Source organism: Scomber japonicus, chromosome 20 (genome assembly GCF_027409825.1).
Source record: "Scomber japonicus isolate fScoJap1 chromosome 20, fScoJap1.pri, whole genome shotgun sequence".
Lineage (NCBI taxonomy): Eukaryota > Metazoa > Chordata > Actinopteri > Scombriformes > Scombridae > Scomber > Scomber japonicus.
The window spans coordinates 8,437,084-8,496,074 of NC_070597.1; the positions used below are offsets into that span (position 1 = coordinate 8,437,084).

A 58,991-nucleotide genomic window follows, 5' to 3' on the forward strand; every position below is an offset into this window, starting at 1 on the left:
CAAACTCCATGTCTCTCCATTCGCCTACACCCATCCCCGTTCTCTGTCTGCGTAAACAAATTAATCAGACTCAGAGGCTTGTGGGCTGTGAAACAAGCCCCGGCCCTGTGCTGGGCACTTTAACAGCCATCAATCATTTCATTTGGAATTTTGGTGGAAAACCAAGAAAACACATATACAGAATCACACCCAAATCTGAGCTTACTGAAGTCAGTACCACAGAGCTGGCAACGGCACAACCAGTAGCCTTATAGACCCAGACCCGACATATAAATTGACACTGCTGGAGACTCAGACAGCAGCAACTGAATGCCTTCCTACCACAGACAACTAGACAGCAACAATATGAGTCGTCATGTCTCCAATTTGCAGTCATATGGGTAAATGTCGATTTCTGAATTGTGGGGAGGTTGACACAGGCTAAATGTCCTGGTCACCATGTTCATCACATTTATTATGATCTCAAAGGCATCAAAAGACATTAGTTCAACCCTCATAACCAGCACAGATTAATGAAAAGTTGAAGTCTTGGCATTTTTTCCTTGCTGCCATGGCTTTTTAGCTGGATTTATCTCCATGGCTATCACTTTGAATCGAAATAGCTGTCATATCACTTAACAGTCTCTCCAGGAATGTACACAAATTTAGCCAATCCTCACAATAGTTTAGAGATTTTGCATTGTTTCAATAATCCAGTGATTTTTCTGCCAACAAAAAAAAAGTTCAAACAGGAATGCTTGCTATTCACCACAGCTTTCCACATAAAAATAATAATCCAATAAAAAACCGCTTTGATGTGCCAAAAATCAAAATCAAGTCTTAAATTCCATAAACAAAATTAATTGTAACTATGGTGGAAAGACATTTCCCTTGAACTTGTGTTCTCAGGCAACACTTTACCCCGCCCGAGCTATGTACTGCTCTAACAAAGCAATTTTTCAATTTCAACATTTTTACAGCTACACAAATTGAGCCATTTCCAATCTGTTACCTAAAACTACCCACTTGTTTTAAAAAGAGCACAATGAATGCATCAATGTTATTTTATAGATGTAACTGTTTTTGTAGACCCTGAATTCAGACTACCTGCAATGCCAATTTAGTCATAAATAATTTAAAATCACCAAATTTACAGAAGGTTTGTGTCCTTTTTGTCATCCCAGCATCAGCTATTTGGTGAGAACAGAAGGTTTGCTCTGGAGGGAAGATCTTCTTAAGTCCAGCAGCAGATATCTGGAGTGGTAGCTGGTATGAGTAAGCATAAGTGGTCATTTTTTCCACTGTTTTACAGAGCTGTGAAGTGGACCAGCTATGGAGCCCATACAGGCAGGGGGAAGTTGTTTATTGTGGAAGTAAGAAAGGGAAAGATTCTTTCATTTTGCAAACGTATCTCGTCGATATACCGTATTATCTTAATAAAAAAAGAGAGACTTCATTTATTTTCTCTGCAGCTTGGAGGAATTTTGTATCAAGCTAATTTCATTACAGTGTTGAGGCATAAAGAGGGTGACTATGAAGCAGATCCCTTGTCGCCTCTCCTGCTTTTTGTCCAGGCAACACCCTGTTTGACCTCATGTTTAGTCTTAGAAGGGGGTCATTAAGGGCTTAAGCTGCAATGTAATGAAAATGTTGTGACAACAGCAGAGGGGTGAAGTAAAAACAGGCTTTAGAAGACAGCTGAGCCTCCACTCAAGGGACCACAGGAGGGTTTAGAGGGAGTAAAATGATGGTTATCTGCACACCCTTGAGACATTGATATTAGCCTTGAGACTGGTGGATGGACTTGATGATAACTCTGAGTACTGCTGAAAGCCTGTCATAGTTCAGGGTGTTGGCCGTGTCATGGCGCTGAGGTCAAATCAGGAGGGGGAGCTATCCTAAAATGGTTTATAAAAAATGTAAAATGAAGTATGACATGCTATCAAAAATGATACAGTCTCACCAGAACAATAAACAAAAAAAATCACAACCAAAAGAAAAAAAAGGAGTGGAGCTAGGATCAGCTCAGAGGAAATTTGATTAATTTGGCAAGAGCAGTAATTTAATCTAAAATGAAATGCTCTGCTCCCTCGAATGAAACTAAATTTAAGGATTGTATGCAAGCAGCTTTATTCGAGTTAGCAGCCGCTTCCCCCCTTTTGACTGCATTCATCATAATTCTGTGGCTTGTTGTTTTTCCACCGTATGGTTGCTGGCAAGTTGGATGTGACAAAAATGAAGAGTAATGTGCTTTGTTCCAACTCCTTCATCCTTGTGCAGGGGCCACTTTTGCCATCATTCGTTTACTCTTTTTTAAGTTTTTTTTTTAAACTGGCTAGCACTCATCCAAGCCAAAAGCACTTCCACATGCTGTACTAGAAATCCATTTCTTGGTGCCAGAGTGAGAGTTAGCCTCAGTTTTGGACTCCAGCCTGCTTAACCTCTCTGTTTTGGAGCAGCTGCACCACCCTGTACTTTACAGTGAGAAGAAACACCACTGGTATGCTGTATGCTGGCCACTCTGCAGCATTACACACACACCCATTACAAACTTGCGTCAGCTAACTGCCGTAATTAAAATTTACATAAGTTGCCCCGACAAAGTAATAATTGTAGTCTTTTTCATGACAAATTGATTGTATGCTATTAAATTGTAATACAGAAATGATGCACAGGGATGACTGGTGCCTAAGGTGATGACACACCAGTCAGCTGGTGTCTAATTTTTAATCTCCGGAAAAAGGGATTAAACAAGGTAGTGAATCTGTTCAGAACTTTCCTTGCAACAGTTTGTTTATAATACAATTAATATCAAATCAACCCCTTTGGCACTGTTTATACTGCCCACAAAATTTCTGTTTATCATAGTCTGTCTTCAAACATCTGTCTAAATTATTCCAATGCTGTCCCAGCAAGTCATTTTGGTGTGCATTTCCCACACTGAATCACAGTAAATCAATTTTCTCCTAGCTCAATTATTATTTTAACTACCGAAGTGCAACCACAAGAACCTGAGACTGACGTGAGAGAGGTAAGCCGTGATGAGACAGGCACGCTGCTTCGTAATTGCTATCCTATGGTATCCTAGACCACAGATACACATTTGCATGCACAGGAGCAACATACAGGTTGGTGCAACCACCACTTCGACTTCTACCACCACAAAACAAGGCATGAAATACTGCCTTCAAACTGCCAGTGCATGAATCATGGCAGTATGACATTGCTCAGTGCCCGAGGCCAGATTCTCAACAAACCCCTCTCCAATCTTTTCATCCATCCCTCCACCCCGTCAGTCCTACCCCACTTTCCTCCTGACTCATAAATGGGCCAGTCTGCTTTACCAAAAGCAGACAGGGAGCCTGGAGGAGGGACAAAAACTATTATCTCTCTCACAGCAGCAGCTTATGCAGGAGCTCCAACAGCAGATAGGATTCTCAAACAAGCTGCTGTCCTCCCTCAGATTGCTACCCAGTCTATCCTTGCTTTTCCAACTGTCTAACATGTCCCACTATGTTGCTGGTTTTCAGACGTTTTCACTTGTAGGGCATGTACATACCCAAACTGATTTTCTAGGCTACTCTGAGAGCATGTCTGACTAAATAGATCCTGTTTCAAGCAAACTTCAGAGCATATAGTGCTATTGTAAAGAAATTTTGCCTCTGGAGCAGCCTGAATTTCTCAAGACAACAGGCCTTCCTTTATCTGCTTCTTCGCCTTCATTTATCTGCTTCTTCGTCTGCATTTGTGTTCTCAGGGATGTGAGTCACAGCCCACGTACTATCCCAATTCACAAAAGTCATATTCAGCCAAGTAAGGTCACATAACAGATATACAGTTATGTTCAAGTGTAGCCACCACATCCAGGGATGTCAGTAAGAACGATGTCGCCCCAGCTGCAAAGAGAGCATACAGCATAATCCTGTTCTTGGGAGTTTTAACTATTGTGTTCATCTTGACATACTCCCAACGGGCACAAATTTGAACTCGGTGTACCCTGCATTGATAACGGCCTGTGAACTCAGTGAGGAGAAGAAAAAGTTCCACAGGGGAGTTGAGTAGACATTGTGAACGGTCTTATCCACCCTACAATAAAACTGCTGTGTTAGGCGGAGATTTGGGGACTGAGCGGGATTAATTCATTTAGTTTCACATTGACTGAACCATTTTGAGACAATTCATTCTTCATTGCATCATCTATTTTCCTAATGGAGATACTAATCGGAAAAAAGCCTGCAGGCATGACGGAAGAGTAACATTGGTTTTGTGATAAATGATAATGGTTAAGTACTGTTTACTTAAAAACAGGTATTACTAATTGGTCTGAGTAAGCACTGTACTTTACTGTTGGCACCATGCAGGATAGTTTCCAGGATTCATTTTGTTTATGCCAAATTGTGACCCTGCCATCAACAAAACTGTGACGTGCTGGAATATTTAATATTTTTTTCTACTCTCCAGTCAGCCAGTTTTGTTGATCGCATGCTCACTGTAGCTTCATCCTCTTATTGTTAGCTGACAGATGGCACAGGTTCCTGCTGCAGTCGTTTGTCTACTTCAAGGTTTGATGAGTTGTGTGTTGAGAGACGCACACCTGCACATCATTTCTTCTTGTATTGAGTTGTTATTTGCATATATTTGGCCAACCTGTAAATTGGAGTCAGCAATGCTATTTTAATTTGATGTCAGTCATCAACGAGGTGTTTTGGCACTGAGAGCTGCTGCTTGACAGGATGGTAAATTCTAGACACTGTATATGTATGAGAGTCCTAAATTGATTACCTTCTCAGCCTCACGTAACTGCAACTTTCCATTTATCATGTTACCATTGGGTGATCTACAATGATACAAGGCTTTCAAAGCACATGAAAATATGAATGTAGAATTTTCATTACAACTTCTGATGGTAACTCAAAAGTTTTACCCTTCTTACCTCAACAGTATCTGGTGATGACTCACTGCTTTGTGCAGCTAGAGACGCACACCTGTTGTCACTATGACTGATTAAGCAGACGATTGGCCTTGCCGTTACAAAACACATCACAGCAGGACTGAAGCTCACACAGAAGCAGAACAGAACACACCATTGTAAAAAACAAAACACTCAACTGAAACCTGTTGTTATTTGTATAACATGACTGATAAATCAACATATTAATAGACACATTAGGATGAAATTAGGGATTTAATACAAAAAACTACTAGTATTATTAGATTGAAGGGGAGAGAAGCAACTTTTCCCATAATCATCTTAAAGGCTAGTTAGCACTAGTTAGCGAGTTAATCTGTTAGCTTGTTTACAGTTGGTCAACAACAAAAACAACAAAATGTGACAAAGGAGACATTTTATTCAGAAAATCTATGTTTGCTGTCTTATTTGCACAAGGAAAATGGAGCTGTGTCCTGTGCATTAAGGGTTATTTCTGCAGACAGAAAACAGAGCTCTGATAGCTCTCAGCAAATTTAATGGAGCAATTATTTTTTGATTTAACAGATCTTCGTCAGGCATTGTCAAGCAGGTATCACAAAGCTGAACAAGCAATATACTTTATAGTGTCATCAGTGGCTCGAAGGACCAAGTAAAGAGGAATGTACCAAAATTAACTTTCATTGCTAAAGGTGCAATGTGTAGAATTTATCAGCAATAATTTGTCAGAAAATTGGAGAATTGTTGTGTTTTCATCCACTTTCACAGACCCCACTGTATTGCACCATGTTTCTACAGTAGCCAAGAATGGACAAACCAAACACCAACTCTAGGGAGGGTTCCAACAGGTATTAACACATTTGCATCTACATGTGTTCGGACACCATACTAGTTAATTTAAAGCATACTAAAAGCTTTACAAGGCAGCTGCATTGCTGTGTTGTGATTGCATTTGTAGCAGCCCTTCTTGTTGACAGACAGAATCTATGTTTCTGCTCCATTACTCCCCATTACCGGCCCACAGCCAGGAGAAGAGAGAGAATAAGACCATAAGGTTGATTCAGGACTGTTGGGGTCCACAATAGGGTGCGAGGATCAAACGGGATCAACAACAGCAAACTACAGGAGGAACCCTGACTCAAATGCCACAGCGCTTAGTTGGAATTTTAATGTGAAACAGATCAAAATCGTTTTGTTTGTGGAAGCACAGGTGGCAAATGTGGAGCACATCCATCATCTTTCCGCTCTCAAGCCACACATTTCTGTGAACGAGGAAAAGTTCTCTGAAAGGCACTATCACATAAATGGGATGGCTTTTCCGGCAAGCCCCTAAGAATTGTAAACTAGATGTCTGGATTGTAATTTTCTTTTCACCAGAGAATCAATAGATTCTGCAGCGTTCTTGACTGAACCTGCTGAAGCGTGCCTCTCAGCCTAATGGACCCACAAGTTCCCATCTGTTAGTGAAAGAGATCTCAGCGGGTCCTTTCCCCTTGCCGTGTCCAAACACAGGATACTGAGCAGAGACAAAAATGGGATGACTTTTATTGGAATTCCAAGAGTAGACTGGAAAACAAGTGCAGGACAAGTGCATGGCCGCTGACCTTAGACTGTAAACGAACCAACAAAAACAGTTTTACAAGCACAATGGTTGTCTGATTGTCACAATGCCATGAACATGTATTTGTGTGTGTTTGTGTGAAATTCAAGACTGTCATTACTGCAGTTTGACTTGTCTAATTCCCCTGTCTTTTCTGGCCATAAGACAACAGTTTGATCATCCAAAAAGAAACCCCCGTACATGGAAGAGCTGCTTTATTTTAGGTGGCTTCCTTTTAAATATCTGTTCATGCCTTCAAAAGGATGACCCTAGAAAGCTAGGTGGATGGAGCCAGGACCTTCCTGGTTTGGAGGGTCCTGGCTCCAAATAAAGCACAAGGTGTTCCCTTTCACGTTCTGGATTCACAACCCGAAGCATACACTAGCCAAGACCCTCACAGGATACTGTCATACAATACTTCATGTATTAGCCAGGGAGAGCAGCAGATAAATGAAGTGTAAGTCACAGCTGTCAATCAACACCCACATTTCTTGACACCTTTTGAATGCGAACCAATTTGAGCTAGCATCTAGTGGCTATCAGTGGCATTGCACTTTAAGGTATTTCAACAGTGGATCTTAGTAGTAACTCCGGTGACCTACAGTCTTGTAGAAGTTCTTTGAAGGTCTGCAGTGTTTATTTCTTTTTCACCTTTATCCATCACAGACCGCCCACCTCTTTGCAAAGCACAAACCCTTCCAGATGCATTTTTCTCTCCGCAGCATTAAAACATCCCGTGACGGCACATTATGAAACACTGCTTCTCAACAAGATGAAATATCCCTCTGTGATCAGACTAATGTGTTGTTGTCTGCTGCTCCCTCTCTCCTCTCAGTCTCCTCCCAAGCCTCCTCTCTGTATAAATAATGAATGCTTTCACCCGGAGAGCAACTGCTTTACCCAGAGTGTGGGTATTTAACTCAACATTTAAAACATTAGCCAGATACTTGGGGCGTATGCCATAAGTGACAAAGGAGGATAGATTGAAAAAGGGAAACAAGAAAAAAAGAAGTCATAGAGGAGAGACAGGGAGAAGGATTAGACATGGGAAATACGTTGCGGTTGCTCATAAAATGGTGAAAGCAGGAAAGAAAACATGTTCCCTCTGACCACACAAGACTTTGATGGGACTTGATGAACTCTAGTGAGTGGGTGTGGGATGGAGACAGAGACAGAGAGGGAGAGAAAGGTAGGCACCATGAGGACTTTAGCCAAATTCATCACCCACATAGTTTAATCCAATATGTTGTGTGGCGGCAGCTTTCATTCATCAGTCTGCTCTTAGCTGTGCTGACTAACATTTCCCATCAACAGCAGTAGACAGCGAGGAGACAATCTCTATACTAATTGGTTGAAATTTTCTTTTCACTCTCTCCAGATTTCAATTAGCAGCAATTCACTGTCAGAGCGTATTTATATTTGTTGCGCTACTCTGAAAGCTTGACTGCAATAAACGGTAAAAGTCATGAGTCCTTGTTGACATATTTCCAACATATTCAGAGCGTGAGATTGACAAGTGGATTGGTACCTACAGCATCATCAGTAAAGTAAAGTGGGTATTTTACTGGATTGCTGTGGAAAAGACAGAGCTGAGCCACAAGGCAAAGCTCTCAGTTTACCAGTCGGTCTTTGTCCCAACCCTCACCTATGGTCATGAGTTTTGGGTAGTGACTGAAAGAAGCTCACGGATACAAGTGGCTGAAACGAGTTTTCTTCGGAAGGTGTCTAAATTCCGTCTTAGTCAAAAATCAAAGTCAAAGTCAACTTTCTTGTCAATTCTGCTACATGTACAGGACATAGAGCGAATTGAAATTCTGTTTCTTTCAGACCCACGTTGATGTAGACAACAATAGAGTATGTGGAGTTCGGATATCCAGGGGAAGCTTGGAGTAGAGATAGTGTACTCTGGGTGGAGCATTTTCACTACAAACAGGTTCATGCTACTGGAAATAATGTTGATGGGAGAAGTGACCCACAAAAATAGAGCTGTAGACTAGAAAAACAGAACAATGAGCTAAAAGATGCTTAAATGCTTAATAGAGCTGAGTGGAATTGTAGAGTTCCTAATAATTTTGTGTGGGTTCATCACTGTGAGTAACACCTTTCACATTACACATAATAATTTGATACATTGTTAATCTAAAAATATGTATCAGTGCAGCATTAACTGTGAACATTTAAAATAAATACAGTATGTAGTTATTGAAAAGATCTGAGGCAGTATATGTTGAGAATCAATGACAGCTGAGAACTCCTTCACTTGCTTGCTTTGTGAGCTGCTTCCACTCAAGGCCTCAGGCATGACAGACCCCTCACCTCCGCTCTGTGATGTAATTAGACACAAAACCCAGTTTATTTGAACAAAGCTCTGCAAACAGGAAGAGCTATGAATCAGCAAATAAGATAACTTGTCACAGATGTGCTGGTGGGCAGGTTTGATGGTCAATTAATTAGGGGCCATAAAAAGCCAGTTCCTGTAGGTTTTAGGAAGGAGGGGTCGCTGCTGTAATGGGATCAACCTCTCCATAGAGTTGGTCAGATTGCTTAAATTTGCTTTGTTGATCTGATTTGGGTGTGTCTGGCCATAACATGTGTCTCCCAAACAACTGCTCTACTACTAACTACTGTGAAGAGCCTGCATAACTTTTCATTTTGTCTGAATCTCCTGAATCTACAGTAGGTAACCGATATTCCATTAATCCCCCCTGACCTTTAAATTTGGGATAACTCCTCAAGTAAACACAGTAATCAGGTTTCCTTGCCCTCAGCTGAGCCTAATTGAAGATACTCAACTGAGAACTCAATTGTGTAAGTGTGATTTAGTTAGTGCCTGGCCTAATTAAAGTCCTGGAAATGACCTCCAAAGTTCTGTATGGCATTAATCAGCTAAGACACCTCATCAGCCACCAGAGGAAAGTCTGTGAGGGCCTGCACCCACACAGCATTAAGTCAGTGTGTGTGTGTGTGTGTGTGTGTGTGTGTGTGTGTGCACGCGCTGTAAGACTGATTTCCTGGTCTTTAACCCCCGGCACAGCTCTGACAGGATCAGCCACACTGTGGTCTATTGACAGCTCTAATCCTACCTCCGTGTTCAAACCTCCATCGCCTGCCACCATTCTGATACCGCACACGTTCCTCATTTCCCGCGACATGTGGTCCATGCAGAGGGACCCCAAGTTGTTTTTAGAGTTACACCCCCATCAGCCCTTTGCTCAAGAGACTAAACTGGCTTTTGCTCACCTCCTGGCCAGCCTCTGCAAACGTTTGCTTAGATCTGTGGAGGTAATGCATGCAAGTTTTGATTAAAACGCTCCCTTATGTTTTTTGGCTCAGAGCTGCTCAACCATTAACGCCTGTGCCATGAACAAATGGATTGTGTGCCGTTGCCAGGGCCCAGCCTTTCAGCCTGCTCTGACTCTCCTCCATCCAGCTACTCATTCACAACCGCACCTTTTTAATGCCTCTTAATGTTCTTCTTGCCTTCCCTTGACCTCCGCATCCATATGTTCACTTTGACAACTTTTGAGCAGTTTAACGGGTAAGCTGACACTCTGCGACAACTTCAGGAAGAGTCCTTCATGAGACATGTAACACAAAGTTCCAGCACAAATGAATTCAAAGAGTTTTTTAAAGGATGCTATTGGAAGAAAGTTGATGGACAAAACATAGTAACACTTTTATAAAAAGGATTTAAAAGTATTTATTTTTAACCTTAAGGGATTTTTTTTTTTTGGTCAATATATAGCATTTTGAAATTAAAGCATTTGATTAAATTACATGGTATACTTGTTTTATCCATCTCACACAGTCTGTCAAGAGTCAAATCCAAAGAGGTTTGTCTTCCTACCTTCCAGATTCTCCTTTGTGCCCGGGTGCTCAGTGCAGTCGTTTTGTCTTATCACATTTTCACACAGACCTCTCTGCAGCTTTGACAATTTTGAAATGCTGCTTTTGTTTGTAGTGCTTGAAAAGAGAGAATGAGAGGAACGAGGCCTCAGAGAATCGCAGTACCATCAGCGTTAATGCAGGCACTCTCCATCTGCCGTCGAACACTTTGGCACATGCCAAGAAGGCACTGGACACCGCACTGCACTCTGAAAGTTGTGAGTATGAGTGTGCACACATGCATGTAGGTATTCTGTGCTTGATAAGAGCTTACACTACTGCTCTAGTTATTTGAATCATGTCCAGCTTGACCACAAACAGACCAAATCAGAGGTGGGAAATCATCAGCTTAAAGATGATGAAAAGCACTGTTTCTATCCAACTGAGTCTACATGGGCTGGAATTGACTGTGAATGATGTACACTTTCCCGGTACCGGCTTCCCTGCAGGTCCTGATTTCTACATGTGTGACCTGTCATTGAGCTTTCCAGCCATAACTGATGCCATGCTTATAGCTGCTCTGGTGTTTCAGATCAGGGAAAAGTGAGAAGAGCTAGATTGATGGGTATGATGTGTGATTTTATTGGCGGTATTTCTGTTAGCGAGGGACTAAAGGAAGGAGAACAGAGGAAGAAAGTGGGAAAGTGTGTGAAAGTGCAGAATTGATGAAGAGAGAGTGACAAAAAGGAACATTAAATGGACTGTTCACACTACCTTAAAAGTAGTCTTTAGATGTCTATTTTTTGCTTTCATGCATGACACTGATTCATTAAGAGGGTGCTGCTAATATGTTATGTCATAGGAGACATGGAAAAACTGTGGAGCAAAGTGTTTCCACAGCTGGCGTCACGCTGGGGCTCGAGGAGGTGGATTGAAGCCACACCGCAGGATCCGCGATCAGTCATTAACTACACGTGCCAATCATACATTCAGCTTCTTTCTCTGTGCCAATCATGGATTTGATCTCCTGCCATCATTGCTGTGTTTTCTTTTTAGAAAGCTTGAGGCCCATATCTCACACACGTCTTAAAATATCAGCTCGTTTAAACGAATGCCAACCAAGATGACTTGTGTGATGATCTGTAATATAAGAAAGAAGGAAAAACATTTCTGCAACACAAAATTATTAATTTCAAAATGTTCTAAACACTGCACACAAATACTACACACACACACACACACTAACACATTACTATGCTATTGTGTGTTATAATCCATTTGCCAAATGTTTATACGGTTTATAAATGCTGAACAATGGTGTTAAAATAAAGTGTTACCATTATTTTAATGACAGAGAACTTTTGGCCGAACTGCTCACACTCACAATCTGTGATAAGAGGCCACGAGTAGGTACAGTAGTGTTTGGTTAAAGCATCACAACAAAAAAAGGTTAGGAACCACTTACACGTTACACGTTAGGAACATTAGGAACCTATCCACCTCCATACTTTGAGTCTATAAATATCTACAGACAGATATCAGTAAGTGTAATCCTCCTTATTATCCACTTTATAACAATTACCTGAACTATGTTGTAGACGACAAGTTTTCATTAGGGAATAATAATATAATAATATCCACAAGTAATGAAAAAAATAATAAAGTACATCAGCAAATACTGAGGAATAGTGAGGTGGTAAAACGATACTGTCCTTGAAAGTGCTGAGTGCAGCACAAGCCTAATGTTAAACACCACATTAGCTTTTGGGACCAAACATGTATAAAACAGAGGCAGCAGTGTACATTAATATTTATGGGTCGGCACAAACGGCTCCTCGCCTTTTCTCTCTTTCAGGAACTTGCAAAGTTCTATAATCGACTGTGAGGAGACTCGCTCAGACCTGAAAGGTCACTGGTGACAAATTAGTTTGTTGACGGGTCAGTGAGAGGGGTCGTGAGCCTGCAGGAAAAGGTCAGGGGTCAAGTTTGTGCAAATACAAACTCACCGTGTTGCAGCTACTGTCAGGAGGTGTGCAGACTTGAGCTCTCAAAGAGAAGAAAATATATCAATATTCTCTCGATCTGTACTTCACCTGCTTTTTAAAATATTCTCTTTATCCTGTTATCCTCATCCAGTACCTTCTGCTCTTCTTCCTCGTATCACTGAACAACATCATTTATGTTGCCTTTTCCTGTTTCTGAATAAACAGTGTTGTAAGTCCTTGCTTGTCTTATTTTGTAAGATTGTCGCAGAGTGTGTAAATTGTGTTGTGCAAAAGAGAAAGCTTCTTAAATCTACTGTTCGGGCAAGCAGTGTGCAGATATTTTCTATCGCTCCATTACCTCCCTATTGATTGAAAGGCTGGATTTGATGTGTTAATCCGCTCTCCCTGGTGAAAGATTCCTGTCTTTGGAGACACTAAACACACACACACAGTCTCTTTTCGCGCTGACTGAAAAAAAAAGTAATCAACTGAGAATTCTACAAGGCTCCTCATTCACCTCGCAGTCTTGTGAAAGCCTTTGATCAAGAAGTGCTTAGGTTTCACATAAACGGTTGGATACCTTTCAGAGACTATGGTAAGCACACAGCTACTTGGGGGATTTAGGCTACTTTAATGCCTGTTTTCAGAGCTTCTCTGTGGTATTTGAGCCAACACGTTAGCCAAGGTGGATGTCGAGTTATGAACCGCCACACAAGTAGATATCGCGGCGGCCAACGAATGTATGATTGTCATGAAATATCAGCTAAACCCAAAATGCTCTTCTTTGTTGTGTGACAACAGAGCACAGAGCGCCTTCAAGTTTTTTGAGATCGCCAACCTTCTTTTATCACCTCTTCTTAACGTTCTGGCTCTTTGCATCAATTCATGTGGAACTAATTGGGTTACAGCAAAGCATCACAAATGAGAGCAATAAATTGTATATGAAAGGATGATTCTGCATCCATCCACTGTTCCAAAAAAAATATCTGAAAGCTGCTCATTTTACATGCCTGAATAAATACAAACAAAGGTCTTATGCCACTATGTTTTGTTTCCAGTGTGTCCCAATTATGTGCCATCTTAGTTACTGACGCGACGGCTTTGTTTGGAAACACTCTCCTACTCTCCCATGTCCAGAGACACTGTGAGTGAAATGAACCTTTTAGAAATCTTATCAAATAAACATGTTTGTGACTTTGTCAGTGTCAGCATGTACACTTGTGTGTGTCTGTCTTCTGTAATGTCTCATAAATGTATGAGAATCCCTCTCCGACGTCTGACCTGAGACTTCTTGCTGTTTCTGTCTGAAACTCTTTGTCTCCAGATCCTAGGCAGCCATGTATTCGCAGATTTCATGAATATGTGGCTCTATAATGTGTTGACACTCCCGTAGCTAACTCTGATTAGCAAACATTGTTTTGCAGGTGCTAGAGGCCTGCTATAATGAAAACAGATACAATTACTAGTACAGAAAAGTTGCCTTTAGCTATGATGGATTTATTCCTTCTGTCCCTTTTGATTAGTTGATAACTTACTTTCCAAACCATAACATGTCTTAAAGCTAACCTACACCTCCTACTTCTGTTGTTGATATAGGCTACAGTTCTTTGGCCAGAATGACACAGCAGGCTTTCTTTTTTCATTTCTCTTCAGTGGGACACCCTGATTCTGTTTTCCTTTCTTTTCTCTAGATACAGGGAATCCTTCCACTTACAGGAGGACTTACCTCCTGTCCAAAATGCACCGGCTCCACATTTTCCAGTGGCCATCGCAGTATTGACAAAAAAGCAACACTCACATAAGAGCACCGCCGCCCCCATGAATCAAAGAGCAGAGCAGCGAAAGGTTAAAAGCTCCTGGGGCCTGCAGACACATTTTTCAGGGGGGTGGGTAATAGGATCAGGGCTTCCATAACTCCCCAGAACAGCCAATCCTCCCTCGTTTCTGCCCGTTTAGCCTTCAAAGAGAAAGTTTGTGTCTGTGACGGCTGGTCAGGGGGTTAAGAGGAAAGTGCATTTTTTCGGTCACAAACTCAATTTCCTTGGTGAGCTGAAGAGGCCATGCTTTAAAACCCAGAACATAAAGCCTGTTTAATTTGTCCCACATACACTATCCTCCTGAACCTCTCACTCTGGTTATGGACAGACCCAATCCTGATTGCATGAGCTTTGTAACCAGCAGCGAAATAAGTCTATCCAGCATTTTTTTTTTACTTGTCTTTTTCTAAGTCTTGACCCTATGTAACTAATAATAACACACTGTGTATTCTTTCATGTTCCTGTGACATCCTGTCTTTATGTTGTTATCTAAATGTGGAAAATTTGTCAGCACAGGAAATGAGGCCGAACAAATTAACCTTGTTTCTCATCAGTAGTAACCGCTGTATGTTCCTATATTTTATGACAGTGCTTTGCAGTTCTTATACATGCTGTGTTAAAGGATAAGTTCACAATTTCTCTTGTGAGTGTGCCTTTAAAACAATAGTCAGGTGCCCATATGAACCTTTAAAGACATTCTGCTCACTGTAATCATTCCTCATGCTAATAATGGCCATTAAAAGTCCTCCTCCTTATGGAAATGATGGGAGACAGAATCCACAGTCTTTGTTTATCTGAAGCTAATATGATCCAGATATTAATTCATGCTAACATACTACCAGCCTGGTGACACATTCAATTAGTGAAGTAAACAGTACAACAACAAACTGTGTGAACCATGCTGACTTAGGAGGACATGAAGAGCTACTACATTTGCTGTGTTGCACCATCCACTTCTATATAAACCACCTCTGAGTGTCAAGTTCTCTATCAAGAGGTTGTTTGAAATCAGTTATGAGACAGGAGATGACAGTATACGTCAACTGAACAAATTGTATTAACTGCTTGTCTGGCTATATTGCTGTTGTCTGACAGGACCCTAAATCTGTCGTAGGAAATATAAAAAAAGATTAAAAGTAAGATAAAAGAGCGCTGGGTGGTCTCACCTCTAAAACGTCATGGAGAAGCGACATGATAATTGAGGAGGTCCCATAGCGGCTGCATGTGTCCTTTCGTCAGGGGCCTCGACACTAATCTGATTAGTAGTAGGAGTCTATGACGGCATGTACAAGACTTCTTTGGGTCATGTGCAGCTGCAAAGACAATTAGATGTAGAGACAGGTTAACCAGGTTTCCGCTGTTGAAAGAAACCTCACCCCTGTTGGTCATTCTGACAAACTGCTCAGTAATACAGACAAGAGAGGGTGGTTAAGTAAACACAGACCACAGCGGATCCCAGGGGATCTGTGTGTGTGTGTGTGTGTGTGTGTGTATGGGAACGTAACTGTATTGTGGTGTACCTGAATGTTTGACAGCCTCTTTTTGTCTTAGATTTGTATCAGCTGGAGGAAACATCCACTTAAAACACTGTAACTGTTGAAGGAATTGTTGATATTAGAGAGATGGGTTTCTCTATAGTCTCTGGTCAGATCTGCGGATGTATTTTATGTTTAAGTATTCTAAATATGCCTTCTACATGCTGTTTTGACACCGTGGTAATCTGGGCTAAAAGTAACACCGCTCACCTACATGGCCTTTGTATTTTGTACATGCCTCTACAATGTGATCAATTACCACCGTGCCTCTGAGTCGACATGCCTGAATGCCTAAACTACTCGTCTCCTGACTGAGGCAAATACATTTTAGCCGTCATCACTCGAGTGAGGACAGTGTTCCTGATAATTAAAAGAGCTCCATTGTCGTGTCGCAGAGCTGCTGTTCCCATGCATGCGAAGCTGAGATCGGATGACGATGACAGGGCAAGTGTGGACCGGAGCCTGGGAGTAGGTGACGAGGGGGCAGGGTCCCTGAGGGTGACCTCGGCCGGGCTTTCGCTCACCAGCTGCTGCCTGAAACGGGACACCCGAACCCCCTCTGTAGCCATCCACCTGGATCACTTACCTGACACGCACATGCTGCATACACACGGATACAGATGCAAATGCCAACAGTATCTCTTTCTTACTCATACTGTACAGTGTTTGTGCACATATGGGTTTCATGGAATATAAATTACTGTGAAAACTCAATGCAAATTTCCCAGCATCAAAGGTCCAGTTAGGGGGCATTGCATGATATTTCATCACAAAAAGTCCAGAACTCTTTACATGAACAGTATTTCTGTATTGATGGAGATGTAACACCTCAAAAGTAGTCAAGGTTAGGTTGTGGTTACATTTTTGTTCCTGTTTTTCATTCCTGGCTTTTAAAAAATCATTAAAACATTACTGTAGTCCTTTTTCATGGATACACAATATCTAAAATTTGTCAAGAATGCTGTTATTCACGGCATTTCCCCATTTACAGTACACTCTCCAGCCTACATTGTAAGTCTCATCGGATATTTTACGGTTTAATGTTTTAATCCTCACATTTTGGTGTCTTTGATCATCATCATCTGTCATGGGAAAACATTAGATTTGCACAAGGTTAAAGAAATAAAAACCGTACACAGAATTAAGTGCTTCTCTTGCATGGCTCCTGAAAGTGTTCACCAAACAGTAGTAGAGCAGTTACATGATTTAGAGACAAGACTGGGTTGGTAGCAAGCCATGTTGCATTTATCTGAGGATAAGATGCAGCAAAAAAGGAAGATGATTTGAATCTGGAGCTCTTTGACTGATGACACAAGTGACCCCATCATTTAAGGGGAAGCCCTTGTTACCAGAACAGCAACAAGGATCCCTCATTGGCTTCCCACCAGTGAGCACTGCCAAAGTTTTCCCGGAATGCATAACCAAAGTGTACCTACTGGGATCAAACCAGATCTCTGTGGTAGTTGAGCGATTTTACTTTGCAATTTTGCTGCTCTAGATGGTTTATAAAACCCTAATCCTGTCTCTGTGATATATATTTTGTGTTACCGTTTGTCTTACTCAGTGTTGTTTCTTGGTCACGACATGCTTGAAAAAGACATTTTTAATCTCATTGAGGTTTTCCTTGTTGAATAAAGGTTAAATACCATGTACCAGCATGACCACTAAGCACACTGAGAAAAGTCCACTGTGTTAAGAAATGTCCACAAAGTTTATGACTGTTTTTAAAGGCCAGGCGGCATTATGGGCAGCAATACATCACACTTGAAACATACCTTACAACAGCCAGTGTGTGGCGAAATACTTGACAGCACATGTAAATGATCCTCCATACAACCTCGCTGATTACTGTGGCATCCCTTGAAACAAATCAATCACCTGATTACATACAAACCCTATGGCAACACAATCCTACAGGGAAAGAAAAGTAACAAACTGCCATACTTGTCATATTTATGAGTGCAAGGGCCTCCGTTTGGAGCAGCCAGAGCTTGTTCATACTTCACACAATGACCCCCATGGCACTCTCATTTGTCAGAGAAAGACAAACCTTAACTAAGAGGCTAAATGAGGGGAGTGGAGAAACCCTTCGAGTTGAGTGGAGTGACAAAATGGGGAGTGACGCTGCATAAACACACACAGTGTTATATGTCATGGGGTGCTCAGCATAAACAACCCCGCTCCCAAAACAATTTAAAAAGCGACTGACTTAAACTAATTCAATTGACCAAAGGGACAAATTTGCTTCACTTGGCTGCAGTAGAGACCAACAGCTCAAGTTTCCCATCGCCTGCTCTCTATCTTTACATCAAGTCTGCCATGACCTGCTCCACCAAAATATACAGTACAGTCTGAGAGGTAATACTGAGTCTGTCTGTAACACCTCATGAGGCTGTGCCCCAGGCTAGTTCATCATGCTGCCTCCCTCCAGTAACACGTTGCCTCCACTGCTATAGCCTTGGGTGATAAATAATTACTCGTCGGAGCCTTGACTTTTCTTCTGTGGTGTTTGTATGCTGTCCCCTCGCTCAGCACTGTGGCACTCCGATAGTGTCAATTATTAACAAGCTCCTTTTGCCTCAGTGTGTGCTTTCTGTGTGTTTGGACTTTTTTTTTTTTTTTTGCATGTGTGGTAGCATGTGTGAATGTGGCTTGACATATGATTATACTTTTTGAGTTTTTGTATTTGAATGTCTTTGTATCTGAATGTGGTGTAGATGTTTGAAGGAGGACAGATGAGTAAACAGGCTCAAAAGTGCTAACAATGCAGCCTGTGAGTTTTTATGTGCGTGTGTGTTTGTGAGGACCTCTGAGCGTGATGGGCCAATGTCTATAATGAGTGGGAGGTAAACAGGGGCGAGTTCTCATTTATTCATGAAGCAAACAGAGACTGTGCAGTGAATGGGAATAAGTGTGTGATGATTTATTTAGCGATATTTGTTTCAGGCCACAAAGGCTAATTTCCCTCTAAAACAACTCTTTATCCAACTCTGTCATCCAGCTGTCTCTGGCTAAACTCCTCCTTTACTGTCTGAGTCTTGGTATCATATTTTAACGTTATGTACACACTGCTAGGGAATAATTACTGCAAAATCACCCAGAAATTAATTAATATATTAAAAGAAAAATCAAAGTAGACCCAATGAGTGTATTTACATGTGATAAAAATGAAACCAATGTAAAGTTAGCAAGTTGTTTATCTGCCTGTATGCGTTCCTTTTTTTTTTATTGAGGATGACCCTACTTTGGGGCAGTATGAAGGATTTAGCTTCTCTATCAGACCACTAGTAACAGAAATTTCACTTTCATTTTTAGTATATGAATCATAATTTATTGTTTATTACTGACAGAAACCTGGATTATGGTAATGCACAAGTCATGTTCTTCCATTAATCAATTAATTGTGAAGTCTAGAATATGTGAATGTCTTTAAAAAGCTTATTTTGTCAGACCAACAGTCCAAAAGAGTAAAGACATTTTGGCAAATGCACTATTACATGCCTATTCCCCCTAAAACCCCAAATTGCTGCTAAAATGACAATTAGTGGTTTCAGGGGGAAGTTATGTGCTGTAGCTATTTCTTGAAAACAATCATTTATCCGTCTAACCGAATACTTCTGTGCAGTGTCTCCACTGGTTGCCCTGGCGACCTGACTGTTGATCATGAAGAAATAGTCACAGCATGTAACTAACTAAAAAACACAAATATTCCTTTTCATGTATATATTTTAGTTGTTTATAACAAGATATATAATGTGAATTAGCTTTAGAGATGAAAGATTTGTTCATTATTATCATTTAACAACAGAAGGTTGTATAACAAAATGCAGTTTGTAGTCCATTTATGCTATTCACAAAAACAGAAATGATATAAATGGATTAATAAATCATAAGTCATAAAAATAAAAATATTTCTTTTATATTGGATGAATGAGGAGTATCACAGCCTGAGGAAAGAAGCTATTGTGTAGTTTGGTGGTGTGACAGCAGATACTTCTCATCTCAAGGTCATCAGGCTGTTGCTGAGGTGGGTATTGTTTTTAGTATCCTTTAGGCTGTGTTCAGGTTCCTCACTGATACCACTGATGCTCAGCAGATGGCCAGTTTGATAATCCACTGCAAAGTCTTCCTGTGTTGGGCTATTGCTGTTTCCAGTCAGTGGTGTTGGTAGTTGCATTTTTTGGGTCCACCTTTTTGGTTTAGACTAAAATATCCCAACAACTACTGAACGGATGAACATGAAATTGTACTATTTTGCTTGAAAACATTTTGTATAAACAATAATATCCTTCTTATCATATCCTGACGATAGACCTGCAGTTGTTTCCCCTTGCTTCCAGTCTAGTTGCTTGCTGCACAATCTTTACACCTTCACTACTAACATCTCTTTACTGTTTACATGCCATGGTATACCAGTGTATTTAGAAGCAACCCACCAAGCATAGTTGGGTTTCTGAAGACCAGAAAATGGGAAGTGATATTTACATGCCCAAACACATGCATATGATTCTGAGTAAAACTGACCAAGATACTAGTGTCCATGTGAATGTACTCTGTGATCGTGTGACTAAAAGGTTCCAGTGCTGAGTGGCAGGGCTGACAGAGCCTTCCACCAACAGGCCAAACGTCTCCTCCCTTGAGGACGTTTTGGGTCTTAGCCCACAGACGATCTGGCCGTCTTGTTTAGAGTTCTGTCACCCTGCTTTTCATCCAAGAGAAGGAAAATTTGAGCTTAACATGAACACATCTTTAATCATGTGTCAGGATCAATTATCACCCTTTGAAAAGCAGCAGCTCTTTTGAAGAAGGTTCTTTTAGAGAGAGAGATGCCGTGAAAACTTCCAAGTCAAAACACACATGTCTGGAAAGAGTCCTGCTCCCAGACAATCTTAATTGCTAATTTTGTGTGTCGTCTGTTGTACTTGGGGCACATAAGTGACAGTTCAAAGAGCAGTCCTTCGTTTTATTACTACACTGCAAACCAATGGTGAAATGCCTTTTCATCACGAACAAACAATTGGGGCATTTTCATGAGAATGTCTTTAAACTTAAAACCAACAATTTTGCTGAAGCATAGCTAAACATTTCGTTCTGTGCATCTTTTGCTGCCCACAATCCCTCTGTTCTGTCACAATGAGGAAAATCAACAATGCAGTCAAAACTAAAATGAATGCAAAGTCTCGAAATTATGAATAGGAAAGATTTTAGATCGCATGAGAAGAATTCCACATTTGAAACAGCATTTGTCGATGGCTAATGTGTACTATGCTGTATGTTTACTGAAATCACGGGTATCTTGGGTACATCTGGCTATAGTGTACCCGATAAGACTCAAAGTTCTGCTTTGAAGTTTGAAGATCTCTCTTTAAGATACAGAGTCTATGATGGATAAAGCAAACTTGAAATTGAAAGTGCGACTCAGTCACCCCCTCGGCTGTTTTGATTAAGGCTGTGTGTGGAGCGTGCCTGCCAGAGATATTTGCTCAGACTAGGCCAGGGATTAAGGGCTTCTCTTCTGGGATCCAGAGAAAACAGAGGTCTGATCCCCTCCATGTCCCTCCTAGGGCTAGAAGTGGGTGGCGACTGTGCGGGTCAACGTGTGTGTGTGTGTGTGCAAGTGATATGTGAATGTGACGCTGTGTGAAGTCATGTTTGCATGTATGTACTGTAAGTGTGTGTGATTGCTTGCACATGCAGGGAAAGATGCAAGATTCTGGGTGTGCACACGATTGTGAAATGCTCTCACTGCTGCCTTCTTCTTCAAAGCAATCTCTCTGATCCCTTCACTTCATCACTTTATATAGCCTATATGATGCTCAAGGCACTTCACATGCAAGCACACACACACACACACACACACACACACACACACACACACACATGCTTGGAACCTTGTTTTTCTAAAGCGTTGGTGGTTGTTATCGTACAGCCCACCCATCTTTTCGCCGTGCTCCTGTAATGTCTGTGTGTGCAAAAACAGGCTCAGCATTTGCGTGTGTGGAGACGGGGTGTGGATGAGTAGAGGGTTTGGTGGCTTAGTTTGACTTAAAGGGGGGGGGGGGGGGGGCGTGAAAGCAAGCTAATTGTGCACAGGTGATTCCTTGCAGGTGCTTCTGCATCTATACACGTGTGTATTGTGTGTGAGAGTGAGTGATTCCATATTGATGGAATGAACAAAAGCATAAAAGGGGGAAATATAATAAGCGATCAAAGAGATCCAAGAGGCTACCAGAAATGCCTGTCTTTCTGCAGCAGCTCGCCCCGCCCTCAGTAAAACTACTGCATGCGGTCAGCTGTTTTTCAATAGACAGACTTCAAGTTCTCCCCAGGTCCATGCCATTGATATTGAGCTGAATGTTCTCTGACAGGGGTGGTCTGTACGCCGTCTTGGAGCAGATGTTGCCTTCCATTTTCTCTTTCATACTTAGCTGCCCTTCAGAGAATTGAGCGGGAGGATGGAAACTGTCTCTGTTTATTACTGTGAGGAACCGTCGTTGAAGAGGCCCCGCTGACCCACTCAGGAAGGAATAACAAGCAAATTGAACAAGTCAACAAATGGACATCAGCCTCCCTTTCCCTCTGCCACCCCCCACCTCCCTCCCTCCCTCCCTCCCCACCTCTCCACGCAGGTTAAAGTCACAACATCATTTCAGTGCGCTGACGATCAGCATGAATGAGCTTCAGAAATTTGTAGACTTTCAACAAGTTTCCTCCTCTAATCACGGTTCATCTGCTAAGTGCCTGTCAGTCCAATTTTTCAAATCAGTCAGCAGACAGCAGGAGGAAAAAGGCCGGGAGATTTCTTTAGCAAAGAAAAACATACAGGTGTAGGAGGGGAGGGAAAAGAAAAGATGGAGATGGAGATGGGGTCCAAGTAGGTATAATGAGAGACTGACAGCTTGTCTGTTCAGGCACAAACTGTGACTGATATACTGTATACAGACCAGTACATTAAGACTAGAGTTATTCTGTACAGTGACAGGAGCAAGTTTGCTGTTATAAGCTTTACATTTTAATTACTAGCCTTTGTTGATACGGTTGTTCACGTTGTCCACTCACATTTTTCAGATCGGACTCAGGTTCCAACATGTTCAGATGTATTTTAGAAGTTTCTATTCCGAGTATAGAAATCCTGCTACTACAGTTTATTTTTGGATCGGATTCGGGTTGGAACATGTGCAGATGTATTTGAGAGGTTTCTATTCTGAATATAGAACGAGAAAAATAAGTGAAATCCTGCTACTACTCTTTGTTTACATAGTGTCTGGAGCCGGTGGGGGGGGGCTTACCAATCAGAACATAGTGGTCTCATCAGGAGCGGGGGCCTTAAAGAGGCAGGAGCTAAAATAATGTTTCAGAAAGAGGCTGAGCTGAGCGGCTGCATAAAGAGCCAGTATAAGATAAATAAGTGTAAGTGTTTGAAGTGCTAATCAGGCAAAGATATTCCAGCAGAGCCCCAGAATATAAATATAAACCTAAAAATGTGCATGATACAGCCACTTTAAAGGAATACTGCAACATTTTGGGATCTTATTTGCTTTCTTGCTGAGATTTAGATGAAAAAAATCATAATAAAACACACATCTGTGCAGTAAATATAAAGGATAAAGAGCCAGGATTAGCTTAGCTTAGCATAAAGACTAGAAGCAGAGGGAAACATTTAGCCTGACTCTCTCTGGATTTCAAAAATACTCCTCTGCAACAAACCAAAATGTCAAACTACTCCTTTAAGAAGTATCCGGATATTATTTGAGTATTGTTATAATGTGTCAAATTACACAGTAACTGGACTAACTGCACTTCCAAGTGAAGAGACCCAGGAGTGCACAACTTCCTTGTTCCCCCTGAAAGCTTGTAACTCTGAGTCTTCAAGTTGCCATGGAGCTGCCAGGAGACCCAAAATAAAGCCTACAGATTGCAAGCACCTTTTACAATCCTCATTGCCTCCTTTGACACTCTGCCCGGGAGGCTGGACAGAGATAAGCAGAGACAATATGTGAAGGTGTAACAGTGGAGATAGGAAAGGAGCAAAAAAGGTGTTCTTATGATTCTGCAGAGCTCTGAGCTTGTTAGATAGATTCGTGAGCAGCACTGCAATGACTTTAATTTTCTCTTCTTAACGTTGCAGATGTGGTATCCTATTATGCATGAATTATTGTGGATGAAAATAAAAACACATAAAGGCCAATGTAAATACAATATTATACATATAACATCATTTATTCAAGGAGTGCCTTAAAAATTCCAACAACTTCAAGTTAACAACAGTCTGAACAGCACAGTTAGGTAACATAACCCCTCGCCAAAGAAAAAAAAAAAGAAAGAAATCTATATTAGGTTCTTTTCTGATGCTTACACCCAAAAACACCATTTTTCTGTGTCTTTTGAGGCACATCTGCTTTCGGAAAGTGGCTCACAATACATGTAGACAGAAATTAGGAACACAACTCGGCCATTGTTCTCAAGCTCCCTGGGTTTAAAAAGACATCCACACACACACGCACACACACACACACACACACACACACACACACACACACACACACACACACACACACACACACATCGCCTCCAGGCAAGGAAGGCCAGTGACATCAAGTGTATTCAATTCACAAGGAAGCATGTTAAGGAAATTTGAGTCACAGTTTGGGAAGGCCTGCCACTGGAGTCGCTGTTACTTGAATAACAGAGTGTGCTACTGTATCTTTGACTGTAAAATCATTAGCTGAAAGTGAGGAGACAACCCTTGAAATAACAGAGCAGGAACTGAAAGGTAAGTTGAGAAAAGTGTTCCCATACTTGTCCATGTATAGTAAATACACATTAGAATGAATGACCTGAAATTAAAGTAAAGATAACAGGTTTTTAGTTTACAGTATATAACAAAAAAACTCTAGACACATGGGGAGCATAATAATAAGAAAGCAAATAATCACTGAGGAGTTATTCAAAATACATACATACTGCTTGTGTACTTCTTGAATAAATACATTTCAAAAATACATATATTTTTATCTTTTCATATTCTTTTTGCTAGAAAAATGTTAAACTTTGAAAGCAGCTATGTATGTTTAAAATATGGCATTAAATCGCTCAGTAAGGGCTTTTATCAAAAGCCCCTGGACACAATGTGACTTCACCCAACTTCTTAAAAAAAGCACTGCATACTATTATTTCTGTGTCACAGCTAGTTTTCAAAACAGAAAAAAAAAACCCAAACAGTTTCTTGTAGTGCACGAAGATATGATGCAAATCCTTCAACAACTTTATCATCTTTTTAGCGGAAAACATCTCAATGATTGTGGATTAGAGGCAGCTCTGATCATGAAAAATGTAACAGTGAAATATTGCATATCAGCCGAGCCACTGAGGGGAGATTGGGCCTTTTTCTCTCCTGTAACAGCCACATATTGCTCAGGGTTAGTGCTGAGGCTGTATTTCCTTTAGCTTCACAGCCTGCGTTGAGGGAAAAAATGGAAGACTTTGAGATTCTAATCAGAACTTTGAGAAAAAGCCGTAATATTATGAGAATTTAGTCATGAATTTTTTGTAAGTCAAAATTTTAAGGGGGAAAAGTCGTAATATATCAAAACTAGAATTGCACTATTATAAAAAAAAACAAAAAAAAAAACAGGTATGATATTTGGCCATAAATATATACAGGTAACATGTATTTCGAAAATAAGACAAAAAAAAAATTCTAATATTATTCTCACATGTTTAGAATAAAATGGTAATATTTTGATAAAAAAAACTATAATGATAACAACTAAATCACAAAATTAGTTATACTTCAACAATATAACAACCAAAATGGTATAATTAGATTGGGTGGATCAGCTTAGATTTATGTTTTAGCATTACAGTTCAATTACATATATTTTTGGCTTATATAAACATGTTCTGACTGTAGTGCACAACAACCTCAAAATATATTTAATACTTCATAAGTGTTTTTTGCTACAACAACTATTTCTTTCACCTCCATTAGTTAGGTATTCTGACATTTTCCCCCTAATCATGACTTTATTCTCACAATCTAATGTTTTTCTTCAAATATTATGACTGTACCCTCAAAATTTCTTTTTTTCCCCCTGGAGTGGCCCTAATACTCCATCACACTTCTGCCTCTCCTCTGTGTCACAGAGAAAACAAACATTCAGTCATCCCAGCCAAAAAAACGCCCCGTCATCTGGTAGAACTTCATGTTGAAGGGTCTGTAGAAGTCCCGTAGCCTCTGCACCACCTCAGGGTTAATGTTCGGGTGGGTCCGCCCTTTGGTTTTACCCAGGCAGTGGGGCTTGCTGCTGCCTTCTGCCTTCTTGAGGCATGGGAAACCCTTGGTCTGGTTGAAGTAAAAGTGTTTGTCTGTGATGATCCTCTTGAGTCCCAGGAAGTCCTGCACGCGGCCCAGCTCTCCGGCCGGGTCGCTGATTAGCCGCTCGCCGCTCACAAACAGGATCTGGCCCATGGGGAAGTACTGCAGCCAGTTGTCCAGGTGCTTGGCGTAGATGCCGATCTGGATGGCGCTCCATGAGGTGTCGATGAGCCCCGTAGTCCTGTTTTTGAAGGTGAGGCTCTCGAAAGAGGGAATGTCAGGCTTCTTAGACAGTGTCTGTGTGTAGTCTGAGATAGCCCTGGTGACGGGGTCCCTCACTACGACAATCAGCTTGGTGTCCCGGGACATGGCGGAGATGCGGGCTGGAGCCTCTCTGGTTACAAAGTAGCTGGGGGTTTTCTCCATGGTGATCTGTCCCTCTAGGGTCTTGGGCATTAACTCCCTGAGCAGAGAAAAGAAAAAGAGAAGGAAAAAAAGAAAGTGAAAAATTTGTTTGACCTGCACCTTGGACTGAAACACACTCGCGAACCATCACAGTTGTTCAACTGCTCTTATTACAATAAACATTACAACTGGATGAACTCTGGGTCATCAAATATTTAGAATCCAATCAATCAAGAATAACATTGGAAACAGTTTATTTGCTGTAGTTTATTTATTTGATCTTTATCGCGTCTTTTTCTTCATGCTCAATTAGCTGCCAAAAGGCGTGACCAAATGTTGATTTGCAGTTTTGGCGCAGCACTTTGCTTGGGCACGTCTCTGGATGTGGAGACATTCTTGTGGTGATAGCATGCAGATGCTAATTCAAGTATTCCTTGATGTAGCCTGAGGGCCCATGGCATCAAGAGGGGCAACTCCCATGGGTCCATTTGAAAGCGGATATTCTTTCCTATCATATGGCGCAAAAAGAAGAATGTCAATCTCTATACCCATACTATGTAGTGCTGGTTATAAAATATTGATACTTGAGCTGAAAGGCTCTCTCAGCATTATTAATCACCTTCCTGTCTTTCACAGTGTCCAAAGAGTGATGGAAAAACATCGGAAAACTATTTCAATGCTCTAATTTCTCTTCCATCTGACAGTGAAAAATTAGTGTTTTTCTTCACACAGAACATTGTATTTATTTGAAACATAATAATTTTGGGTATTGCTTAGTGGGTTTAACAATTCCTCTTAGGCAATGTGAACACACAGTGAAGCAACTGTAATCACTGACTCATTCAAAATGCGCTCACCTCTTTGAAACTAAATGCTGGTGATGAAATTTGCTCATAAATCACGTAACAAACTTTTACATAAACAAGGTTCAACTAGGCAAATCCAGAGGTACTAACATTTATTTGGCAAAATATTCACGACAGCTTGAGTCATTTTTCACTCGAAACTCACAAAAAAAGGATGGGAAACAAGCTAATCCATTCAGCCATGCCACACCTCTACTCCTACTTCTCTGTCTCCACTTTCCTTCTGCCCAGCCGCCTTAAGGACAGTGACCCCAAGCAAAGTGGGTAAAAGCAGCCCATGAATGATTAACGCGCCCTCCCCCTGCCATTTAGAGCCGCTGCAGAATACAGCTTTAAAATTCACCAAAGTACAGAATGCGGGTGTCAATTATTCATCTGCTTGGCTGGTGCTGCTTAAAGTGAGGACTGGCGCTGACAAAGTGGCCAAGCTGCTCCCTGGGTAGATGAAGTTTGCCACCCGTGACAGAACTAACTGAGACGCTAAAAGAGGGAGGTCCTCTGCAATTTCTAAAGACTGAAGAAGAAGAAGTCTCAACATTCTGTTGTTTGGAGGACCATGCGGTGGCACCCAGCAGCAAATGTGAGCTTCTTCCTGCCAGCGAGTGCCTTTTCCTGGTGTGATGGGCACAGTTTGTCTGCCTTGCAATGAGTCTGGTAAACAAGCAGGCTCCGTTTCACATACACAGAACGAAATGAGGCAGAGAGCGCTGAAGTCTTTTGCTGAGGATGAGCTTTACACAAACAGAGCGTGTTTCTGAAAGGACACCAGCTGTCATGACGAATGCGACGGCTGGTTTCACTGATGACTTTCCTCAAACAGGTCCTCCAAATGAAACCGTAATGTATTGTAACCCCCCCCCCCCAAGAATGACATATGCATGCCTTTTCTAATTTGACGCCACTCTCGACAAGATATGATTTGTCTGTTCCCTACAATAAAAACAATGTTCTCATCTGACACCACTAGGTCCAACTCGCTCTTCATGCCTTTCAACAATGTTACACTTTTTCTGCTTTTGCTCCAGACAAATGAGACTCATAATTCAAGAGTAATAAGTTGTTTTCTTGAGAGTATTGGACATTCTCCTTTCCTCAGTCAACACTCCTACTACTTTCTTTTACTCTACCAAAAAAATGGATAATGAAAAACAACAACATTTGGATTGGAGAAATATGGAAAATAATTCAAGCTATGAACTACGTAAATGTCAGAGGAAAAACTCCAAAATGCAATATAGTCTTGATTATTGAAGGTTAGGGTTAGGGTTAGGGTTATGACAGCATGAATGTCTTCTGTGTTTTTTTCGTGCCATGCTTTGAAACAGCCGCCTATCGAGCTCAGCATATGAAGTGAAATAGATCTAAAAGCCATAAGTCAATACCTTCAGGCCAATGTCATAACACATCCACTCTTTGAGGCTGAGCGGATCTACTCTGCGAGGAACCTGTCGCGAGGTCAGCACAAGTGGGGCGTGAAGGAAGTGGTCGATAAAAGCACGGACTGCAACATAGGTGTACAGACATCCTGACATCCGCTTGGTAACATTGACCATCACCTGACCCCCCCGGAGTCCTCTCAGTATCTGCAACCTCTCCTACAGCAGTTTAAAGAGGAACAAGGACAAGGCTCCTTTCCTCTCACATTAGCTCTGCTCCATTGCCCGAAGAGTCAAAGTGAGACTGTACAACGGTGCTTTAAAACAAACACAGGTCCCACACCAATGTCATCAGGGAATTTAATGCCTACTAAGCTGACAAGTCAATAATAACAGAACATGGAGACTGATTATTGATAAATGGAGGATACCAGACGCTGGCATGCAAGTAGCCTTCCTGAGCGTCTTCCTGCCTATACTGGCAACATGCTGATTTAGGAATCACCAGGCTTTTGGAACAACCCTTACTGTGACTTTGTGACGCAAAAGAGAGCATTATTGTGTTATGAAAAAGAAATGAGCCTGTACTAAAGGAGGCATCCATATTTGATGGCATTCGTCGAGCTTGTTCTGTGGTGGATGCACTCACAGCGGTGGTGTGGTGGTGCGAGGGCACTCTGGGGGGATTTTCAGGGTCAGTGAGGTATGTGGTACGGTGTGCAACATGAAGCCAGCCATGTTTGTACGTCCAAGTATGGAAGTCATAAAGCACTCATGTATTCAGGATGATGTAAATTTTATAGGAGTTATCGGGAGAATGTTTTCAGGTTCATCTATGAAGTGCAGTCATATGAAACAGATACATTCTATAGCATGTAAAAAAACAAATGGTATTGTCAAACTTGAATGTTTTATAGGGTTGAATTGAACACAGGTTCATTCCTCTTCCTCCCTTGTTTGTACCAGGGTGTGAATGAGAGCCGTGGAATGAGTCTCTGTTTAGTCCCAACCTAATTCTGAAATGGTTTGTTTGTGGTGGGAATGTACAATACATACTACATACAAGTTTGAGATATACAACTTAATGCTGATGTCAGCATGCTAGCAATGACAACGCTAACATGCTGACGTTCAGCAGGAATACTGTCAGTTTTATCATCTGTGGCTCAGGAGGTAGAGCAGTCATCCACCAATTGGAAGATTGTGGTTTGATTCCCAGCTCCTCCAGCCCAAACTGTGTCAATGGTGTATGAATGTGTGTATGAATGGTTCGTTTCCTCCTGATGAGCAGGCTGGCACCATGCGTCGTAGCCCCTGCCATCAGTGTATGAATGTGTGTGAATGGGTGACTGAGACATGGCTTTGATTGGTCATAATGACTTGAAAAGCACTAAATAAAGTACAATCCATTTACCATTTACATTTGGATTGGATTTAATTAGTCTCATGTCCTATTTGGATTGGTATTTTTTAATGTAAATTAATTAATGCATGTCATGTTCAGGTGGGATAAAGACCCTCAAAGACAGAAAATCTCCATGTTTGGCATTTTAGCTAGACTCTACCGATTAATTGATCAACAAACCAGTTGTGAATTAATTTCCTGTTGCTCAACTAATAAATCAACTAACTGTTTCAGCACAAATGCACACTAATGTTATACCAGTAAAATAAAGAAGTTTTAGTGGGACAAAGGCACTTGGTTTTACAGTAAGTAAACGACACTGGGGTATTTCTTTCCATTCTACGGTAGAAGCATGCAGCGCTTTCTAATGAAACTTTATTGGCAGGCTAGGTGATGTAACAGATGACAAACCATCCAAGTGCTTGAGATTTACTGCAGTTCCAGACTCTGCTTTGATGTCTTCATAGTGCTGCTAAAATATGACTCCCTAAGCACATTGATGCATGAAACACAGGCAGCAGAATCCACTCATGAAACAAGACGCAGACCCAAACCGAAATAAGAAACACGGCACATGAACCGTACGGAGCCTCTCTTTAAATCAAATTCAACTTCTTTGGCATGCATTTCAGCTCTGGAGAGAAACAAGAAACAATATTTAATAAGACTAATATGTTTCGAACATAACAAACAAACAGCTTGCGTACATGACAGAACATAACACGTGTTTTAACTGTACGTCATTCCTCATAAGGAATTAACTAGCTAGAAAAGGATGCCAGGACTCATTCAAACAGCTCTATTCCCTTTTTGAAGACCAAATCCAATGTACACACTAATATGTAGTACATCACTCAATACATTCTTTGTAGGCTCTTCTATAAAGTAACCACTTTGGAATAAGGGTCCTGATGCACTGCTTTAATTTCCCCATTGAACTCATTTCACTCACAAACCAAACTCAACTCTGCCCTCATATACAGGCTGTGACTCATGTCTGCCTGTTATTTAAATGCCAAGAAAGTTCATGTCTAAAAGCACCATAAGGTCTTATTTACTGCAAATCGAGTGCACGCACAATATGACAGCACGACATATGAATTAGGGAGGAGCAAAAAAAAACTAACAAGCGATCAGCTCCGAATGGGCCGTTTCCTGGTGTTATCCTGGACCTTTTAGAAAGGGGGCTTGGATCGGGGCCAATGTCTGTCAATTGACGGGAGTTGTAAAGACATAGAGGCAAGTGGGCATGAATGCTGTCCACTTCTCCCCCACAAACCTTTGATTCATTTTTCTTCTTCCAGCAGGGAGCCCTGGCAGGCATAAATACACTCCCACAGTGTTCCCCTGCCACTACCACCAGATAATCATCTTGTAATTGGCTCAATATTTCTGCTGTTTGCAGGGGAAGCAAGGGCCAGTGCCGCTCTAGGTGGCTTGGACTCACCAGATATTTTCCAGGTCAGTGGATGCTAGCGTAGGTCAGAGAGAAAGGAGGGTGGGGGGCGTGATTTATAGTAATGGCTGCTGTGCGATGAAGGGGAAGCCCACTCCTCTGAGTTCAAAGCTTTACTGCTCTGTCAACCTTGTGCAACAACACAACCCTTTACCTGCCCTGCTGTTTGCTATCGCCAGCAGTGCTGCCACACATAATGGCATGCAAGGGAGAGATATGATGTGGGATGTTAGTGTGTAACAACTTCTGAAAATTACTCTGGGATTCCCATGGAAACATAATGAATGAGAAAATGGTCGCTATAAACTCTAATTCACCTCCCTTTGTATTAATCAAATTCTTCTAGAGCGGGGAGGGCAGTGAGTGGCTAAATGTGGCCTGCAACATCAGCCAAGCCTGGATGGTGAGAGAGCCAGGTATTTATAAATCAGGGATTACAGGTGTGAGCTCTCTAGCAGCGGACACTCCCGATCGTTCGTTCTGTGACCCCGACAGCCTGAGTCCTTCAGGATCAACCCATCTGACCTTTTTTTCCCTCCACTGGATTTATAATCCTTGTGCGCTGTGTCACCTCTGCCTGCCCACCTGCACTTTACAGCTCTAAATCCCCCACCTCCTCCTCCTCCGGAACAGTTAAGTACTACTCCAACATGGCCACGGAGGATTACTGCTTTCTAAATCACACAGCTTCCATAATAAGACTGGAGTATCTAGTGTTTTCTGCTGTTTGGACATTGAAAAATCAAATCAAATCAAGGACGAACAATGTATAGGATGGGCTTGTGACTTAATAGAGCCTCTTCTCTGGCTGAGTGTGTGTCAGTCAATGAAATATTGTGGCCATTGATAGTAATGAAAGCTTGAGCATGAGTGGAGGTCCCTGCTTTACAGGCAATCTGAATGAATAAAGTATGGCTTAATTGTGACTTTACCTTACTTAAAACTACTTATGTATGCCTTTGTTTATGGCAAATTGGTCCATTGGAACAAAAAGTGAAAATGTTAATGTTTTCATTTTGTAGTCAGACTTAAAAATGATCTTGATTTTGATGCAGTATTTGCCATTGTGTTATGTTTTCTTTCTGTACAGATTTTACTTGTAAGTCACAAGAAGCTTTATGGGGAAATAATGAATAAATCCAAATCCTTGATTTGCTTAAGATGGGAAAATTGGATTCAGATAAAAAAAAAACACAGAACCTAGTTATTTAATTAATGAACCAAAAGAAAATTCTCAAGCAATTGGCACTTTGAGTTAAGTGGAAATCATCCAGGGTGGGCACTTGGAAATAAAAAGTGGAACCTGGTGTGGTACATGGGAACTGTAGGGGGTAGGAAGCAATTCTGAGAGACACACAATTACTAGATAAGAGAGTCGTTTGTTCCTCGGAAAACAACATGGGAGGACAGGGTGTACAGTTTTCCTCTGGGAGATGACAAGGTTTTGATAAAGAGTAAGTAGGAAAGGAAAGAAACCCTTGTGTGACTCTGGGGACACATCAGATAACAATGTCGTTGTGGATGAAAAACTATGAACGTCTGCTTTAAAATAACAGGAAATTCATTCTCAGATTGATGATTATTTTTAAATGAGACGATCATGATGTGAATGGGTTTAAAAAGCTTCTGGTTTGCTGGTCAGAGGCGTGGGAGGAGGACGACTCTGGCTGAGTGAAGAGCAGGAAATTAGACTGAAAATGAAAAATACTTAGAGCTCAAACCTTTGAAAACCCCTGTGTCATTAATAAAACTACTTTGTTCAAAACTTCAGAGATATATACAAGAACAAGTGGGAAACTGCGGGAAGGAAAAAACCTGCTGTCCTCTTTTCAGCCTGAATGGTATAGGGGAACACATTGAGGGAAAGTTAACCAATAACACAAGAAAAGACTATAGAAAATCAAAATGGGAAATAGTACAAAGCCTAACAAAAGCTACCTTTATTTGTCTTAAGAACTACTAGCTGCTGACATCTTGCCACTGTAATTCATCTTAGCTGATATATCTGGCTACACTTGGACCATTTCTATTTCTTCATATACGCTCAAATATTAGAGAGCTCATAAATAATGTCTGGAAAGAAAAAATAATCAGACTTATGAAATTTGTTACTGGGTAAAATTGATTATAAACGGAGTACAAGAATAATATTGTATCATACACTGTAGTAAAAACTTTTTCCTTTTTTTTCAGAAAAGCTTGTACAAATAAATCTCTCTGCTGGACACTCGCCATACCACTGAGCATTGACTTTTTCCCTCTCCTTTTTTCTCTTCCATACAACAACCGCTATGCGATTTAGTAAAAAATTTATAGAGTTAGCTTTGCAGTATGTTCTTATAAATTTATCAACAGTGTTTTTAACAGAATCCTTCTTTTTTTTTCTTGATTCTGAGTGTAAGTCCAGGGTTTATTGCGTAAGGGGGAAAAATAAGCTTTATCTTTATGGCAACTCGCTTGTGAATTATTCACCCTTCTTAACTGTGGAGGAAGAGTGACCGAGGAGGTAAAGAGGCTGCGGGACACATTGGAGCCGACTGAGGCTTTTTAGACATCGACTAGCAGCTCTAGACTGAGTATCAGCAGAGAGGAGAGAGGGGTGAGGTGTGGAGTGAGGAAGATGGGTGATAGCGACGAAGGACAGAAAAAGAGTACGATAGAGAGAAAGAGGGGAGGTAAAAGGAAGTGAGAGATCAAAAATAGAAAGACGAAAATAGAAACAGACATAAATATCACAAATACAACTCCTATTTTGTACGATGTGTATTGACCAACTGACACTGCCATACCTAGAGTAATATTAGCTAAAAAACAAAAGTTGTGCTAAAAAATATCTAATAGCCAAACAATAAAAATAAGCAAATAACCCTTTTCTCTGATTCTGAATCTAAAGAGGTTTTCTCTTTTTATCCTATAGCCTATAGAGAGGTTATTCTCTATCAGCTCTGATGCAGATTTCAACAAAACTATGTAAAACTGGTCCTTAAGATGCACATTTCTAGGTTTATGTTAATATTTCGTGGATCTATTGGACTATCTGTGATAACTTACTGTTAAAGATTTATATTTAACTGGCCCTCAGTGCAGCCTATGTGTGAAACAGGACGTTTTAGCTCCTGTCTCTTTAAGGGCCTCCTCCAAATGAGCCCACTCTATTCTGATTGGCTAGCTTCTAGAAACTGCCCCTTGGTCAAATTGGAGGCTACGTAAACAAACAGTAGTAGTAGGATTTCACTTATTTTTTTTTTCTTTACTCAAAATGGAAACTTCTCAAATACCTCTGTACATCTGCACTGATGTATTCAACATCGACACATTGCAACACTTAGCAACAAAGCCAACGGGAAACGGACAGTGGTTTGTGGGAATGCACGAACAGTCTGTCATCAGTTCGAGGAGGAAGCACAAGTAACTTTTCAAATGGAGCGTCCACGCAGGGTGAAGCCAAAGCTTTTGACTGATTGTGGGCATTTCACTATGTTAAACATATAAATCCAACATCATAACATCATAAAAATGACAAAAAGCACGATATGTCCCCTTCAACACTGTTGGTGATACAGTGATTTGAAACAATAGTATTAGAATACATATGTGGCTCAAAGAAATACTGTATTTGTACTTACAATGCTCCCTGTGTGGATATATATGTAATGCTCCCTTAATGCATTCACACCTGGATTTCCATGTGGATAGGCGTGATTACAATGTCTTTTGAGATGCATTTCAATGCCGGGTGTAGTACGTGTAAGCCTTTGTCTGAATACGTTTGGAAGCAAAAATGAGTCTGATTATTACCTGGAGAGTCTGAAAAAATACCCCAAACAAACTCAAAGCAGCCAATAAATATAAAGTTATATTTTGCATTTAATGATTCATGTTCCATTGAATCAAATTATGAGGCAACCTAACCACTAAATATGACCCAAAGAGGAGTTTTGTATATCTAATGTCATCAACATGCAGTGTATGCATCTACTCTCGCAGATTCTTATTGTTCACATTACTTTTTCATATTTCTCTGACCCACTTGTTCAGTGTAACACGCAGTTTGAGACAGAGCATGTGGAGATGACACTTCAGTGGGATCAGCTTTGGCTACGGCTCACTGCTATTTTTCTTTCTGCCAAGTCAGTTTTTAGGGACTCAACAGCTTGTGGGAGATAAGACACCTAAACTTGGGTTTAATACTGGAGCTCATTATCAAGGTATTGTGCTTCTTGAATGTTCCCTTATATACTGAAGGTGGCTTCATTAGGGAAATTCAAGTGGTCTTTTTACAGCCCTCCTTATCCTTTCTCTATAGTTTCTAGTGTTGAAATAATCTGAGGAAAAAAACATCACAGAGAACCACTTGCCTCAAACGAAAACCATTTCAATGGGTATTTAAATTCTACATTTAAGCCTGATTTGAATACAAAAAATAAAAAGCTCTGTGTCAAATGCGTGAGAGCAAAATTAAATGTGAATTTGTTCAGAGCCAAATGGAAGGCTTTGAGGGGACTGCTCTGCGATAATTACCCATGACAAAAGGCTAGGGCTTTTGTCTTTGGGACCATTACCATGGTGATTTTCAAGCTGCTGAAACATTCAATATAAACATTTCAGTCTGCTGAATATGCCACATAGACTGTCACTAAAAAGATAGCCGTTATGAGACACATTTTTCTGCTGGCACATCCCGCCTGTGTGCATCCACTGCTCTTGGTGTTGAGGAGAAGAAGAAGAAGAAACTCAAATATTAGAGCTCAGAAAAAGACATAAAAGCTTATGATTTAAAAAATATATAGGGGCTAAACTGATAACTAAAGCCCAGTTTCAGATCCTTCTATGAACACAGCTGCAAAATGATGGGTTAGCAAAAAGACAATCCCATCCCCCTTCTCTCTTTGTAGACTGAGACACACACTGGCACAAATGTTCCTTAATATTTCTCCAGCACAGCAGTGATATTAATTTCACCAGCAAACACTTATCCCATCTTTTCTCTTTTCATTGGGGTGAAAAGTCCAAAAATGTGCAGTCTCTTGCGTACTGTAAAATGATGCACTGCACCATCTCCTTTGAAGTCTTTTGGGGATCTTCAGTCATCAAACAGCTCCACGAGGACATGATAGTGTTTTTTTTAGGGGTTGTGCTCCATTCCCATCTGATGCTCTGAGGAAGAAAGGATCTCTTCTGCTCTGCCCTGTTCCCCAGCCCTTCCTCTCTATGATCTTATAAGTATTCCAAAAGACGGCTTATTAAACACACTCTTGTAAGATCACAGATGATGGTTTCATTACAGTTATCAGTGCCAGGAAACGTGAGTGGACTCAAGAAAACGTCTTATAGCTACACACAGAGTCATTTGGTCATTTAACTCTTGGGGAAAGTGCTTAAATGCTGCTATCTTCTAAACTAAGCATGCATGTGTTCATAACTATGGCCACAGCTATCAAATTTATCTATTGCTGATACATGAATACGGTATTAGTCATGCAAGAACATGCATGTCTTTTATCATATTAAGTAAAAACCAGCACCATTGTTTTTGTCAGTGCAATGTATGTCCTTATCAAGCGTTGCTCCATTAACCTGTCCTGCTATAAACACCCTGCGACCGTGGGGGCAATGATAAATTGCAGCTTATTTCAAACTCGGCAAATGAGCAATCCATAATTCTTCGCTGCTTTCAATCCCCGATTACATTCAGTTTTTGCCTGCGTCTGTTTTCTATTATAACAGACATAGCGAGCGGTATTACTGCTACAGTTTGTGTTATAGCAGAGCAGTCGACGAGCACCGGGCGAGGACGCTCCTGTAAAAGTGAGAGAATTAGTGTCACTGTTACACGTAGGGAGGAACATTTATGATGGTTTCGCTGACAGGTTGGATTTACATATACTGTACAGTAAGGCGGGCGTTATATTTAATTCTTTCTTTTTGTTAACACATGCCATGAAAGGACTGGAAAGAAACCAACAATATATGCTGTATGTAGCACTCAGCACCAAGCCCATACATTCCTTGAGAACATTTAAAATAATTTAAATACATTTAAAAACGGGTTCTAAATAGGTTGGTTTCTTATTTTTAAAAGGGCTCAATAATCTTCTAAACAGCTGGGCATGGTTTTTTTTTTGTTTTTTTTCAAACTGGAGGAAATAGCTGAAAAATGTCCCCCAACAAAATGCACTAAGGATTAATAGGTATTTGGTGCTCTACTGAGTATTTACGATCCAAGGATGGTGTATGTGGGACTCAAAATTAACTTGTCACCCAGTGCAGTGCAGTGATGTGGTGTGTTTTTAATAGTTCTTGGACAACAATAATCTTTTAATACAATTTGTCGACACCAAGAAAAATAAAGCCGTACTTGTCCTTTAAAGAGAGGCGAGGAAAGAAATTAAACTATATAAAACAAAAGTAGAGACATGTGATTCAATTGAGGGGAGTGAAAAAGGCGAGGCTGAAGGAAGGGAGGAATGAGGAAGCACTGGGTGTGGTGGTGACTGTTACTCTGTGTGTGTGTGTGTTGCTGCTACATCATAAACCCGACTGTGTTTGTTGCATCACTTTAAAAACACACAATGCTCACTCACACAAGATGAAAAGCTTGTGGAGAGGATGTCATGTGCACCCCTCAAAACCCAAATCTTACACAGAACGTCTGCTTTAATCTTCAACGTTTCCATTTCATACCCACGGTGCAGGTAAGCACACCAATGTACTCATAACAACGCCTCGGCATACTGTACCCCACACACACATACACACACACATATACACAAATACAATTAAAAGTAAGAACTTGACAGGTTGAAAGCCCAAGTCTCAGTCTTGTTGGCTTACTTCTGAGAGCTCTGACTGTAAACCGCCTGGGATTTTCTAAAATAGAACAACTTCTGAAAAGGAGTCATTGTTCTGTTCAAATACAAGCATATAGAGAAGCCAAAATTAGTCAGGTAGTATCTCAGCCAACAGGGCTGGAGTAGACGGGCTGGCAGATCTTCTCACTGTGTGGATTCAGAACATCAATGCGTTTTTTTACCCTCAGACATCGTGGACTACCTCACAGCAGAGAGCGGGTGTCAGTTTCAGCTGCCATCATGCTGAATTGCATTACAGTTTTCACTCTGTTACAGTACTTTGTCTCAGGACCTATAGGCGGCAGAGGGCAAGAGGCAGTAAAACATAATTTCCATATGAAATTCGATAGCTGTAACATAATGAAAGCCAAATATTTGACAGTTAACTTTAAACAGGAGTCTAGGCTTACCTAACTGGACAAAAGTTAACAAGATAGCAAAACAGTGCTGCACATATGCAACACATACAAAAACCCAAGAGCTCAAATTTCTGTTTAGACTGAGTAAGAAGAGGGGGAAAAAAGAGGAGGGAAGGGGTGGGTGGGGGGACAGATAGACAGTGTGAGATATTGGGAGAGGGGAGTGCAGAGAAAACTGGGGATAAGAGTCAAGCGTCACGTGTGCAACAGCATCGGGGAGTGTAAAAGTGATTACACTGTCTCCGTGCTCTCTTCTTCTTCTTCTCTGACTATACTGCCTTTTCCCCCCATTTCGTTTTTTCCCTCCTCTTTCCTCCCTCTATCCCTTCACTCCCAGGCTCAGAATACAAAGCGCCTGGCACTGTCGCATCGCTTCCCTCATCTTTGTGCCAAGCCACAGCGAGAGCACACCAGTGAGCTCGCACACCCTCTGCGCAGTCCTGCCACCACAGAAGAAGCAGAGAGGGGCAGAGATTAGCATGTATGAATGCTCCCCTCTTATCGCTTCTTTTGACATAAACTCATTACAAACGGGCTCACACAATCTCTCTGGGTTTTTTTTTCTTCCCCTAGATTGTAGTGCCAGAGAGAAACAGACAGAGGCATGTGAAGATTATGTTCCTTTACTCACATCTAGGAGCTTTAAATATTTGATAGGAGTTTCTTCTATTATTTATTTATTTATTTAGCTTCTCTTTAAATACCGGTGAGAATAAATAATGAGCTTGGTAATAACAAATTACTAAAATGATTTATGCTCACCGGGGGATGAGAATGAATGCAGTTCAGGAAGGCTGGCAGGGAGGAGTCGATGTTTAAGACATGGTTGAATGCGTGATTTCCATTTTGCATCCCTTGCATTATCCATTAAATAAATAGCCCGGGGAAAATGGAACTTCGTACAGCTCGTTTTTTTTGGGTTGAGGTGACAGTGCTGTGCATAACGAATAGGTGATGTTGAGGCGTGTGAGGTCTCCCTGCTATCAGCACCAGTTGCACAAGCTAATGGCGATTGCAAACAGTGCCAGAAACGTGGGGCAAGATGGGGAACAGGTTGTTGCTGAAAGAAAAGGTGAAAAATTACCCTCCGTAGAATGTGCTAAAACGGGGCTAAAGCGACACAGAATGGCTAGAGCGGAGCCAGCAGTTGCCTGGGGCTGGGCTGTGACCCAGAATTCAACAGACCCCCAGTGAGAAACCAGGAGGCCCCATCATAGCTGAGCTAAACTGGCCGCGCAACAGGAAAACACCTCCTCTTCCTCCGCAGACTGCACAGAGGTAACTCCATCTGGGAAGCTGGATTGAGGGTGCAAGATAATATGAAGTGTAACGGAGAACTGTGGCGTCTGAGGAGCCGCTGACAACGTGCTAATGTTTTAGCCTGTCAGCTCTCTGTGAGCAAAGATGGATGGTTTTAGAAATAGAATGTAATTACAGGGCAGAACCTCATTGTCAGAGTTAGGACAATGTGCACAGTGTAGTGCAGGTCTTTTTTTCCCGTCCCAGCTAAAAAAAAGGCAAACTGCTGAAGCAGGAAAGTGAGTTTGAGCCCAGAGACAAAACTGACACAAACCACCAAAGCAAATGATGTGCCTTTTTTTAAATAATTCGAAACATCAGCTTTAATTCACTATCCAAGTGATGTCTTCCAAACCCCCCTTCCCAGTGGAAGCACCCAGAACAACCAATAGGCTGGTCCAACAAAAAGGTTGTGGTTCCTCACTGGCTTCCCACCCATGTACTCCACTTTTATTTTGATGTCATTATGTTCATTATTTTGAGCTTAACTGTGCAAAGATTCAATATTATTGTTTATCAGTTTTCTAGGGCTGCAATTAAGGATTTTTTTAAATTTTTGATTAAAATAATCATTCAAGGACATCTACGTGAGAGGTACTGTTGTAAGAGTAATGTAGCTCTGTTGAGGAATAGTGCAGTGCGTAATGTGGGTGCGTAGAGAACGTGTGGTTAAATGAGTGACAGAAAAGTGACAGTGAATGCGAGCAGAGGAAAAGCTTAGCAGTGAGTTGTCAGTATGGCAGTAAATGTACAGTACAGGCTACAGCGTGTCAGTTAATAAATGCTGCCAGACCAAGAAAAGACTTGTCTCAATCAGTGAAGGGGGTTAGCCTAACCTGACCAGGCTCACTTAAGGTGGACTATCCATTCTTATTTTCTTGTCAAATCAGGAGTGAACAGAGGAATGTCTGGCTGCTGAGCCTCTTCTGAGTTTTTGTTTTTTGAGTTTGGTTGTCAGTAGAATACAGTTTTAGTGCATTATGTGGGATTTTTGCAAACATTTACATTTTACATTTGCCATATCTTCATCTATACTGACATGAACAAAATATCCTTTATTAATACAATAATGATTTCAACCATGACAGGGAAGAAGAGAGAAAATGAAACACAGTGACAGTTCTAAGCTAGATTTTGCTTGTCGTCATGGAATCCAGATAAATTTGTAATTTTCAAGGCCCGATGCCTCATTTTAATACTTTACCTCCTGCATTCAAACTGCAAGCTGAGCAAGAAGATTGACTTAAATGGCTTGTGCGCATGAAGCACAATATATTAACACTATCTCCATGAGGGATGTTGCACTTCATTCTTTTACGAGCAGGTCTGTGGTATATTTATGTATGGCATTACAGAGGCATGGTCCATGCAGCTGTTTTCCCGTATCAGTCCAATAACGAATGTTCTAATTCTCCCCAGGACCGCCTGATTACTAAGCCGGCACCATAACCTGATCTAATGTGAGCAGGTGATTGCACGTAGTTCCCTTGCATGTTGCCTTGGAGATGGTAAATGAGGTGTTCAAGGGGGAGGGGACACAGGCTTGATGATTCATGTTATCAATCAGAGGGTTATTTTTCAATATTTCACATTGATGTAATCGTCCTAAAAACACATTAACATTGAGGGAGTACTCCGTAGAGAGATAATGGCTGAATATTTGCGCTGTTATTGAGTCAAACTCTGCCAGCCTTGAATGACAGATGTGCCTTACATACAGAGAGAGGCTGTGGCATGAATAAATACGGTCCGTCCAAATCACAATTAGAAAATAAATAAATAGAGTGTAAAGACAATGATGAGGAGGGGCTGGGTGTGCACGATCATTCAAGACAACACATTTGCGGAGAAAAGAAGCAAACCAAAACGAAATGCATATTAATGCAATTCATATTCATGACAGTTGAAAGGAGGCTATTATGAACCACTTTCAATCACATTTGCATTTACATTACGGGACTGTAATGCACTTGTAAACCTATATAATAAATGGTGGTGAAGGAAAAAGTATAATTAGTTGTAAACAAACTGGCATGGATTCCATAAATAGGTGACTGTATGAGAGTGAAAATGTATCAGATACATTTACAGTGTGCATGAATGTTTGTCTGAAAGTGTCTTTGAGTGCAAACATATGTTTGTGAGAGCACGTCGTTCCTCTTCAGCGTGTCTGTCTGCATGTGCGTGCTTGTACATTCACCTAGAGACTTAAAACCGCTTTGTAAGGGGCCATTTTGCTATAATGTGAATCCAAGAGTTCATCAGGGAGAGCTAGAGGCGCATGCTGGCACTTGATTGCCAGAAGTTAGAGCTTTGTGGGTGAGGGGGGAATCCCTCCTGCTGGATTTACACCTTGCCAGAGCCGACCCTGTTTAAAAGCCAGTTGGATACAAAAAAGAGAAAAGAAACATAAGAGCAAAAACAGGGCAGTGAAAAAAAGCATATGCACTGCTGCTGCTGCTGCTGCTTGGCTGAGTGGAAAATAACATGATGTAATAAATGGTATGTCAGAAACAGACCTGCCCACGACAGCCGCAGACTCTGTGCATGCATGTGTGTGCCTGTGTATGCATACGTGCATTCCGGTGCGCGCGTGTGTGTGTGTGTGTGTGCGTGCGTTTAGGCCTCTCCATTACTGCTCACATAACATTTGGCGGCGCAAACAAAGCACAGAGTCATCAATGAGGACCACTACAGCTGAAGCTATAGTGGGGTGAGCCCTTAACAATATGAGCCTAATTACACACAGTTGTCTCAGAAGACCCATAAATCAATGCTGCTGGTGAATCCTAAACAACAAAATCAATACAGTTGCGTCTCAATGGCTATAATGAGAATCTAGTAGAGGACAGGAATTTTAAATCAGCCACAAATTGTCTCATTCCAGTGCATCCCTAAATGTGTTTTGAGGTGTGAAACACATGTTAAATTACAGGATGATGATTCAAATAAAAACAGGCTTTCTGACATGTGCAATCCTAATAAGAGGCAGTTTTGTATACAAAGTGAAATGGCACAACACCATTTTATTGTGATGAATAGAGTAATCATTAAAATATTTTACAAAGCGGTTATTAGTGACTCTGTAGAATCAATGCGGCGAAAAGCACCAAATGTGTAGGAACAACATATAAATTGGTGGGGGTCCTGAACTCTCATTTGTGTTAATCAAACTTCTCTAAATTGTTTGTATAATGAAATTATGGCTGTCAGGGAGGCCTGGGGGACATCAATTAAGTAGATAAGCAAATGAAAATAAATCACTTTTTATCAAATGCGCGCCTGCCCGCCTGTGTGTCCGGTAAACACAGGGGAAAAACAGGAAGTGATTTTGTTCAGCGATTTGAGGGTCCATAAATCCCACTGACAAGCAATCAGGGTCATTGCTCTGTTTGTAGAGCTCTGGGAAACAGTGGGAGGGCAGCAAAAACATTTCTTTCTATTCAGAGCTAAATAGGGTTGGCATGATCATTTTAGATTTTGCAAGTGATACTAAGTAAAAGCCTTAACTCTGGTTTAACAACAGAAAACTGAAGACATTTTGACTATCTTCCTTTGAATGGGTCCCTTTATAATAAAAGAGGTGCTAAATATGTAAAAGAAAGGATAAGAAAGTCACTGTACTGCATTAGTAGTGCTTGCATACCCACCTCTGTGAATTTGCCTGTTAAACATGCTGAAAGTGCGATTAGGTGGTCATATATGTAGAATGGCTTGGGGGATTGTGGTTTGTGCAAGTCCAGCATGGGAGAACCGCAATGAGAAAAGGCAGCGCTGTTAATGGATGTGATCACGGCTTCCTGGTGAATAATGCAACCTTGCTAATTGGCTGGATTAATAATTGATGGGGGTGTATTCGGTGGGAGCTCCAGTGGATAAAGAACACACAACCATCTTGTTAATGGCCACTTTGAATCTTATATCTTCTGACATCTGTCTATACTGGTGGCTCGTTCTAAATAACCAGGTTCCTCCTCCTATTGATGATATGGATATGACTGTAGGGGAGGATGTGTCTGTGTGAGATGTGGATGTCAGAATAAACAATCACCCTGACAACATAATGATATAATGAGCCCCGGCCCCACCACATGTTTGACGGTTAAATGACTTGGGTTCATGTCAAATCCCACAGGCTCCACAATGTTGTTACACCCTTAGTCCAAACTGACCGTGGCTGACTCAGAACTAGCCAGCTGCATAAATAAAAATGACTGCAATAATGCAGAAATTAAACATAAGGTATGTAACAGTTTTTATAAATGCTTGGCATAAGATCTTGAGTTTGGTGATCCGACTCAAACTCAGTGACGGGAACTAATGTTGCTCACCGGGGGGGGGGGGGGAAAGGACACGAGCTGATGAGAAAAGATAGGTGTGGCAAAGGAATGAGACATAGGAGGGTAAGAAAAATAGATTTTACTGTAAACTTGATTTATCCGCTGTTCTTGAGGTGTCCAGTTTCCAGAGGATGCATAAAACTACCTCATAAAAAGTCTTGTCTTCCTGTCTTTTTCGGGTCAACACCTTCAAACTACTGTTGTGCTCTTATAGGAAACAATAAGATCAATATCTCAGGGTGTGTTCAAAGGATTTCTGAAAATCCATCAGCATTTGTTATAGAGTTCAATAGGTGCTAGACACAAAAGAATAGAGAAACAATGACCTGGTCCCATCATTTAAGCCAATAAAGGATACACCTGTGTTTGTTGGATGAAAAGCAGCAGGAAGAAAATAGCAATTTGTGGTTTCACAGTGGTTTAGGGTAACACACAAGGAAGTCTTTGCACACAGCTAAGAAATAGTCAAACACATGGTCATTGTTATACAAACATGTTAAATAATTAGCTTAAGAGTTGCTGATAGGTGGACTTTGTTAACAGCTGTTCTCCCTGTTACCAGTCTACTATTTCTACTAAATGGCAACTGACTGTAGATTCATATTAACCAAACAGATAGAGTAGTATCTTTTCATCCAACTCTTGCCGAGGCAGTGAATGAGCATATTTCCCCAAAATGTCAGACTATTCTTTTAAACTGACATTTTATTCACAGATGATTACATAACTCTGTTGGGAGAATATGTGTCTTCTGAACGGTAGCGAAAAGCTGCTCCTAAAGATTTTGCATCCATAATTTCCCTGCCATGGTTCATCTCTCACTTTTCTCATGCTGGTCCACAACTGAGGAAATCTGTTCCGCACTCCTCTCATTAACATGCAAATCCTCATCTAAAGAGAAAGGATAATAGTGAAAAAAAGAAGCCCTTTTGTGCGACTCCAGAACACCGAGGATGTTCCTTCCTACTTCTATTAACTGGACATGTTCCTCTGACAGCAATCTCCCTCCTGTCTAATGTACAGTCAGACCTAGTTACAGTAGCAATTACTAGTGTTCAGGTTAAGATTAATTGAATTACTGGGTGGCTTCCCTGCACCCCTCTGTGGGCATATCAATCACGGCCTGTGCGCTACACAGAACCTTTATCACCCTCTTCCATCTTTATGTAAAAAGACACAGCCTATGCTGTTGCACTCCATCTATCAATGAACGGGTCTGGGGTGGCAAACTCATTTTCTAACACATGCCTCTCTTTAATCAAGCAGTCAGGCACTTGGTTAGTGAGTAAAAGCTGTCTGCCATCTTTTCTCCAAATGAATAAAACGATTGAAAAAAATAAAAATAGAGCAGCTGGGATTCCAGTGACTCTTGTTTGACTTTCAGCATTTGAAAAAAAGATTAAACCTGAGGTCATAGGATATTTGTGATACATGTTAATTGATCATTTCTAAAGATAAATCCCTCTATAGAGCACAGTGAATTACTCTTTTGTGCAATGCAACCTTTCAAATGGGGAAATACAATAGACTTTATGTAGGATTTGTTTGAACAGCTGGATTTCTACTTGAGGAACCAGGTAGCTGTTCAAAACCGCACATGCAATGGATCTGCAGTGCTTCTGTTTGAATAAAAATTGCTCTCAAGGCAGATTAAATGCCACTCTGTCATTCTCTCTCCATTCACCACCTCCATTATTAGCTATTTTAAAAATTGTGCAGGATTTCTGGTCATGGTCTATAGTACTGCCAAACCCTAATCTTCAGCAAGTTTTATTTCACTCATCACTACCATGCAACTCTTTGTTCGTCATCTAGCAGGAATATACAAAATACACTGGATGTAGAAGTGCTGAAAGCTCCAAAATAACATCTGAAAGAAATAATGTGCTGGCCTCTTTGTCAGTCATGCCAAAAAAATGCCAATCCCGCGTTTTCAGATGGACTCCAAAAGCCACACACACACACACACAAAAACACACACACACACTCTCTCCCTCTCTCTCTCTCAAGCTTAGCTACAGTGTAATTCTCTGTTTTGCATGGAGACAGAGGTTGGGCAGTCAAATAGAGGTTGTGCCTGAGGTGCCGTCTGGCATATTCTCTGCCCATGTCTGCAGGCAGGACTCTGCCAAGGCGACTGGCACTGGCCATGCCCCGATGGAGCAAGAGAAAAAGGATGTTTGGTGCCATCCTATCGCCACACAGGCAGCTGCAGATAGCACACATGGCAAGTGTGTCAGAGTCCATGCCTTTAAGCACAGAGGCAGAAAAGGAAATAATTCCATGTTTGGCCAGCAAGCCAAAAAAAAGACCCTTGAAAAGAGTGAAAGAGTTTTCCTACTGAATGAACGGAAGTAAAGGGTTGGAAAGATGAACCTCCAACTTCCTTAAGTAGTAAACACTTAAATGTTTTTTAATTTTGCAGGGACTTGAAATACAGGACGGAGACCTGTGCCAGAAAAACGAGGAATCTGTGGCAAAAGTATTTTAAAGAAAACACTATAGTTGGAATGGAAAACGGTGGACCCAAGAGGAGAGGGCTTCCTTCTTTTTATTGGTTCCCATGCTTTCCATAGCTCTGGTTCTCCCTCTCTCTCTCTCTGTCTCTGTCTTTTGCTCTCTGGTGGAAAATGCGGAGGGCTCCCTGTCCTGTGATAAAGCTGTTGCCTGTGAGATGGGAAAGAGAGATCCATCACGCTGAGGCGTTGGTTTACCTGCCAATCCGCACCACTGAGGGCTGTAACATGTACATGCTCCATCCATGCATCATTTACCAAGCCCTTCTGTGCCCAAATAACGTGGGTTTGGCTGCACGTTTCTAAAATCCTAAAGCATTCTGGCAAATCCTCTGAAAGTCTTGATATGCATGAATTCTGGAGGTTGTTTTGTGGTTTGTTTAGTTCATTTCTACGAAGACAGCTGAAACAGTCTAGTCTAAAGCCCCTTGAGTCTCCAGTGCCAAATGATAGGGTTACAGTCTCTCTTTGTTTGTGGAAGGATAACACTTAACTTCCATCAACCTTGGACTGCCAAGAACAAAAAACTGAGACGTACAGTAGAGGAACAGAAATGTAGTGCAGGAAGAAAATTGCAAACATGATTTGTTCTTTTTGGCTGGACTGGCCAGCCCAATAAACACAAATGTCTGTCAATGACTGACTGACTTAGGGAGATACTGAGTGATGAAGTTCCACCACTTGAAGGTGGCTGAAGCTTAGGGCGGTCTAATATCCCAAAATTAATTTTGGCATTAACTGGCAGCGATGCCAAAAGATATTAAGCCAGGCTAAAACATGCTATAATATTCTCTGTATAGGACTAGCAATATGTCACTTTATTCAGGTGAGAAAATAACCATTTAGATTCCCAATATGTGGTCAGTTTATCTAAATAATTCCTATTTGGAAATTTGTTCCAGCATTTTTGGAGATGTGAGAAGCCGTTGGCTGAATAAGAGCAGCCGGTTATCTCAGCTGCTGGCAGCCCGACTCCTACGATGATCGGGCCGGTTCATCGTCATCCTGCGGAGAATATGATCCAATGAACTGATCTGTACAGCTCTTTGGTAATTTACCGCTGGCTTTAATGTCTCTGTAGCATTTTGATATATGATATAATTCCTTTTAGAGGGTAAATGTTGGGTCTTGATGAAATCTAACAACTGTAGCTGCCACATTAGTTTGAATGTAAAGTGAAGCTTCATGTTTTTACTGGACAGAACTACAGTGCTGGGGCTCGTGTACATATATCACCACCTTTCAATAAATATTAACATAAAGAGAACAGTCTATATTAAATTTTGTTTTATTTTATTAAGCTGCATAACAGTTTGGATTTTTAGTATAGCTAAATTACAGACTGAATAACAATTTACTGCATGTCTCTGTCACTGAAGTTAATTTTGAGGGAAAAAAATGTTTGTGGAGCTTTGAATTGAGATTATTTTGTCACAATGTGGTCAGGTAGTTGTGTTGAAGCTGAGCTGGTTCTCTCAGCAAGTAGGCTGTTGTTTCAGGGGCAGAATGATTGTACTGCCTCCTCCTGTCATCAGAGTTTGTATTCCTAAGTCAGACGAGTCAAAAGTCAGAAGTAGCAAGTACACAAGTCCAAACTTGGTGTACTTGGTATTGAGAAAGGCCTTATTTCAAATTGGCTTCAATCAAAGCCCGATATACCAGGCCTTGGTCGCCACATGTCACCTCTTTCTGTATCCATTGTTTCAAATTAAAACCCTCTGGGGTTTTATACACAGTCCAGCCACATATTTTGACCCAGTCTTGTTTCACTTCAGTCTTACTGCTTGTGAAGTGCTTGGAGGCAGGACTGCTGCTATGTTAGAAAACATTACCTGGCAGCTTTCCATGGAGTTCAAGGAAAATAAACATCACTTACATTCATGGACATTGCTTGAAAACCACTAAACCAGTAAAGGTATATTGCCTGAAAATAGAACACCGAGCTGCAGACATGAAGTAAATGTCTCGAAAAGGTCAAACATCTCACATTTCTCCATCAGAAACAATAAGACGACAGAAATGATTAAAGCACATTGTAGCTTTATAGTGAAAATTATTTTTTTTACAGTCAAGCACAATCAAAAGAAGTGACCTCAAGTGCTCCTTTTGAAATATGAACCCAGAATTAATGCTTCATAATGTAGGGGCTAATACCTCATAAAAAGACCAACAGCTGCTAAGCTGAATGGGCCCGAGATACGATGGGGTCAAACAGGTTGCTGTCTAGAGTACACAGAAACTCAAAAGTGAATAAACAACAAAATCCTAGAAACAATGCAACCTGATCCAAATGTTACAGTACCATCTGTTGGCATTGTGAACTCTGAGGGTGGCACATTCTGTGGCAGGTCCCTTGGTGACCTTCCTGACCGTGATCAATCACACTCCCTTTCTGCACATGTTCATCAAAGTTTCAGGGGTTCCTGATCCCTGAGATGTGAAATATTTGGACCAAAAGCTTCCTTGAACTTGCTAGGTTACAAGAACACAACAAACAGTTTCTATTTTAGTGGCATCAGGTGAATACATCAGGTGTGAGATCCAGGTGGTGTCTGCAGCAAAACCCTGCACCTGCTACCTGTCCTCACCCACCCATTGGGGGGCAGATTCCCAGGATGCCACAGGGCAGCTGCTGACAGGCTCTACTTTGGATAGCCCCCTAGCTTCTATCTACCTCCCCTGCATGGGGCCTCCTAGGTTCAGCTGCTAAGGGCGTGCAAAGATGTCGGAGGGGGTGGCGGAGGTCAAGGAGTTGGCAAGGGGGGAGGACTGCAGTCGTCGGTGGGTTACATGCCTTCAGCAGGAGGTGAGTTTCCCGGTTTTACAATTATACCCCACGATAATCACTTTCACAATCCAAAGGCAGCTCAGAGCTCATGCTCAGGAGGTCTCTGGTGATCACGTTACGTCCGCTGTGTGTGTGCCCTCTACAACCCCAACTGTGACCCCTGCACCTCTGCTGTGGCCTCTGCTCCACCTGCCTTCCTCAAACCTGCTCTCATGTGAGCAGATGTAGTTTTGCTCACTAACTCAATATCTAATTCTGTAAACATTCTGCTTTTTCATCATTATATGCCACATATATTTCAAAAAAATCAATTTTAGTTAACTTATATGGAAATTCCATCTTCTCTTGTGAAACGCTCAAAATTTTTGGCACATACATCTTGTACTTAAAGAACACATTCAATGAGCATATAAATTTTGGGACAGTCTAGCCAAATGTAGTTTATTTTGGAAATGATTTAATTTTAAACTTAATGGTAGACCTGCAGGTTTTATATACTGGGAATCTCCTCTCAGTGTTTATAATCTTTCCCTTCCGAAATAAGCCCCATTCCAACATCCTGTTCATGATGAAACGTGCCTAACTACATTAGAAAATTGCCATCCGAAGCCATTTCACGGGACCTCTGAGAATATTTCATAACTGCATGGTATTTTGTATTGCAGCGTCAAAACAGGCTAAATCAAACAAGGGAACAATTAGGGGAAATGGGTAAATCTGTTTTAAAAATCTTGAATGTGCCTTGGAGAATAGCTAAAACAAATGGCTCCTTTCAAAGTCTCTATAAAGAGACCGCAGAGAAGCATTTTTAAGGGTTTGCACACACAGACACATAACACCAGGATGTTCCACATGGTTTTGGCTGATATGGTTATATAAATCCAGATTGGCAAGTGAAGTATTCAAATGTTGGTATGCAGAGCGGTGCAAAGGGCCTGGGTGGTGAAGACCGAACTATTTTCAACTAAATCTCTCTATTTAAAAACTGAGGAACATGTCACTGCTGTATTCCTTTCTGGGTGACATCCAAGGGCGAGCAGCGAGCGCCAAAAGTACCCTGGAGGTGCTTACAGTTTGCATTCTCTCATAAATATGGACGCATAGTACACACACACACACACACACACACACACACACACACACACGGCCTCATGTTCCAGCTGGTGTGTTGTTTTGTCATGACATGCTGCTGCAGGCACACAGTAAACACGTACACACGCATGTTGGAACTTGTTTTGTCTGTTTTTACTAATTCTGCATATGTGTGTGTGAATTGCTTAAATTATAGGAACCAGCTGATTTAGGCAACTGTTGCAACTATTTTACTGTCCTATAAGACACACAACGTTGAGGAATTTCTTCTCTATTAACATCTAGCCTCTCCCATTTAGAGTTGTGTCATGTTCTTCAATGGTCTGCCAACCTCTCCAAATGAGTTTAAAAAGAAAAAAAAAGATTTTCTGATTCAAATGAATCTTCATTTGAATGATGCGATATTGATTTGTAAAATCCTGTGGTCAATATTTTAATGAATGACTTTTCCCATGGATGGCGAGAAGCTTTAACCCCGTTAGTCTTGCGTGGTCAAACTTTGGTTATTCGTACATTTGAGATGTGGCCATGTGAGAGACTAGTGAACCTCAGCTGAATCAAAAAACATGTAGGGAGCTGCTCCACTGAGGGCAGCGCCAAGCCTAAAGGCAGATGTCTGGTTGCATTTCGGATTTAAAAACCATGGAGACAGAGAAGAGCTCGATAAAAACCAAGCCATATGTAAGATGTGCAAAATGGAGGTGAAATATTACTATCGGGACTAGTACTAGAACTAGTACTAACTATTTTTATCTGGTCACTTAGTACTCAATAGCTGTAGAGACTGCACTATATTGTATTGACTGCTGTAGTGTGCTGCTCATGTTAAATAAATAGTACTAAATAGATACTTTGGGGTCAATTCTTCTCTAACATTGCTGGACTTTTGGGGTAGATGCTGATAACGATATAAGGAAGTAAAACATTTCTGATAATCTAACCAACACTTTTATTGCAATGATCCCTCAAATGTGATTATCAAACACATGTGACAAAGATATGTAATAGACGCATCAAATTTTACAGTTTCATAATAAAATGTATTGTATAAAATGACATCAATGCACTGGGAATTCAATCATTATAAAATAACTTTTAATTAAACAAACACATACAACAAAAAATACCTGTACATATATATTAAATTGGATTGAAGAAATATGATCAGCTAGGCATAAAATACTGCCAATATAATTTTAATTTACTTTTCTTTCTTTTTTTTTAAATCAGCACTTATCAGACAACATATCAGCCAATGCCAATATATCCACAATAGGCCATTAGCAGCTGACCCATACATTGGTCAGGCTCTAGTACAGTAAGCATTATATTTCAAATAATGCACCAGGTTGGAGAGTTGCTTGTACAATTTACAGCATCAGTTCTCTATGAATCTCCTTCACATATGCACTAAATTGGTGTTGAAAGTGAAATATCCCGAACCAGATCAATATTTAATTGAATTGAATCGATTCGGCACCTTGTGAAATGGAAACCGAATTGATTCATGAAATTTAAGTTACAATACCGAGTGCTACTCTTCATGCTCAGCAACACAAGTAAAATATCAGGCAGCAGCAAACAAGGACACAGTTTTAAAACCCTGCCACAAAATTAATTGACATCCGCACTAAACATGGCCAACATATGGGAAACTTGGATGTCAGCCTCAATTCAAATGCTGGGAATTCAACAGCTTTTCATCGTCAGCACTTGACAAATGGGACTTTATTTTCTTAGCATGTTTTTTTTTTCTTTTTTAATGGAGTTGTGTCAACATACCAAAATGGCAAGACTAATATAGGAAAAAAATGCTAATCACAAAAGAAAAGAAAAGAAAAACTGGCATTCATGGAATTTAAACACAGACAGGAACGTAATATTATTCCACACATTTACATCTGCTTCTTGAATTGCATTTGAAGAAAGAAGAAGCAGAAAAAAATAAAAATAGATGCATATCCACATCTGAGGCTGTCTTGCCACACGGACCACTACCGCACCGAAATACAGATCAGGCCACACAACCGTACCGCTTTCTAGCACACAGTCCCCACAGGGTCACTGCTTTTATGATTAAGACCCCCTTTTTTATTACCATTACAGAACTTCTTTTCAAATAAGGCCAGTTTTATGAACAGGGAAACCCCTAATTTAATATGATTTTTCAGCTTTTCTAGCAGAGCATGCTCTTTTCATTTGCTCTCTGGTGGTTTTCAGTAATGCATACATAAAGAACACATTAGGAGGAGAAGCTGGAGTGAGCACACATTGAGATAAACACAGACTGCAACATTACACAAAAGATTTGCTGATACACACCTGTTTATTTCCTACATATGTATTTCTGCTTTAGACTGTTTAAAGTCTGTCTCAGTTCAGAGGGCTGGAGAGCACACATGAAGCCTCGTTGTGTGTAAACGTATTCCTGCACTGAAAACTGTTTTTGCTCGTGTGTATCCACATTAATATGTGTGTGGCGGAGCCGACGGCAGACTGCCCTCGTGCTTAACGGGTCACGCATGTTTTTATGAAGGGTAATTAACCCATTAAGGGATCTGGTGAAACAGACATCAAACGGGAAGTGCGGCAGGGTCTAGACAGGTGAAAGCTGGGAGTTCAGTAACCCAAGTAGGCTAAAAACATAATACTGACTACTCTGTAGCATGGACCTCTGCCTTACTTCACAGTATTTGTGTTTGACCTCCTTGTTCACTCGGAGTGTCCATTTCCACAACAAAAGCCTAACAGGTTGTGTGTGATTATACGGATACAGCGCTGAGAAATGTTCAGTGAAATGTAACACTGACTGACTGGGCAATTACTGTCGCCCGGGTGTTGGTTTCCTGTTTAACAAAAGGCCTGAATTTACCAGGCGTACACAACTGGGACTTTTTGTCTTCGTGATAAAAAGTTTATGAAAAACCGAGAATGAGATTTTAGTGAGAAATACCTTTAGTGGAGGCACATTAGCAAAGATGATTACACTCCTCTTTGGTCAAGGTAAAGCCAACATGCTGAATAAGATATCTGGAAAAACTCATTGAAATGTAGAAAAAAATAAATATATAAAGTCATTACCAAGATCTGAATAAACGCAGATGGTGAGACGGAATTTTACACAACTATTCACAGTCGTTGAACACATAAAAAGTGGAGTTAAAAGTTTAAAGCTACCAATGTTTCATGCTCTGACAGCCGCCCTGTCAAACAGCAACTTTTATCCTTCCCAATAAATTACAGATTTTTGCATCATAGCTTTTTGGGTGTTCGAATTACTTTTTCGGGGGCAGTTGATGGAAATTCCCATAACAAGCCAGACAAGTATAATTCTGGGAAAGCTGGAAGAGGAGGCTGGAGATGTTGCCACGTCACATTAAGAGCTTAGAGGTGTTAAAGTATGTTCCACACATTCCCATAGGGACTGAGGAGAGTGATTCATGCTGAGGACACATATCGGCCTTGACAATAAACAAAGAGGCTCCTGAGACGGAAGCTTCTACGTTTTAAGTATTCAGTGTTGTTCATGAAAGGAATCACATAATTCAAGCAAATTGGACGTGCTGATTAGTCACGGAAAATCTGGCCTTGTTTTCTACAAACACAAACACTTGTTTCTTTGTCTTTTGTTTTTGGGACAGTATTATTGTGATGAGTGCGTCGAGGGAGTTTGTTCCTAAATCTTGACGCGTAAGCTTTCAAACTTTCATGTGTCAGATGAGTTAAAAAAATTCTTACAGCCTTGAAATCTTATACCGGCAGCACTGTACGTGTGGCTCCACATCACCCTGATTGTGACGATTTTGACGAGGGGTCGCATTAAGTTTAAGTGATTGCAATCAGACTGATTTCCTGCTTTTGACAAGCACTTTTGAAGTGTGCAAAAAACACCTCTATATGACCTCAAGCCAATAGATGCAATTGTATGAGACTTAATCAAACACTTCCATGCAAACACAAAGGCCATCAAGAGGATGACTCAATGTAGTTGAGGAGAGTTGACAAGAGTGCTCGGAACAGATGAACTCCTGCAGAGTGGGCCACGCTGTTATAACAGTTATTTATTCCTCTTTTCAATTCAAGGGTCCTTCTGTTTTAAATGGACAGCATTAAGGGGAACCGGCACTAAGGTCTATCCTTGGAGGCACGGTCCAAATTCCAGAGAATCTTGGCAACTCCTCGGGATAGATGGGACCCTCATGGATATAAAACCCCACAATGGATGAATAGGTAAACAGAAGGGTGTGAAAGAGTGATGGCGAAAAGAGAATGTTCACTCTCAGAGAGGCACAAAGAGGGAGGTGTGTGAGTGGGAGATGGGAGAGAGCCAGAATGTTTGGGGGAGGAGAGGAAAAGGGGGGTGAGGGAGAAGGGTCTGGAGGGAGTTGTCGGTGAGCGAGAGTAAAAGTTTTGTCTCCAGGCTTTTAGAGGGTGCTGTGTGTAGTGTTAACTCAATCAAAAGGTGAATTATACCTCCAGAGACACTCAGGTAACCTTTCATTATAGCCCTAATCCTTCTTAATAACAGAGCTGCAATGTCGGCAATGCCCCATTAGACAGAGAACCACTGAGAGGCAGAGCCATTATTCCCCACAGGCCTGTGGAAATGTGAACACACAACATTCACTCACCCACACTTGCAGTGACAGATGAAATCAATCACAAATTCGACTTGAGCGAGGCCAACGCAGCAAACTCCTCCACGAGGAGATGGTGAGACGTTGACGGAGTGTAAATGTGTGTTTATGTGGGATCGGAGTTTCTCTAAAGTTTCACTTTTATCAGGCACGGCTGTAACTGAATATGCGAGAGCAAATTTAGACTGAAAGAGCCTTTTTGGAATGAAAAAGGTCTGCAAAACTTTTAACTTGAGTTGAGTTTTCTACCTCATGGGGTTTGTAAAAAGAAAGAAAAAAGGAAAGAATGTTTTCTGATACTATTCTGGTTGTACTAAATTAAATTAAATCTATTATTGTAAATATTCAAGACACCATACAAAGTTGAAATTTTAAAGTCAATATACAAATTAAATATATACAAAATTTACAAATTTCATTGAGTGTTTTGCACTTTCTTCACGCTCATTAAGTTAGGCTTTTTAGAGAAGAAAACACTGTTTCACTATTTAGATTAGAAGCTCCACTAGACTTAAAAAGAAAAAAAGTTTGCAGCAGGACAAATTTACAAAAACTATGTAAATAATTACATTAATTTGTACCAGCAAGCATGATTATGGTCTGTGTGTTTATAGGATATATAAAAGGCAATAAATCACATATAAAGACAAAGTAAAGTTGGAAAATAAGTTATACTGAAAGTCAATCAATCTCCTGTTTACTGAAAAAATAGCCTTCAAAAATCTCTATCTATCTAATAAACATGAAATCTACTAATTTTAGAAATGATGTGAAGTTGATGAAATTGCACTGAAACTTGTTTGGAGTTTTACATGCAGGAATAAACATGTAGGCTAAACACACAAATGATTCAACAGAGAAAACTGCCACTTGTTTTCAAAACCAAATAGTTTGATTGAACCTTGTCTTATTTCCCAGCCTAATCAAGCTGTAAACCGTGATTCCACTATGGCCCTGACCAGAGCAACTTAAAAGGCAGTTAACCCTAAAAATCTGCTGCAAAATGAGCAGACTGATAACATCTTATGAAAGCAGGCCTAATGTAGCGTAATAAATCAACAGGCTGTCCACGGTGACCCTTCCAGCAGCAATTAGGCTACTTCTATAAAAGTTGAGATGTTAAATAAAGATTTCTGGATTGTGCAGAGCTAAGCTTTATCAGTGATGTGGTTGGCAAAATAAAAAGTTGGATAAACACAATCCATCAGCGTGGCAATTTAATGACTAATAACAATATACAGAAGTTGAGCCGAGATTTTTAAGAGGAACATTAATTGATGTATTTTTAATATCCTATCCTTGCAGTAACTTATTAGTGTGATGATGGAAACTAATATAAAAGATTTATCTCGGTCTGAAAAAGTGTTTAAACTCTGACTTTAAAGTGGATTTCTTTTCCTTTTATAATGAATGTAGTTAAATATTCACCTGTACCACTCTAGTCCGTTCTCATAGTTGCGGTCGAAGAAGTGCGGCTCCGCTCCTACGGCTCTGATGTCCGGATGAACCCGGAGGAACTCCAGCAGAGCCCGGGTCCCTCCCTTCTTCACCCCGATGATGAGAGCCTGTGGCAGCTTCTTGCTTCCCTCCCCAAGCGGACTGAGTTTACCTGCAAACCTCGGCGACACTTTTCTGGAGGCGACTAAATCCGGCGGAGGCAGGATGAGAGACTCCTCTGACACCTCCAAAGCTTGCCCCGCGCGCTCATCCGCTAGGACCCGAGAGGAGCGCCTTGTGGCCCCGTAGTCCGTCAGCTCCGACCCGGCGGTCCATTCATACACCAGCCTTTTAGTCCTCTGCGACCTTAAGTCCTCGAAGAGCCGGCTGGGGGAGTGTTTGACCGGTGAGGGTAAGGTGGTGCTGTGGCGGTCGGCGAGGCAGTGCAGGAGGAAGAGAGAGGTGAGGAGGGAGCCCAGCATGACCGCCGCTTTCCTGAAGATGCCTCGGGACGGGGGGTCCAGTTTACTGATGCGGCTAAAAGCCATACCGGTCCCTGGGTGGTCGGTGAAGGAGCCACAGCCATGCTAGGCACACATTGTTGAGTCTTCTTGCCATGAAGAAACCCAAGAGTGAGTTCTCATCCACAGTGTGCTGCGGACAACACCTCTGTCTCCTCCAAGAGAAAAAAAAGAAAAGAAAAAAATGATAACTAGCCTACCTGCTGCGCACAGGTGAGAAAGATGAAGCCTGAGGAAGCCTGAGGAAAAGCGAGCAGGTGCTTCCCGCCACTGCACAACGACTTCAGGTAATTAAGTGTCTTCTTCGCTTGCTCCTTCTAGGATGCCACCACGAGCCCTGATGTACCAGCAGCACGTGTATAGAGTTGTAAACTTGTCTTGCACGTCAGGTGGGTTGACAGACACATCCCTGGCCAATGAGGAGAAGGGAAAAGGAGATGGGAGCCAATTATGTTCCAGATGGGCGGGGACACAGCTACATTAACCATCTCAGCTAAATTGGAAGGAATTTTTTATGTAGCATACAAAATATAATTATGTGTGACGTAGTGGTAGGAGGGGGGGGGGGGTTGCTGCACACACAACGCAATAGAAACTACAATTATGTGCAAATATTAATGAAACACGTTTAACAATAGCCATATACACACATTAATATACAAAAACTCACTCCTTAATTTTAAAGCAAAACACACACACACACATGCCAGTTCTGTGCACATGCAGCTCCCATGGTTGCAGGGGTTATTTTAAATCAATGTTAGCTAAGGTATGTTAAGTGTATCACCCCCAACTGTGTCTTGTACCAGCATGATGAGATTCTAAAAGTATTTCTTGGGTCTTCACAACACACAAGGGACCATTTCTCCGCCACATGTAGCTCAAGTCAGGCCACCAAGGAAGATGGCCTCTGCCATGAACTCTTTTTTTATGACACATAGAAGAACAAAAAAGTGAAATAATGATAACAGGCCACATTATTTCTTTACAAGTGAACAGGAACAGAACCAAATGTTTCACATCTGCTCTTGCCTTTTGGGTATTAGCATGAGAATGTGCAGGCAGTGCTTCAATACTGCACAGCTCACTGCTTGAGAAAGAGGATGGAGACCTTAACACTGGGCTGTATTGCTAGCGCCAGATGTCCCCCCATGTTTTCAGAACAATACATGGGGGTGTCCCGCATTTAACAAATCACACCCCATGCCTTTTCTCTGTCTCCCTGATGCTGGAAAGATGCTCGACCCCCTCAAACCAACCGTGATGACACTCGGCATTCCCTCACAGAGGTCAGATGGCTTCACACCCTTCGTGTCGTACTGCTAAATAGCGATGCTTAAAAGTCAGATTCTCTTTATTTCCGTGAATAGATTCTGAAAAGTTGTTGAAAGCACATTTTATTTATTTATTTTTACAGTTATTGAAGGAACCATCAAACTGAAATGTATTAGTTCCCCAAAAGGGTCACAAAGGGTTTAGACATGATTAATGGAAAACAAACTTAAACAGCAAATCATTTTTCATTTTCTGACTTCTCTTATCATTCGTTTTTTTCTTGTAAACTATTTAAATAAATACTTTTATCAATTAGTTGAAG

At 41.1% G+C, this 58,991-nt stretch overlaps 1 protein-coding gene across 1 annotated transcript; it reads right to left on the reverse strand.

Annotated features, from left to right (window-relative positions):
- Positions 1–25,474: 25,474 nt before the first annotated feature.
- Positions 25,475–57,695, reverse strand: LOC128381265 (heparan sulfate glucosamine 3-O-sulfotransferase 3A1-like). The gene is made up of 2 exons (XM_053341223.1): positions 56,865–57,695; positions 25,475–26,449 (listed from the first exon to the last, which is right to left on the reverse strand). The coding sequence occupies exons 1-2, from the start codon at positions 57,419–57,421 to the stop codon at positions 25,828–25,830; spliced, it is 1,179 nt and encodes a 392-aa protein (XP_053197198.1). The 5' UTR covers positions 57,422–57,695; the 3' UTR covers positions 25,475–25,827.
- Between the last annotated feature and the right edge of the window lie 1,296 nt (positions 57,696–58,991).

Excerpts from the sequence above, each read along its gene's own strand:
- LOC128381265 (XM_053341223.1), bottom strand. The coding sequence starts at position 57,421 with ATGGCTTTTAGCCGCATCAGTAAACTGGACCCCCCGTCCCGAGGCATC. Across the intron at positions 26,450-56,864 it reads AACGGACTAGAGTGGTACAG|GGAGTTAATGCCCAAGACCC; the intron begins GTGAATATTTAA and ends TTCTCTGCTCAG.